Consider the following 72,089-nt stretch of genomic DNA (forward strand, 5'->3'; position numbering starts at 1 on the left):
TCCATACCATTGCCCACTAGTATCATCAACGTGCACCTTTATCCGAGCTTCACACATACACCGTGTGATAGGTCGAGGATCCTTCTTCCTGTCTCCCGCTGCATGTGTTTCCCCTCTTGCTCTCCTTTTCTCGAGCACATGAATATCTGCCAAATGATTTCACCCTCCGACCTCTGTTTTGTTCTGCAACCCACCTTCGACCTCCTCACCGAGAATTCCTTAATGTGATCGTATTCGTTGTAGTATTCATAAGCGGCCTACAAATTTATGAACTCTGTCATCAGGATATCCTTCACTGTCAGGGCTAAAAAATAAATTGCATTAAACGACCCAATCCCATCAACAATCATCACTGATTCTTCTACTTCTATGTTTGCATCTGCTTCTGACAAATCCATCGCTTCTGTTTCCTCCATAGGAACGGTTTCGCCGCTCATCCCATCTTCCCCAACCTAAAACACACAACATAGGCCATGGGTGACACCAAGCAATGGGCTACATCAACATAAACTGAACAATAAAAAATTATAAATTTATAAACTGAGCGCGCGCGCGCGCGCGCACGCACACACCCATTTGCCTGATACAGTTCACATATCCCACTAAGTGAAATTTGGCATTATCAATCATAAATACCAACACACAGCTATATCACACACCTCAGAAAATAATCTCGTATATATACCAGATCCAACTACAATGTAACAACCAACAGCAATTTTAACACACATTTTAATAACTTCCAATTCCAATTCATCTGTGTACCTCTCTTAACGGCAACGTCCAACATCAAAAACTTATAACCGTTGTCAACAAAATAAGAAAAACTACACACATAGTACCGTCTGGACAAAGATTACAAATGGATCCAAATTTACTCTTCCATTATTTCTTCACTACATTCATTATATAAAGGTTTCACAGCTGAACACATTTCATTAATGGGGACTAAATTTTTCGTAAAATTTTTTTCCATTTTAATTTTAATCTCCACAATTTAAAAACAGCAACTACCCACATTAAATGCATAACAAAATCAAACATTTAAATTCTGTATATTCATATCCACATCGGACACCATAAACATTGGAACATCAAATTTGTTGTCAATTCGAAAACACGACAAAGGTACGATCCCCAATTGAAACCAATTTCGGAAGCATACCTCCACCAACCTCTGATGACATTATCGAATCGTAAATAACTCAACCTGATCTACACAACGTACATGCGTCGCTGGTTGCCCCATGTGGTCCATTGCCTCCCTTATGGTGAACTATAAGTCGGCCAAATTTCGATCTATGCTTTCGTACCGTTCAATCGCTTGAGCCTTGAAGCTTTCCGGTGACTCCAACCCAACTTAACTCTAACTATTAATGGACTTTGGTACTTTATTGTAATAAGAAATTCTCAATTCGTAAATAATTTTATCTATTTTTTTTTAATTCTCCCCAACCGGTACTCTTCTTTATTTGTGAACCAGCGAATATATTTTTTATTATTTCCGTTTATAAACTAGTGTTCAAAATTTTAAAAATACTTTTTCCACCAAAAAATGCTCTTCGAAACAATACACACTTATCATTGTTCAGAGGCAAGATATGACAAATTAGTTCACTACAAATAAAATACCTTTCAAGTATGAAGATGGCAAATACTGAACGAATCAATAAAATATGAATTGAAACTTTAGGATCTATCCTTGATGACCTGGCTGTTCGCATCAATTTTTTCATCAATAAAAAATACAAGATAATTTTTACAATCAATTTCATAAAAATACAGGATGTATCCAACTCTTTTTAATTGATTTAAATATGAACTTAAGGTGATTATGATTCCTTACCTAAGTTTGAGGGGTTATTAAAGGTTTATGGTTTCCAGTTTAAGATTTATTATGGGTTAAGATGTAAAAACATAAAATTAGTTACATCTTTTGTGGCTATTTTGATAGTTTAAGAGAGTAGGTTTAAATAGGTGTATTAGCTTTGTACTGTACAGTATAAAAATGGAACAATATCCTTATCGAATACACACAGTTTACTTAATAGTAATACATGATATAGTTCAGTATTGATTCTTACCTGAAGGCTTCGGTCGCATGGTCGCATAATCGGATCGACGGTTAAATGTTAGTAATTGTTGTGTTTCTATGTTGCACCCTTTTTTGGTGAGATTAACCATCACCTATACCATACCATAGGAAAATTCTTAAGTGTACAGTTATAACTGGTGTTTCAGTTATTTTTAACCGTTGATATTTTTTATAAAAAATATATATAATTATATATAATTAAGATTAACGGTTAAAAATCACTGATACACTGATATGACGGTACACTTGAAAATCTTCCCATACCGTAATCCATGTTTGCGAATTCCAACCAATGGAAAAAGGAAAGAGACGCCATCTGGCCTGCCGATCCAAACAACAAATTTTGAAAATGATATTGCCCCTGTTGACTTTACATATAAATCAAGATAGTTTACAGGAGCAAATAAGTGTTTCACATTTTTAACATGTTACTAGCATCCTTTATCAATCTTTTTACCCAAATTATTGTTACGTTGTTTGTTAAATTTTAGTTGCATGATTGATCTTACTCATTTATATTAATAGAAAATGTATCTTATTATGAGAATGAAATTTTTACACGAGAATATGAGTTAAATAAAAAACTACAAGAATAAAATATAAAAAAATATATAATTTATTTTGTAATGTAATTAATTATTTTAAACTATAAATTTGATTTTAAAATAAAATTAAAATTCACTTTTTAATAGAATAAAATTCTTTTTTATTTTAAAAACTTTTTATTATATATAACACTATGTTTTTGTTATTTTAAAATTTAATGTTAAAATTTCTTAATTAAATTATAAGTTATCTGTTATTTAAAATAATTTCCTATTTATTATTTATATATTGTTCTTGCTGAAGTTGACCGGTGTATAGCTTGTCCGTCGATGAATGCCTTCAAGCTTCTCGTCAGGATGAGTTATATGTCAGCAAGAAGAGAACAAGGGGGTGGGTACCTGCAAAAGACACTTCGACGCTCAAGTCAGTAAGTGTTTAAGAGGTATAAGAATAATTCTATGAATATAGAATGTAAGACATGAAATAGAAGTCATAATGTATTGTATATTATAATAATTTTATGAATATAGAATATATCGAAAATGTCTCTAGAATGTCCAGTGTATACAGAGATTGGTGCCTTTTATAGGCATAGAGTTGATAAACAGAATTGATGGTATGACCGTTGATCATTAAGTCAGAATAATGGTCATTAAGTCGGTAATGAAGGTGTCAGTTATAGAATGAATGATAATTAAGGCCGAGTTATAACTAATAATGCACAATAAAGACCGAGTTATAAGGTTATTGAATTATACATTTAGCATAATGTTTCTAGCAATTATAGTATGACAAGGGATATTCTTCGTGTAATAATAGTAAATTGCCTGTTTAATTTTCTACATTAAACAAATAGTAACATAAAATTTAATAGCATAAAGTGAATAGTATAACAGTTATATACAATTGATATATAATTAATTTTTTATGAAATCCAATTTAAAGATTTGAACTCATCATTACTGTCATTTAATTGTATAAAACATATATTGAGGTTTGAATATAACTAATAAAGCAGTAAATATTAGTTACACAAAATATAAATACAAAAATATATATGAATAAAATAAATAATGTTATTTGTGTAAGTAGAGAACTTTGAAAAAGTAAGCGAAATTGATAAGTGAGTTTGTGCTAGGATTGATTGAAAACCGAGTTTGTTCTTGGATTGATTGAAAGTCGAGTTTGTTTTCGGATTGGTTCATTGATCGATTATGAGACGTGAAATATTATGATACGTAAAAATGAAGCAATTTGAATGTATAAAGTACATACTTTATAAAAAGTTACGATAGATTAAAATTTGATAAGAGGTATTAAATAAAATCTTAAACAAGATTGTTGAGATTGGTTCAAAAATTTGAATGTAGGAATTATTTTACTCGTCCCCACAGACGGCGCCAATTGTTCTTGCTGAGATTGGCCGGTGTATAACTCGTCCGCCGGTGAATACTTGTAAGCTCTCCGTCAAGATGAGGTATACGTCGGCAATAAGAGAACAAGGGGGTGGGTACCTGCAAAAGACACTCCGACGCTTAAATCAGTAAGTGTTTAAGAGGTATATAATAATTCTATGAATATAGAATGTAAGACATAAAATGAAAGTTATCATGTGTTATGTTGTGTTTATAATAATTCTATGAATATAGAATGTATTATTGAGATTAGATATAGAAGGTTCTTTTTTAGGCATAAAATTGATGAATAGAATTGATGTTATGACCGTTTGGTCATTAAGATAGAAATGATGGTCATTAAGTTGGTAATGAATGTGTCAGTTACAAGCAAAAGAATGAATAATAGTTAACGCCGAGTTATAACTCATAATGCATAATAAAGACTAAGTTATAAGGTGACGGATCATATATATTATTAACTTATTTTTAATATAAATTTTATATTTTAATATATATTTTATATAAATAATTAATTTAATCATTAATTTTTATGTGTATGTGTACATATATTATAATCCATCTAATAAATAAAAGAATAGATCAAATATATCAAAAAGTAAAAATTTATTTGCATTTATAATAATCATTAAATAATAATTTAATTAAATATATTAAATTATCTAATAATTTTCATGGTTAACACAGTTAGATGTGAGTTTTTACAATGTAAAAAGAAAGCAAACAGCAGTCTACGAAATGTTAAAACGGCGTTATTTGACGTTGGCGAAATGTAGTGAGTAGTGACAGGAGGAAATGCAGAAAAGTCGCCGAGGAATTGGGACGTGGTGTGTGTGGAGTGTGGACCCTCCTTCCTCTCGCCACTCTGTCGGTAACTGCCTCGAATTCGTCGCCGCCTAAAAGTGACACTCCATACGAGGCTACTTTTCAACTTTACTATTTATTTATTTTTCTTTCGTAAAAGGCAAAATAATAAATAAAAGAATAGTATGTACTGTATCTAGTACAGTAACACTAAATCAGCAACACCAATCTTTTTTTAAAAATGATTCAATTAGATAGATAGAGTTTTTGCATTATCGGGGAGCTCAATAACGCAACTACTCCCCTGACTCACTTTTTGATTCCTTTTCCTCTCAATTATTTAAACATCATTATGTCTATCTTCTTCCTTCTCTCCTCCATTTCCTAATACTGCCCTTCTTTTAGTTTCAGATTTCAAACAATCCTGCGGTCCATAGGACCTGTAAGTGGTGAGGGTGCACACATCATGTCCACTCCCACCAAAATCAAAGGGTTCCTTTCATTGTCGTGTTATCTAAATAGTTTTTCCTTAAAAAAATACTTATACTCTTATTAATTTATTTTTAAGAATGATGTATGAATTATTTTTACACAAGTAGAAAAACACAAAATTTACTTTTTATAACATAAATAAAAAATATATAAGAAAGTGGAGGTAAAATAAATATTATGCAAACATTATCTTTTACTTATTTATAATTTAATGTATCATATATATGTGTAATAAATATTCAATTTAAGATGATAAAATGCAAGATTACTTACCTAGTTACCTTGAGTATTTTGAATTTTTTTGTAGTTAGTAGCTTCTTAATGTGTATTTTATTGAAACTGGTATACCTTTCTAAATCCCTGGAGTATTTATTAATTAAGGAAGAATTAAAATAAGTGAATAAGGTAAACATTTTATTAATGAGTAGTATTCTTAAAAAGGTAAAAGTAAAAGAATATCTTGATACAAAATTTATAAGAATATAAAAACATTATAGAAAGAAGAAATTACAAACAAAATTGGCGAGTGCAAAATAAACAATAAGTTAAGCCAAGTTTGAGTTAATATTATTGTAGGGGCCATGTGAAATGATATTTTGGTACATTATAAAGTTGAGCAAGTGAAATGTTGTAGGAGGAGATAATATTATGAGCTCTCCTGAGTCCTGAGAGAAGAGTGGTGGTGGTCGTCGTTTTAAGTGAGACGCGTCCAGAAGCCAGGCGATGAGCGTGCATGTGCGTGTGCGTGGTAGGTTAGGGTCTACCCCTGCACCTTTTTTTTTTCTCTTTTGTTGTACCCTTTATAAACCCCTCCTGATCTCTCCATCCCCCATTCCAGTGATCACACACACACTCTCTCTCTCAAGTGGCGGCCGGGAAAGTTTTGTTTTGTTGAGGGGAATGTTGTCTGGCTCGAGGACCCTTCCTTTCCCTTCCCTTCCCTTCTCTAAATGAAATAAGAGTCGTCGGACCAGGCTTCATTCCCCCCAATTACTCGCTTTCACCGATTCACGTCTGATCTGAACCGCTGCCCCTACAAGGTTTGCTCTCAACTCCTCCTTCCGTTTCGTCTTTTGTTTTTTTTCCATTTTTACTCACTCAAATCTACATGCTCCACTTTTCTTTTTTGGTGTAATAATAATCATCAACCTGGCTGCACAAAAATGATTTTCATCATTACCTCCTTTTCAGATCTTTCATTTTCATTTTCTCATCTAAATAGTTATCATGATGTTTTCTCTGTCAGCTTCATCATCATTACCTATCTTTCTTCTCATTAACTGGATCTGATCCGATCTGTCTCTTTCTGCCATTTTTTTCAAACATCTCGTTGCCTTTCAACCCACCACAACCTCCCCCTCTTTTTCCTTTGCCTTTCTCTCTCCACCTTTTCTTTTCTCTCTCTCTCTCTCTCTCTCTCTCTCTCTCTCTCTCTCTCTCTCTCTCTCTCTCTCTCTCTCTCTCTCTCTCTCTCTCTCTCTCTCTCTCTCTCTCTCTCTCTCTCTCTCTCTGAGGGTTTCAAACTCTACATTTTGGTCCTAATCTCTACAATTATAAGCTAATGATGTACCCTATGTGAAGAACCAAGACGGGACAGGATAGACGTTATTTTTTGTCAACTTTATTGTTATGATGATGAGACACATTATTGAGGCCTGAGTGGTTCAGGACCAAATTCCGAAATCTTGTATAATGGATCACCTTCTTAATTTGTCTGGATTTATTTCAAATTGAGAAACAACAAAGGCATAAGCATTTAACCACTCTTGTGATTTGTTGCATCAATTCAGGTGCTACTATCTGGCTCTCTACTGGTAGCTTAGCTCTAGGTTTATAATGTCGCAGACCTTAGTTTAATTTACTGTCTTAGCTTTATCCTTTCTTAATTCCTTATATATATATATATATATATATATATATATATATATATATATATATATATATACAGGATACAATTACTTTTCGAAACCCGTATTTAAGTTCTTGAATAAAATAAATAATATATAATTGCTTAGTTTTCTTTCACTTTTTAACCTTAACTTTATATCTCATTTTGAACCTAAACCCTAATTCCAGCACTTCCCATGTTCATTTCTTTAGTTCAAAAGTGAATTTTCACTAAGGTGGTCAGATGGAGTATTAAAAGTGAGAGGAGAAAGAAAAAGTTATAATGCTTAGTCATCACTAAAGCCAGGGTTTTTCTTAGATCCTGAATTTTTGAGAGCAACTAGAAAGATATCATTTGATTACAATCACATAAAAAATCCAAGAAATATAGTCAAATGCTGCGAAAGGAAAGGATTCTTTTTATCTTACTGAACATGCGGAATAAGTAGTTGTGCAAGTGGTAAGGATTTTTTTAGTTTTTTTGTTGGTTGGGGGCGTTTTCTTTGTATTTAACCTTTTGATTTCTTCATGAACATAAGCTACAGGGTTCCCAAAGAGAGAATGACATCAAGCCAAAGTTTGAATGAGAAGCTAGCTAGGGCCATAGGGAAACAGTCCTTATTACTCAGCATTTAGCATTTGCTTTATTTTATCACCCTGCTCATTGTCATTGATACTTGCACGCAATGTGTACTTTAAGCACACACGCCTGCGTTAATTGGCATAGAATTTGGTATTTCTCTCGTCAATTTGTGTATGTTTGAAATGTTAATATGATTCAGACAAATATAGTTATGATGGTATCCATATTATTGTCCTCACCGGTGTTCTAAAATGAGAGTAGTTGCTGTAAAGTAACTGTATGAGGAGTGTGCGAACGCTACATATGTTTTGAGTGTGTGAGATAAAAAAGTGCTCAGTTTGGGAAATTGGATCTTTTGAAACTTTCTGCAAACAAAAACAAAACATACAAAAAGTTGAAGTGAACTCGAAGCCAGATGGGTACGTTTACTTTAATTTGTGTTTCCCTATGCATTATTATTATATTGTAAAGCTGAGTCAGATTTGTTGAATGTTGAATTCTTCACATTTTTTGACATCTTTTTGTACGACTGTTTGGATAGGAATTCGTTGATCTGGAGGACTTGCATTGGTAGATAAGGGTATAGTACAATGAGGCTGTCAAACTTTCTATTCGGTTGCCCTTCTGTCACACATACTATATATTATAGTGCAAACAAACATACAAAGATCGTATTTTCTCGTATAAATAGACAAACACCTACACACATTTTCGTGTGTGATGATTTATGTTTATTACATTTTCAGGACCAGAGATATCATACTTCTAATAATTCTTAATTATATGTTATTTTTATATGAAAATATTTTAAAAGTTGCGTCTTATATACGTTAATAATAAGTTTTATGTTGTTCATCTTTATAATTTTATAATTACATTTTTATAAAAATATTAGAATTAATAAAATATTTGTTAACAAATTTAAGATATTTATAATTAAAAATTTAATTAAAATTTTGATTATATATTTTTAAAAAGAATATTACATTAATTTTAATATTTTTGGTATGAAAAAAAATCTCATTAAAAGTGAAGAGGTTAATGGTGATGGCAAGCGTGAAAGATACATGTGATGGTCTTGTGTAAATTAGAGGTATGAAGACAATTGTCAATTTGGCAGCACATACATCTTCATGCGTGCCTGATCGGAGATTCATTGCTAGCTATTTGCATCATACAAAATTATGTTTGTTTTGTATTTCTTGGATAAGCATCCGAATAAATAAAATAAAAATAATACTTCTAATTAACATACAAGCAATATAAATGATGAAGTTTATTATTTTTATGGTCATGAAAATATGAAAAATGATTGTTTATGTAAATTCCTATGACTACTTAACGGGCTGAGATACAGGCTGGCCCTATAACCTCTAGAGCCCAAGTTAGTTTCCTCATAACCCTATCCCAACAACGTACTAAACAATATCCTGGGCTTCTGGCCCGCATTATTACCAAAAAAAACGTACTAAACAAAATATTTGTTTTATTTTTTCTATGAACACCTGAAGGAGAGAAAAGGAAGGTACCAAACATTATGAAAGCAAGACAAAAACCAAAAAAAAAAAAAAGAAAAAAAATAACATTAGGAAAATTAAACAAGAGTCTTGAAGAAAGTTTAATAATATTAATAATAATATAATAATAATAATACAAAATAAATAGCAATGCATTATTTTCTTACTTTTTACAATTGGATCGAATTTTTTTAAATAAAAATATTAGTAAAATAAAAATAGAAAAGTATTGGGAGACAAATTACGATCAAAGTTTTAACAACTATAATTAATAATTATTTATTTAAAATTTTAAAAAAATAAATCTAAACAATCAGCATTAATAATTACCATTGTGAATTATAACTATTAGTAAAACAACTCTTTAATCCTGTATTCTCCTCTTTTTCATCACGATAATGTTCTAGGATCTCGTCCAACCTCCACTCGAACTATTCTCACCGTCGTCGTCCCTCAAGAGTGCTGTCATCCCTTGCAATTTGCACCGCAGAGCCGTTTTCGTAGCAATTCGCCGGACCGTCGACCACCATAGCACCTTCCTCGTCGTGATTCACGGCGTTGCCACCACTGTCGTAGCCCTTTTTACACATCTGAGTGGTTGCTATTGCAGGTCTTCTGAGCCAGCGCCGCCAGCCCTTCCACGTCAATCTCCTCCTGCCACCAGCCCGTTCTATGTGGTCGCTGCTGCAGGCCTCCTGGGAGAGCAACCCCGGCGCATTGTTTTTGAATCCGAATCATGTACAGTCACTCAATGGTTCAATCTCCCTCTCTAAATTTCTGATTTGTCCAAGTGCATGTGTATGGTATTTGAATTTTGGATGATCAAGTATGTACTTTTTTGGAATTTTTATTAGTGTTATGTTGTTTCTGTTATAAACTATGATGATGAGGGTGGCAGACGTTGGATCTGTATCAGAATTCATGATTTTTTTTTGTTGGGTCCTTGTGGAATTTGCGTTGTTTGTTGATTTTGGGGATTTGTGTTTTGTTATTGCTAATGAAGATTATTCTTGTTTTGTTGATTTAGTGATTTTCTGCATTTACTATGATAATGCTTGTAACATCATGTGTTTTTTGAGGATTTTAAGACTAAAGTTGAAAATCAAGAATGATTTTGAGGACATGTAATCACAAGAATAGTTTTTTTGCATTTTCAGGATCCTGTTTCAAATGTATTAGTCATTAAAAAAGATAAAAATATTATTTTTATAGTAGAATTTGTCTTGTGATTGCAGATCAAACTTGTGAGTTCATATCAAGCAGAGATCTAGATTGTCAAGAGCATGGGTGGTGAAGATAAGTGGTTCAGGTTGATGATTATGTTTCTTAGCTCTGTAATATAGTTGGTGCTTGATTAGATAAGTTTATAACCTTCAAATTTAATTTTCTTATTTGTATTAGTAGATCATATACTGGTGAGGGCTTTATTCAAACTGTATTTCTATTATATTTGCTTATGCTTATTTCTTAGTTTTGATATTTTTATACAATAAAAACATGCATTAGCTTTCAGGGGTGATGTATAAAATGGTTTAATCTGAGAATAAATTGTTGCACTGCAAAATATATTATTAAGGCATGGGGTCTTGTTGCATTAACTACAGCACCTTCATTGTAACTTCTGTCAAAATATTTTTGACACTCTAACAAAGTACAGTATTCAACTTTGGATTGGTAACATTTTGTAATTCTAAAAAGAACTGGAAGTTATTTAGTACGCATATCTTTATCTCTAATTCCTATATTTCTTTCACAAGGATAGTCCTATTATTATACGCTTGTAACATTAGACTTGATGTAATTTATGGACTAGTGCACAATAAGATGTTTTGACTAGCGGGTTGTGGAAAAAGCTGTTGTTTGTGGAACTCTACACTTTCATATTAAAGATTCTCCTCATATGCATGTTCTTTAATTTCACGATTTTCATTTGGATCGAATGATTTTTCATGTAGGATTACAGATACCTCCATATCGGAGATAGATTACTCTGGCACTTCCAATGCATTTGGCAGGAGCATTTACTCACAATGAGGGTGCACAATCTTTTCTTTATGCATCTAACAACAGTTAGTCACTTTGAACTCACCTTTTGATTTTATCATTTTAGCACTGAGTAACATTTATTATTTACAGGTATGTATATGAAGAATACCCTGTTGTCATCAAATAGCATGGGTGGTCAGAATCTTATAACCTTCAAGTTTATTGACGGATTACTCCGGCACTTCAAATTTATAACCTTCAAGTTTATTGTTTAGTTTCATGAACTGTGAACTTTGAGTTGTATTCAATTATCTTCAGATCATATGACAAATAATTATTTATTTCATTTTTATTTTTGTAGTCTTGATTAAAAGTTGGTTTTCTTTACTAAAGGTAGGGGCTTGTATTCAAAGATTAGATTAGGGTGCGCCAAAGCGAATCTAAACCTTACCTTATTTTAAGTAGTTATGGAATTAGTGACACATCCAAACAAGTTTTAAATAGAAGATACATTCATTAAAACCACATCTATTAAAGAAACATCTAGCAACAGACACATCCATTAAAGACACATCTATTAAAGACTGATGAGCGGATAAATAATACGCTTTTTGGCATTGTTTTTAGTATGTTTTTAGTAGGATCTAGTTACTTTTAGGGATGTTTTCATTAGTTTTTATGTTAAATTCACATTTCTGGACTTTACTATGAGTTTGTGTGTTTTTCTGTGATTTCAGGTAATTTCTGGCTGAAATTGAGGGACTTGAGCAAAAATCAGATTCAGAGGTTGAAGAAGGACTACTGATGCTGTTGGATTCTGACCTCCCTGCACTCAAAGTAGATTTTCTGGAGCTACAGAACTCGAAATGGCGCGCTTCCAATTGCGTTGGAAAGTAGACATCCAGGGCTTTCCAGCAATATATAATAGTCCATACTTTGGCCAAGAATAGACGACGTAAACTGGCGTTCAACGCCAGCTTTCTGCCCAAATCTGGCGTCCAGCGCCAGAAAAGGAGCCAAAACCAGAGTTGAACATCCAAACTGGTACAAAAACTGGCGTTCAACTCCAAGAGGGACCTCTACACGTGCAACACTCAAGCTCAGCCCAAGCACACACCAAGTGGGCCCCGGAAGTGGATTTATGCATCAATTACTTACTCATGTAAACCCTAGTAGCTAGTTTATTATAAATAGGACATTTTACTAGTCTTTTTGACAATCTTTGGATTATCTTTGGACGCCTGGTTCTTAGATCAGAGGGGCTGGCCATTCAGCCATGCCTGGACTTTTCACTTATGTAATTTTAACGGTAGAGTTTCTACACTCCATAGATTAAGGTGTAGAGCTCTGCTGTTCCTCAAAGATTAATGTAAAGTACTACTGTTTTCTATTCAATTCATCTTATTTCGCTTCTAAGATATTCATTCGCTCTTCAACCTGAATGTGATGAACGTGACAATCATCATCATTCCCTATGAACGCGTGCCTGACAACCACTTCTGTTCTACCTTCGACTGAATGAGTATCTCTTAGATCTCTTAATCAGAATCTTCGTGGTGTAAGCTAGAATGATGGCGGTATTCAAGAGAATTCGGAAAGTCTAAACCTTGTCTGTGGTATTCCGAGTAGGATTCAATGATTGAATGATTGTGACGAGCTTCAAACTCGCGATTGCCGGGCGTAGTGACAGACGCAAAAGGAGGGTAAATCCTATTCCAGCATGATCGAGAACCGACAGATGAATAGCCGTGCCGTGACAGGGTGCGTTGACCATTTTCACTGAGAGGATAAGATGAAACCATTGACAAGGGTGATGCCTCCAGACGATTAGCCGTGCTGTGACAGGGCATTTGAATCATTTTCCCGAGAGAAGACTGAAAGTAGCCATTGACAATGGTGATGTATCACATAAAGCCAGCCATGGAAAGGAGTAAGACTGATTGGATGAAGATAGCAAGAAAGCAGAGGTTCAGAGGAACGAAAGCATCTCTATTCGCTTATCTGAAATTCTCACCAATGAATTACATAAGTATTTCTATCCCTTATTATTTATCTTTTAATTATCTAATCCAATCACATTTAACCCTACCTGACTGAGATTTGCAAGGTGACCATAGCTTGCTTCATACCAACAATCTCCGTGGGATTCGACCCTTACTCACGTAAGGTATTACGTGGACGACCCAGTGCACTTGCTGGTTAGTTGTGCGAAGTTGTGAACCATGGTATTGGCATCATGTTTTTGGCGCCATTACCAGGGAAAGAAAGAGCGATGAATTTTACATAATCAAAGTGTAATCACAATTTGTGCGCACCAAGTTTTTGGCGCCGTTGCCGGGGATTGTTCGAGTTTGGACAACTAACGGTTCATCTTGTTGCTCAGATTAGGTAATTTTCTTTTTGTTTTGTTTTCAAAAAAATTTAAAAAAAAAATAATATAAAAATGTTTTCAAAAATTTTATTCAAAATTTTTAAGAATGAATTCTAGTGTTTCATGAAGCATGTGAAGCCTGGCTGGCTGTAAAGCCATGTCTAAATTTATTTGGACTGAGGCAGCAATTTGTTATCAAGAGCAAGCTAGTTGTTGCTAATCCACCTGCTGCTGTTCCTGATTCACCTGCTGAAGCTTGGCTGGCCATTGGCCATGTCTAGTGTTTTGGACCGGAGCTTTCATTGAAAGCTTGGCTGGCTAGTGAGCCATGTCTAATTCCTGGACTGAAGCTTTAGACTAAGAATGCAAGATTCCTAGAATTCATGTTAAAAATTTTGGAATCCTTATTTTTTCTTTTTCATATAATTTTCGAAAAAAATCCAAAAAAATTAGAAAATCAAAAAAATCAAAAATATTTTTGTGTTTCTTGTTTGAGTCATGAGTCATGTCATAAGTTTGGTGTCATTTGCATGTGCATCTTGCATTTTTCGAAAATTTCATGCATTCATAGTGTTCTTCATGATCTTCAAGTTGTTCTTGGTAAGTCTTCTTGTTTGATCTTGATGATTTTCTGTTTTGTGTTGTATGGTATTTTTCATATGCATTCTTGAATTCTTAGTGCGTAAGCATTAAAGAATTCTAAGTTTGGTGTCTTGCATGTTTTCTTTGCATTAAAAATTTTTCAAAATTGTGTCTATGATGTTCATCTTGACATTCAAAGTGTTCTTGGTGTTCATCTTGACATTCATAGCATTCTTGCATGCATTCATTGTTTTGATCCATAACTTTCATGCATTGCATCATTTTTCCTGTTTTCCTCTCTCATCATAAAAATTCAAAAAACAAAAAAATATCTTTCCCTTTTTCTCTCATCAAATTTAAAAATTTGAGTTGACTTTTTCAAAAAAATTTTAAAATCAAGTTGTTTCTTATGAGTCAAATCAAATTTTCAATTTGAAAATCTTATCTTTTTTCAAAATCTTTTTCAAAAATCAAATCTTTTTCAAAATTCTTAGTTATTTTCGAAAATTCCAAAAATATTTTTCAAAAATATTTTTCTTATTTTTATATCAAATTTTTCGAAAATAACATAATCAATTAATGTTTTGATTCAAAAATTTGAAGTTTGTTACTTGCTTGTTAAGAAAGATTCAAACTTTAAGTTCTAGAATCATATCTTGTGATTTCTTATGAATCAAGTCATTAATTGAGATTTTAAAAATCAAATCTTTTTCAAAACTACTTTCTAAAATATCTTTTTATCTTACCTTTTTCAAAAAGTTGGTTTCAAAATATCTTTTCTAACCTCCTAACTTTTTATCTTTTCAAAATTTGTTTCAACTAACTAACTAACTTTTTGTTTGTTTCTTAACTTTTTCAAAACTACCTAACTAACTCTCTCTCTTCTAATTTTCGAAAATATCTTCCCTCTTTTTCCAAAATTTCTTTTTAATTAACTAATTATTTTTATCTTTGATTTCAAAATTTTTCAAAAATTACTAACCTTTTTCAAAAACTATTTTCGAAAATCACTAACCCTTTTTCAAAAATTATTTTCGAAAATTCTCCCTCTCCCATCTTATTCTATTTATTTACTCATCTACTAACATCTCATCTTACATCTCAACCCTCCTCACAGTTGTGTTTCTTCCATTATATTACATTCTTTGTCTCCCTCTCTCCTTTTACTCACACAGGGATCCCTATACTGTGGTATAAAGGATCTCTATTATTATTATTATTTTTCTGTGCCCTCTTCTTTGTCATATGAGCAGGAGCAAGGATAAGAACATTCTTGTGGAAGCAGATCCAGAACCTGAAAGGACTCTGAAGAGAAAACTAAGAGAAGCTAAATTACAACAATCCAGAAATAACCTTTCAGAAATTTTCGAACAGGAAGAGGAGATGGCAGCCGAAAATAATAATAATGTAAGGAAGATGCTTGGTGACTTTACTGCACCTAATTCCAATTTACATGGAAGAAGCATCTCCATTCCTGCCATTGGAGCAAACAACTTTGAGCTGAAACCTCAATTAGTTTCTCTGATGCAGCAGAACTGCAAGTTTCATGGACTTCCATTTGAAGATCCTTTTCAGTTCTTAACTGAATTCTTGCAAATATGTGATACTGTTAAGACTAATGGAGTAGATCCTGAAGTCTACAGGCTCATGCTTTTCCCTTTTGCTGTAAGAGACAGAGCTAGATTATGGTTGGATTCTCAACCCAAAGACAGCCTGAACTCTTGGGATAAGCTGGTCACGGCTTTCTTAGCCAAGTACTTTCCTCCTCAAAAGCTGAGCAAGCTTAGGGCTGATGTTCAAACCTTCAGACAGAAAGAAGGTGAATCCCTCTATGAAGCTTGGGAAAGATACAAACAGTTGACCAAAAAGTGTCCTTCTGACATGCTTTCAGAATGGACCATCCTAGATATATTCTATGATGGTTTATCTGAGCTATCAAAGATGTCACTGGACACTTCTGCAGGTGGATCCATTCACCTAAAGAAAACGCCTGCAGAAGCTCAAGAACTCATTGACATGGTTGCTAATAACCAGTTCATGTACACTTCTGAAAGGAATCCTGTGAGCAATGGGACGCCTCTGAAGAAGGAAGTTCTTGAAGTTGATACTCTGAATGCCATATTAGCTCAGAATAAAATATTGACTCAGCAAGTCAATATGATCTCTCAGAGTTTGCATGGAATGCAAGCTGCATCCAACAGTACTCAAGAGGCATCTTCTGAAGAAGAAGCTTATGATCCTGAAAACCCTGCAATAGCAGAGGTAAATTATTTAGGTGAACCTTATGGAAACACCTATAACTCATCATGGAGAAATCACCCCAATTTCTCATGGAAGGATCAAAAGTCTCAACAAGGCTTTAATAATGGTGGAAGAAACAGGTTTAACAATAATAAACCTTTTCCATCATCCACTCAGCAACAGACAGAGAACTCTGAACAAAATGCTTCTAATTTAGCAAACCTACTCTCTGATCTATCTAAGGCCACTGTGAGTTTCATGAATGAAACCAGGTCTTCCATTAGAAATTTGGAAGCACAAGTGGGCCAGCTGAGTAAAAGGATCACTGAAATCCCTCCTAGTACTCTCCCAAGCAATACAGAAGAGAATCCAAAAGGAGAGTGCAAGGCCATTGACATAAGCACCATGGCCGAACCCAAAGAAGGAGAGGAGGACGTGAATCCCAAGGAGGAAGACCTCCTGGGACGTCCAGTGATCAATAAGGAGCTTCCCTCTGAGAAACCAAAGGACTCTGAGGCTCATCTAGAGACTATAGAGATTCCATTGAACCTCCTTATGCCCTTCATGAGCTCTGATGAGTATTCCTCTTCTAAAGAGAATGAGGATGTTACTGAAGAGAAAACAGCCAAGTTTCTTGGTGCAATCATGAAGCTGAATGCCAAATTATTTGGCATTGATACTTGGGAAGTTGAACCTCTCTTGTTCATCAATGAACTAAGTGATCTGGATCAACTGGCATTGCCTCAGAAGAGACAGGATCCTGGAAAGTTCATAATACCTTGTACTATAGGCACCATGATCTTTAAGGCTCTGTGTGACCTTGGTTCAGGGATAAACCTCATGCCCCTCTCTGTAATAGAGAAACTGGGAATTTATGGGGTGCAAGCTGCTAAAATCTCATTAGAAATGGCAGACAACTCAAGAAAACAGGCATATGGACAAGTAGAGGACGTGTTAGTAAAGGTTGAAGGCCTTTACATCCCTGCTGATTTCATAGTCCTGGATACTGGAAAGGAAGAAGATGAATCCATCATCTTAGGAAGACCTTTCCTGGCCACAGCAAGAGCTGTGATTGATGTTGACAGAGGTGAACTAGTCCTTCAATGGGATGAGGACTCCCTTGTGTTTTCAACTCAAGGATCTCTCTCTGCATCCATAGAGAGGAAGCAGAAAAAGCTTCTCTCAAAGCAGAGTCAACCAAAGCCCCCACAGTCAAACTCTAAGTTTGGTGTTGGGAGGCCACAACCAAACTCTAAGTTTGGTGTTGAACTCCCATATCCAAACTCTAAGTTTGGTGTTGAGGAGTCTCAACAAAGCTCTGCACATCTGTGAGGCTCCATGAGAGCCCACTGTCAAGCTATTGACATTAAAAAAGCGCTTGTTGGGAGGCAACCCAATGTTTATTTATCTAATTCTATTATTCTTGTTTTTCATGTTTTATTAGGTTCATGATCATGTGGAGTCACAAAATAAACAAAAAAATTGAAAACGGAATCAAAAACAGCAGAAGAAAAATCACACCCTGGAGGAGCATCTGTCTGGCGTTCAGCGCCAGAACAGAGCATGATTCTGGCGCTGAACGCCCAAAATGGACAGCTTCTGGGCGCTGAACGCCAGAACAGGCATGGTTCTGGCGTTCAACGCCAGAAATGGCTAGTAATTGGGCGTTGAACGCCCAAAATGGGCACCAACCTGGCGCTGAACGCCCAGAGTTGTGTGCAAGGGCATTTTACATGCCTAATGGGTGCAGGGATGTAAATCCTTGACACCTCCGGATCTGTGGACACCACAGGATCACCTCAAGATCTGTGAATACCACAGGATCATCTCAGGATCTGTGAATCCCACAGGATCCCCACCCACCTCACCCTCTCTCTCTCCATTCATGATCACCCCTTCTGTTTTCCATTCACCACTCACATCCATACACACATCCCTCCATCTCCTCCATATTTTCTTCTTCTTCTTCTTCTATTATTCTTTCTTCTTTTGCTCGAGGACGAGCAACTTTCTAAGTTTAGTGTGGTAAAAGCATAGCTTTTTTTTTGGTTTTTCATAACCATTAATGGCACCTAAGGCCAGAGAAACCTCAAGAAAGAAGAAAGGGAAGACAATTGCTTCCACCTCTGAGCCATGGGAGATGGAAAGATTCATCTCACAAGCCCATCACTAAGAAAAGGATGGAACAAACAAGAGAGCACATTCATGGATCTCAACAGGCACATGAAGAAGCTCATCATTAAGAAATCCCTTAGATACCTCAAGGGATGCACCTTCCTCCACTGAACTTTTGGGAGCAAACCAACACCTCCCTAGAAGAATTAAGTTCCAATGTGGGACAACTAAGGGTGGAACATCAAGAACACTCCATATTCCTTCATGAAATAAGAGAAGATCAAAAAGCAATGAGGGAGGAGCAACAAAGACAAGGAAGAGACATAGAAGAGCTCAAGGACATCATTGGATCCTCAAGAAGGAAATGCCACCATCACTAAGGTGGATTCATTCCTTGTTCTTATTTCTTCTGTTTTTCATTTTCTATGTTATGTGCTTATCCATGTTTGTGTCTTCATTACATGATCATTAGTAGTTAGTAACCTTGTCTTAAAGATATGAATGTCCTATGAATCCATCACCTCTCTTAAAAGAAAAATGTTTTAATTCAAAAGAACAAGAAGTATATGAGTTTCAAATTTATCCTTGAACTTAGTTTAATTATATTGATGTGGTGACAATGCTTCTTGTTTTTTTTGAATGTATGCTTGAACAGTACATATGTCTTTTGAAGTTGTTGTTTAAGAATGTTAAATATGTTGGCTCTTGAAAGAATGATGACTAGGAGACATGTTATTTGATAATCTGAAAAATCATAAAAATGATTCTTGAAGCAAGAAAAAGCAGCAAGAACAAGGCTTGCAGAAAAAAAAATAGGCGAAAAAAAAATATATATATATATATAGAAAAAAAAAGAAAGAAAAAGCAAGCAGAAAAAGCCAAAAGCTCTTAAAACCAAGAGGCAAGAGCAAAAAGCCAATAACCCTTAAAACCAAAAGGCAAGGGTAAATAAAAAGGATCCCAAGGCTTTGAGCATCAGTGGATAGGAGGGCCTAAAGGAATACAATCCTGGCCTAAGCGGCTAAACCAAGCTGTCCCTAACCATGTGCTTGTGGCGTGTAGGTGTCAAGTGAAAACTTGAGACTGAGCGGTTAAAGTCAAGGTCCAAAGCAAAAAAAAGAGTGTGCTTAAGAACCCTAGACACCTCTAATTGGGGACTTTAGCAAAGCTGAGTCACAATCTGAAAAGGTTCACCCAATTATGTGTCTGTGGCATTTATGTATCCGGTGGTAATACTGGAAAACAAAGTGCTTAGGGCCACGGCCAAGACTCATAAAGAAGCTGTGTTCAAGAATCATCATACTGAACTAGGAGAGTCAATAACACTATCTGAACTCTGAGTTCCTATAGATGCCAATCATTCTGAACTTCAATGGATGAAGTGAGATGCCAAAACTATTCAAGAGGCAAAAAGCTATAAGTCCCGCTCATATGATTGCAGCTATGTTTCATTGATAGTTTGGAATTTATAGTATATTCTCTTCTTTTTATCCTATTTGATTTTCAGTTGCTTGGGGACAAACAACAATTTAAGTTTGGTGTTGTGATGAGCAGATAATTTATACGCTTTTTGGCATTGTTTTTAGTATGTTTTTAGTAGGATCTAGTTACTTTTAGGGATGTTTTCATTAGTTTTTATGTTAAATTTACATTTCTGGACTTTACTATGAGTTTGTGTGTTTTTCTGTGATTTCAGGTAATTTCTGGCTGAAATTGAGGGACTTGAGCAAAAATCAGATTCAGAGGTTGAAGAAGGACTGCTGATGCTGTTGGATTCTGACCTCCCTGCACTCAAAGTGGATTTTCTGGAGCTACAGAACTCGAAATGGCGCGCTTCCAATTGCGTTGGAAAGTAGACATCCAGGGCTTTCCAGCAATATATAATAGTTCATACTTTGGCCAAGAATAGATGACGTAAACTGGCGTTCAACGCCAGCTTTCTGCCCAAATCTGGCGTCCAGCGCCAGAAAAGGAGCCAAAACCAGAGTTGAACGCCCAAACTGGCACAAAAACTGGCGTTCAACTCCAAGAGGGACCTCTACACGTGCAACACTCAAGCTCAGCCCAAGCACACACCAAGTGGGCCCCGGAAGTGGATTTATGCATCAATTACTTACTCATGTAAATCCTAGTAGCTAGTTTATTATAAATAGGACATTTTACTAGTCTTTTTGACAATCTTTGGATTATCTTTGGACGCCTGGTTCTTAGATCAGAGGGGCTGGCCATTTGGCCATGCCTGGACTTTTCACTTATGTAATTTTAACGGTAGAGTTTCTACACTCCATAGATTAAGGTGTAGAGCTCTGCTGTTCCTCAAAGATTAATGCAAAGTACTACTATTTTCTATTCAATTCATCTTATTTCGCTTCTAAGATATTCATTCGCTCTTCAACCTGAATGTGATGAACGTGACAATCATCATCATTCCCTATGAACGCGTGCCTGACAACCACTTCCGTTCTACCTTCGACTGAATGAGTATCTCTTAGATCTCTTAATCAGAATCTTCGTGGTGTAAGCTAGAATGATGGCGGCATTCAAGAGAATCCGGAAAGTCTAAACCTTGTCTGTGGTATTCCGAATAGGATTCAATGATTGAATGACTGTGACGAGCTTCAAACTCGCGATTGCCGGGCGTAGTGACAGACGCAAAAGGAGGGTAAATCCTATTCCAGCATGATCGAGAACCGACAGATGAATAGCCGTGCCGTGACAGGGTGCGTTGACCATTTTCACTGAGAGGATAAGATGAAACCATTGACAAGGGTGATGCCTCCAGACAATTAGCCGTGCCGTGACAGGACATTTGGATCATTTTCCCGAGAGAAGACCGAAAGTAGCCATTGACAATGGTGATGTATCACATAAAGCCAGCCATGGAAAGGAGTAAGACTGATTGGATGAAGATAGCAGGAAAGCAGAGGTTCAGAGGAACGAAAGCATCTCTATTCGCTTATCTGAAATTCTCACCAATGAATTACATAAGTATTTCTATCCCTTATTATTTATCTTTTAATTATCTAATCCAATCACATTTAACCATACCTGACTGAGATTTGCAAGGTGACCATAGCTTGCTTCATACCAACAATCTCCATGGGATTCGACCCTTACTCACGTAAGGTATTACTTGGACGACCCAGTGCACTTGCTGGTTAGTTGTGCGAAGTTGTGAACCATGGTATTGGCATCATGTTTTTGGCGCCATTACCAGGGAAAGAAAGAGCGATGAATTTTACATAATCAAAGTGTAATTACAATTTCTGCGCACCAAAGACGCACCCCTGTTTGGAAAAATTATTTAGTCAAAAGACACATCTATTAAAGACACCCCGAACAAAAGACACATCCAAATAAGTTTTAAACAAACGACACATCTAACAGAAAACACATCCATTAAAGACACGTTCAAGTATTAACCGATTAAAATAAAACAAGTGTTTAACAAAAGTAAAAAGATATCATCTGAAGAAGTACTCCTTAACATATCAAGAAAATTAGATACCTTTACCATCTTCATTTCTAACAACTTCTCCTTGTATGCTAATTAATCAAGTAAAGCATCTTAAGAACCTATAAAAGAATAATTTAACTAAAAATTATGGCTCCATCAAGCTAGTACCATTTCAGCCTTAAATGAATTCAAAGGACACAAGGGAATGTTATGACATTCTACTTCTTGTTCTGAAGAACATACAAGTTGGATTTCGACAAGTTTTTTGAGCATATCATCATTTGTAAGATCAAGTGAGGCAATGGTCCTATCAAGTCTTTCTCTATACTGCACATTCTTTTGTTTCTTCTCTATCTATGCATCTCTCAAAAAATTGGGACAAGCCTTCTCTTAGAAATTATGTCAAGCACCATGTGATCAACCATTTACAAGTTCCTACTTTGCTCCTAAATCAACAACAGAAAAAATTCACCATAGTTATAAACAAAGACTAGCCATTCATGACTAATTTAACATCTCATCATAGTGAATTAGTATTTAGTAATGATGGACTTTTGATAAATTTAATTCTATGGTGTTTTCATTGTAGCATATAACCAATAAAAAGCTAATATACTCATCATAGCATATAGCTAAAAGTAGCAAAGTTACACCAAACATACATATAACCAAGTAACAAACACATAGTGACAAACGAAAATTAAATGAAATTACATGACATGAAAGTCCAAAATCAAAATTCGGCCTTAAAATCAATATACACCATTATATTCCCATTAAGACAAGCATGAACTAAAGGAGCTCAGTGAACTGTAATTCATAAAAAAGTTACAAGGAAATTATATCAAATTATCCCAAAAGAAATATCCAACAATTAAAATCAACGAAAAATCTATTAATCCAACAAAAATCAGAAGAGCATCACATAAGAACCACGAATACCAAGAATATGAACCCTGAAACAAACTCAAAACATTTACTGATACTTAAAATCCTAACAATATACTAACCAATTGGAGAACACCGGGATGATTGCAGAGAGCGGCGTGCGACGGTCAGAGATGAGATGCGGTGGGGCAGCGTGGACACAGAGGCGGTTGCTGTTGCAGCCTGGAGATAGCGATGCGTCGTTGACGCCTTCAGACGAGAAGGACTCCCACGGCGATGTCAACCTCCGTGAGAACCAACATCGGCGGCGTCGACCTTCGTGAGAAGCAACAGCGGCGAGGTTGTACTGTGGTGTTGAAGACGACGACGTCCTCGCGGGTGGGGGGAGCAACTTGGGAAAATTAATGTTGTTCTAGATATCTCAATATGTACTTTTTCTATTATTTAACTAATGTTTGATGCATGTTTTTTGTTCTAATCTAGTTATTATGACTTCAACTACCAATATTTATGCACAAGTTAGCAGTATTCCTATACTGAATGGTACAAACTTTAAGGTTTGGTAGGATACTGTGGAGATTATCTTCAGTTGTATGGATCTGGATATAACTCTTCGAGAGGAGAAACCCACTTCCACTCTAGAAAATTCTAATGAGGTTAAAATAGAGAAGTGGGAGAAATCCAATCGAATGAGCATCATGATTATGAAACGCTCAATTCCTGAGGCATTTTGGGACTCAATTACTGAGGATAAAGATGCTAAAATGTTCCTAAAAGATGTTAAAAAAATTCTTTGCTAAGAATGAAAAGGCAGAGATAAGTAATCTTTTGAGCAAACTTGTTTCCATGAGGTATAAAGGTAAAGAGAACATAAAGGAGTACATTATGAAAATGTCTCATCCTACTTCAAAATTAAAAGTACTAAAGTTAGAGTTGTATGAGAATTTACTCATGCATTTAATTTTGATCTCTCTTCTTGCATACTTTGGGCAATTCAAAGTGAGTCATAACACTCTAAAGGACACTTGGTCCCTAAATGAGCTTATATCTCATTGTGTATAAGAAGAAGAAAGGCTACATCGAGATAAGACTGAATGTGCTCATATGATTTCATCTTTTCAGTATAAAACAAAGCGTGATACTGCTGCGGATGCACCTTCTCAGCAGAAAAAGAGTAAGAAACAGGATCAAGCTTCAACTTGTTTCTTTTGTAAGAAGGTGGAACACATGAAGAAGGATTATACCAAATATGCCGCCTGGCGTACAAAGAAGGGGTTGCATACGGAGCCGACCGCCAAGTGACGCTGAAAGATACATCTATGTGGTAGATGACAATATAATTGCAGTCGAAGCTATAGGAACCTTTAAATTATGTTCCACGAGTGGATTTTACTTGGATTTGTTTGAGACATTTTATGTACCATCGTTTAAACGGAATTTAGTTTTTATTTCTCATTTGGACAAATCAAGTTATTTTTGTTCGTTCGAAAATAATAAAGCCAGTCTCTTTTATAATTCGAATAATATTTGCTCTAGTAATTTGATGGATAATCTATATAGGCTTGATTTGAATTCCTATAATAATGAAATACTACAAACATGTACAAAACAAAAACTAAATGAGAATTTGGCACCGTTATGGCACAAACGCCTATGTCATATCTCTGAGTAGAGAATTCAGAGGCTCATATCGGATGAAATTCTTGGACCCCTAAATTTGGCCGATTTTGAAGTCTGCATTGAGTGCATAAAGGAATAAAGGACAAACGAAAGAAAATTAGGTGTCTAGAGAGTTAAAGATATCTTAGAACTAATACATACTGATATATGTGGCCCATTCCTTATTGTCTCTTGGAATGGACAACGGTATTTTATTAAATTCATAAATGATTACTCTCATTATAGGTATCTATATTTAATTCATGAAAAGTCCCAAATTTTGGATGTTTTCAAGTCTTTCAAAGCTGAAGTTGAACTTCAACTTGGAAAAAAAATTAAAGTTGTCAAATCTGATCGTGGTGGTGAATACTATGGAAGATATGATGGTTCAAGTGAGCAAGGTCCCAGGCCATTTGTGCTTTTCCTAGAGGAGTATGGTATTGTTCCACAATACACCATGTCAGGCAAATCTAACATGAATGGTGTTGCAGAGCGAAGGAACCAAACCCTTAAGGACATGGTGAGAAGTATGATTAGTATTTTTTCTTTCCTGAATCACTCTGGGGAGAAGTCTTAAAAACCACAGTGTACATCCTTAATAGGGTGCCAAACAAAGCAATTAACAAAACCCTTTATGAAATTTGAACTGGAAAAAGGCCCCATATAAAGTATTTACACATTTGGGGATGTCCAGCTGAGGCATGACCTTATAGACCGCATGAAAGAAAACTAGACTCAAGAACAATTAGTTGCTATTTTGTTTGTTGCACTAAGCGTTTATGGGAGTACAAGTTTTACAATCATGCATCAAGGTCTATTTTTAAAATGGAAAATGCGAAATTTCTTAAGATTGTTGAGTTTGAGGGGAAGAAAATAATAGGAATATTATTTTTTATGAAAATTTTGTAATTGACAATGATCAGGTTTTATACCTATTATTGTTCAAGATGCAGTTATAGTACCAGAGCACAATGAAAATTCTATGATAGATACTACTACAATACAGAAAAATAATGAGAATCCTCCTTAACTCCAACCCATACAGCAGACTCAACAACCTCAAGAAATGTTGCTAAGGAGATCCAACAGAGAAAGGAGAAGTGTAATTTTGGATGAATATGTAGTCTATCTCCAAGAATATGAGGAAGGCATTGGTTTGACAGAAAATGACCCAATCAATTTTCTTTAAGCCATGCAAAATTCAAACTCTGAAAAGTGGATCGATGTCATGAAAGAAGGGAGTAAAGTTTATGAAAGAAAATGACGTTTGGGATCTTGTAGAATTACCTGAAGGTGTGAAACCAATGTGTTATAAATGGATATTTAAAATAAAAAATGATTCTAAGGGTAATGTCGAGAGGTATAAAACTTGTCTAGTTGCTAAAGGCTTTACTCAAAAGGAAGACATAGACTATAAAGAGACTTTTTTTTTTCGGTATCATCGAGACTCTTTTAGAACCATAATGACACTAGCAACTTATTTTGACTTGGAGCTACATTAGATGGATGTAGAGACAGTGTTTCTTAATGATGACATTGATAAAACGATGTATATGGTACAACAAAAAAAAATTTGTATCAGGTGATTCAAAATCTATTGTTTGTAAGTTAAAGAAATCCATCTATGGTCTCAAACAAGCTTCCCATCAATGATATCATAAGTTTTATTAAGTCACTACCTTGTATGATTTTGAGGTAAATATTATAGATGAATGTATATACCGCAACTTCAGTGGGAGTAAATACATATTTTTTGTCTTACATGTTGATGACATTCTACTTGCCAGTAATGATATAGGATTGTTGCATGAAACTAAAAAATTTTTATCGTACAAATTTGAAATGAAAGATCTTGGTGATGCCTCTTTTGTATTAGGAATCGAGATACCAAGAGATTGCTCTCAAGGTATTCTTGGATTATCACAAAAGAACTATATCAAAAGATATGGCATGAAAAGCTGTAAACCAATGGACACACCCGTAGCTAAATGAGACAAGTTCAGTCTCAAGCAATGTCCCAAAAATAATCTTAAGAGGACAGCAATGCATGATAAACAGTATGCATCAACACTAGGGAGCTTAATGTATGCTCAAGACTGCACACGTCCCGATATATTATTCATAGTGGGAATGTTGGGTAGATACTTTGAGAAATCTTGGCATGAATTATTGGATAGCTGTTAAACACGTAATGCATTATTTGAAGAGAACAAATGATTACATACTTACTTATCAGATATTAGAAAATTTGAAGATCATTGGGTACTCTGATTCTGATTTTGCGAGATGCCAAGATAGTAGACGCTCTACTTCAAGCTGTGTTTTCATGCTAGCTGGAGGAGTTATTGCATGGAAGTCTAACAAACAGACTCTTGTAACTTGCTCAATAAATGGAGGCAGAGTACATTGCTTGCTTTGAGGTATCTAAACATGGTATATGGTTGCAAAACTTTGTCACTGAACTTTGTATAGTAGATGACGTTGAAAAGCCATTAAAAATATTTTGTGACAATAGATCAATAGTACTATATTCTATTAACAATAAGAGCTCGATAAAATCAAAACATGTAGACATCAAGTTCTTAGTTATCAAAAAGAAAATTAAAAAAAATAAATTTCCACAAAATATATAAGAATAGAGTATATTTTTAATATATACTTTTAATAGTTTAATATGAATAATTTAAATTATAAAATAATTTATTTTAACATAAAATTTATAATTTAAAATTTAAAATTAAGATTAATAATTTAATATTTAAAATTTAAAATAAATAAAATAATTTTAAGAAATGCGTTGATACTGATTGAGAAAAGATTAGTATTACTTTTCGGCTCTACATACATATCTTTATTGAATTATTATGCTTGTCATAACTGCTAGTGCTTGAACTGCCAAAAAGAACGGACAAATTATATCTTGGATTTAATAATCGAAAGTAATTGTTTTGATAACTAGATATTTGGACATACAACTGGTGAAGTACTATGTCTGTATGATACTATTCCTTAAATTGTTTGTGTCTGGATCAAGATTCGATCATATCACTTATCTAATGCGTATTTAATTAAGCACAATGCATTCTTGGAAAATGAAAAATTATACTCAAGCCATCAAGTCAAATCCAAACAAATATATTTGTATTTTGTTATGATATGATGTATAGATATTAACAAAAATACGGGACACGATTCGATATAAAATATGTTAATACACGAATTTTAAAATTTTATAAAATATAGAAATATTTATATATATAAAATATAAAATATTTTTTAAATAAATTGTAATAATATTTTGATATTTTATTAATATTAAAATATAAATTAATTTTTTAATTATTTTTATTGTTTTATTTTAATTATATAAAATATTTAACATATTTTTGTTTTAATAAATAATAATATATATTATTTCTAAATTTATTTTAAGAATATATATTAAGAATAAGATTGAACACGTTGACACATGATGGTATTTAAATATGTCCAAACATGTTCGGAGAAATTTTTTTTTTTATTTTTTATTAAGACACAATTGGACACAGCAGACATACGTATCGGACGAATATCAATAAATATCGTATCGAAAATATATCCGACACACAAACATAACAACTTAGTAAAATATTCGTATTTCATAGATATGTTTTAATTTCTTATTTAAAATTTAAACTTTTAAGAAGGATATAGTCTATCATATTTGAATTTTTATGATTAAAAGATCTAAAACTTGTTCTTTATTCTTTTAAAAGAACTAAAACTTTAATATATATTAGTATGAAATAGGATCCGTCTATACCATTTTTGTACTTTAAAATTTAAATTTAAAAATACTTTGTATAAGAAAATGTTTTTTTTCAATATACCTGTTCGGTAGGTCGGATACCGGACGGGCTGGGTTGATATCCTGATCGAAGAGGGGAAAGTCGTCTGGTCGCACGTCTTCGGGCTGAGGGTAGGCGAGGTCTCGAGTTCTTCGAATGTAGTAGGGGGTGTCACCTGCAAAGACACTCCGACGTTCAAGTCAGTGAAGTATGCAGGCGAGTAGAAATTAAGTGGTATGTCACGTACCTTGGGGGAAGGGCAGGACCTTCCCTATATATACCATGTCAGAGGTGGGCCCATCAAGGACAGGCCCACCTTCCCTGATGCTCTCTCCTCACAGCTGTAGCGTAGCTGTCAGGGACGCGTGTTCGGGTCGGCGACAGAGCATCTCCTACCCGACCGTCCGGGTCGGATGGTACTCGGGTCGGGCCGGCCCGCTAGCAGTTTGGGCCAGGCCGTAACAGTGCCCCCGACGCGGCGGTAACGACCGTGAGGATCGTTGATGGCGTGTCATCTCTCCTTTCGTGCGTTGTCGCCAGGTCGGCCGTCCGTGGGGAGGACGTGCCTCTTGCGCGCGTGTCTGTTCGTTGTTGGAACGACCGCTTGTCGCCTCGTTCTTCGCGCGGGGTATTTAATGCTCATAATGGGCTGGAAAACCCTGTGTGCAAAGACTATTTCGCCCCCAGGTCTTTCGCGCTTCCTGGGTGGCAGTTTTAAACAGTTTTGCTTTGATTTTTCTCTTTTCACTCTTGCTCCTACTATCTCCCTGCTATCTCCCTCTTTTTTACTCAAAAAATCTCAGAGCGTCATCCTAGCATCCTCGTGCATCTTTCCTTCTTCCTTTCAGTTTTCGCAACCAATTCAGGTAATCCTTGATCCTTTCTCTTTTCTGCTTCATCGTTGTATGTTTGTTGCTTGCATTTGCTCCGTATTCTTGCTATTTTACCTGATTCTTGTTGGTGGATGGCTCATTAGTGTCAAGTAGATGCGTTAGGGGAGGGGTACCATTCTAGGGTAGGTTTTTAGGTAGCTTGCGTGATGGGTGACTTTTAGCCATGCTTGATCTTAACTGCTGAATAGGATGAATATAGTTTCTGGGCTTTTTTTGGACTCCCGACCTCATAGACTAACGGAGTGGTACCCCCACTGTAGGTATGCCTCGCATCATTTTCCGGGCTTCTCCTTCGGCTGCGAATTACGATCCCTACGCCTGGGTGACTAAGGATGTGAGGACTCGCCAAATCAGATGAACGAGGAAGAGTTGACGGAGTTCCGGCAAGCCGAGTATCTCTGTGGGGGGACAGACGAGGAGGCTAATTATGACGTCTTCGTTCCTGCCCCCAACGAACGGCTGTATGAGATCAATTTCCACTCCCCCCGGGTTGCCGACTGGATTTGGTTTTACAAAGCCATGTTCACCCAGGTGGGCGTTCGCATACCGTTCTCCGACTTCCAGATGGCGCTTCTTAATCGGATTTCCGTGTTGCCGTCGCAGCTTCATCCAAATAGTTGGGCTTCTATCCGCTGTTTCGAGATGGTGTGTGAATATCTCGAGCTGCTGGTGTCTGTGGACGTCTTTCTCTTTTTCTTCAACCTTACCAACCCTTCCAAGGAGGGGAAAGCGAGGAAAGGGTTCTTATCTTTCCGATCTGCTCAGGGTCGGAGGATATTTGGCTTGTTCGAGGACTCTTATCATGGGTTTAAGGACAAGTATTTCAAGGTTCGTCCCGTCAAAGGTCGCCATCCCTTTTGGTTGTCGTTGGAGGGGGAACGCCTCATCCCGACGTATTGGAGCTTCGGGGCGGGGTCCAACACATTCATTAAGGTGACCTATAAGGGGATGTCTGCCGTAAATAAGTGAATTGCTGAAGTGTTGTGGGCGGTCTTTGGAAAGAACCGTAAACCCCCACCTCCTTATGGGTGAACGGGAGGTCGCCAGGAATTATATTTGTGAGCTGTTTTGTCTTACCTTTGTGTTGTTTATCTTTTAATTTGTTATCGCCGACTTCACGACTGACGTGTTTGTTTTTCTGTTGTAGTGGAGATGTCTGCTTCGGTAACCGGGCTCAAAAGTTTGGTCAAGACCTTCTTGGAGGATAGCGACGAGGAGAAGGCCGACGAGAAGGTTGCCGGGAAGCCGGAAGACCCTACCGAGGGGAAGAAGGATCAAGATGTACCTTCGCCTCAGGACACCGAGATTTCCGACAAGAATTTTGCCGGGATGCAGTCTTCCCCTATTCACGAGGAGACGGCCGGCATTGGGCAGTCATCCTCTACCCTTCGGGAATATGATGATCTGAAGCTCGTCCCTACCCCCTAAGAGGCAAAGGGCATCCTCCAGCCCGGAAGGAACTCTCACTGTTATGGAGAGAAATTTCGACGCTGGGGCCTTTATTGACAATCAGCTGATTCCCGGTACGGAGGATCACTTTCTCAGTACTGAACTTGCGGGGTAGGCGAGGTGGATGTACCGCACTCTTCTCCGCGGAGCGGTGATAGCTCGGAAGGCCGAGTTTGAGTTGTCGGGCATGCAGGCGTTGCGAAGGAAGCTCGATACTGCTGCCCAGGCCAACAACGAATTCAAGGCCCAGGTTGAAACGCTTCAAGAACAACTGTCTGCCGCCGAGAAGGGGCGCAAGGATGCTGAGGAGAAGGCTGCGTCTTTTAAGGAAAAAATGAAAGTCTCCGATGCCACCGTCTCCCGTTTAACCGAGAGGGAGATGACTCTAGAGAGCCAGCTTAACGCCGCGCAAGGTCGGGTGGTCGCTATGGAGAAGGAGCGTGACGCGGCCATCTCGTCGGCTGAGGCTGCGCGAGATGAGGTCGAAGAGCTGAAAAGGAAACATAGGGCGGTCAGGGAGTAGGGAAAGAATGCGATCTTTATGATCGAAGAGGCTCTCAAAGCCCAGGTGAAGATCGTGGTCCCAGACTTCGACACGTTTGGCTATTGGGGTCTTCAAAACAATTCAGGATGGCAAGATTGTTGACATGCCCCGAAAGTGAACTCTTGTAACTTGCTTTTATGTGGATTTGTAGAACACTTGTTGAGACCGTTTTCTTTTGTTATACTTAAGTGGTCGCCTGGTCGGCTTATAATTATCGCCCTTATCCTGTTTAGTAGTACTTTTGTTTTGTTACCGTTTTTTCGGTGTGGACTTATTGCTTGTGTCCGTCTTGCCGTTTATGTTGGTAACTTGGTTAAAACCGTTTTGGTCTTATTATCGCGGCCGTTTGTTATGGCTATGATTCGATTGGCTCCCGGGGTGATCAATCCCAGGTTTCCGTTGAAGAACGCGATGGCGTGGGATACATATTGGGGAATGGTAGATGGGAGAATTTAGACAAGTAAACATTAATCGTCAGCTAAACAGGTTTATAAACATAGTAGGTGCTTAATAAAAGTAAATCACTGGAAATTAAAAGGTTATCTAGATCGTCAGGCCGCTTAACCGGTGTACCCAAGCTACGAATAGAATCTCCTCAGGTTACCTGCATTCCATGTTCTCGGGATTTTTTTGCCGTCGAGTCTCTCCAGTTTGTAGGCGCTTTTGCCAAGCACTTCTTTGATTCTGTAGGGACCTTCCCAGTTTGCCGCCAGCTTTCCTTCTCCTGGGGTTGGTGGCCCGACGTCGTTTCGTCGCAGGACGAGGTCTCTCTCCTCAAACTCCCTTCTGAGGACCTTGGTATTGTATCGTAGGGCTATTCTTTGTTTCAGTGCTACCTCCAACAAGTGGGCCATCTCTCTGGCCTCGTCCACCAGGTCTTTCTCCACCGCTTCTTCTACTCCCGCCAGAAGTAGTTGCAGGCTCGGTTCGCCAATCTCCACAGGTATTACCGCGTCAACCCCGTATGTTAGGCGAAAGGGGGTTTCCCCTGTGGAGCTTTGCTCGGTTGTTCGGTAGGACCAGAGGACCGAGGCGAGCTCGTCGGCCCATGCGCCTTTTTTGCTATCCAAGCGCTTCTTGAGGCCTTGCAAGATGACTTTATTTGTGGACTCCACTTGTCCATTTGTCTGAGGATGTTCAACCGAGGAGAATTTCTGTTTTATCCCCAGGTTGGTGAGAAACTCTGCAAATTTCTTGTCGGTGAACTGTGTCCCATTATCCGAAATGACGATTTCTGGGATGCCGAACCGAGTTATCACTTGCCTCCACATGAACTTTCTATAATTGGATGAGGATATGCTGGCCAGCGATTCAGCCTCTATTCATTTGGTGTAGTAGTCGACGGCAACTATGAGGTACTTGACTTGTCCTGGGCCAACCGGGAAGGGCCCCAAGAGGTCGACTCCCCATTGTGCGAAAGGTCGGGAGGACGTCAGCAGGCTTAGCTCAGAAGCTGGCGCCCTGTGGAAGTTGGCGTTCTGTTGACACTTGGTGCATTTTTTCACGAATTCTCTGGAGTCATTCATCATTGACGGCCAGTAATATCCAGCTCGGATGAGCTTCCTTGCTAGGGCCTTGCCCCCGATATGGTGGCCATAGCATCCCTCATGGACTTCTCTGAGCACGTAGTCCGTCTGGTCGGGGTGTAGGCACTTCAGTAAAGGTTGGCTGAGTCCCTTTTTGAATAGTTGGTCCTGTATGACCGTGTACTTGGCAGCCTCCCTTCTCAACGCTTTGGCTTCCTTCCCATCCCTAGGGAGTTTGCCGTTTTTCAAGAAATCAGTGATGGGGTCCATCCAGGAGGGGCTCGTCTTGGTCAGGTGTAGAGCGACTGCAGGCTCTTTCGTGATGCCTTGAATGAGGGAGCGGTTGCCGGTTCCAGGTTTCGTGCTTGCCAGCTTGGATAGGAGGTCTGCTCGTGTGTTCCTTTTCCTTGGGACGTGTTGGACCGTGACCTCCTCAAATTGTTTGCCCAGCTCTTTGACCCTTTCCAGGTATTTTTGCAGCAGCGAGTCTCTGGCTTGGTAGCTTCCATTTACTTGCGCGGTGACGACCTGCGAGTCGCTGCATATTTCCAACCTCGTGGCCCCGACTTCCCGAGCTAGAACCAAGCCCCCCAGAAGGGCTTCGTATTCTGCTTGGTTGTTCGATACGGGAAAGTCGAACTTAACCGATTGTTTGTAAATAACTCCGGCCGGGCTTTCTAGGATGATCCCGGCACCTCCGGACGTCTGGTTGGAAGCTCCGTCTACATGGAGCCTCCACCGTGTGCCCGTGTCCTCGGTTCCGGTTACTTCCACTAGGAAGTCCACCATTGCTTGAGCCTTAATCGCGTGTCGGGGTTCATAGCTCAGATCATATAGGGATAGCTCGATGGCCCATGTCATCATCCTCCCTGCCAAATCAGGTTTTTGGATCACCTGACGGATCCCCTTGTCCGTTCTTACGACCACCTGATGACCCTAGAAGTATTGTCGTAGCCTGCGGGAAGAGGTCAAGAGCGCTAGTGCCAGTTTCTCCAGTTTGCTGTACCTAAGTTCTGCCCCTTGCAGTGCTCTACTCAAGAAGTAGATCGGTTGCTGGGCCTTTCCTTCTTCTCGCACCAGCACCGCTGCAAGCGCTGCTTCTGTTATGGCTAGGTATAGGTAGAGTGGTTCTCCGGCTTTGGGCTTCCCGAGTACAGGGGGTGCTGCTAGGATTTCTTTGAAGTGGTTGAATGCCTCTTCGCACGCAGGAGTCCATTCAAGCGTTATTCCCTTCTTCATTAGGTTGAAGAAGGGTAAGGCCTTTGCTGCCGATGCACCGAGGAATCGGGACTACGCGGTGAGCCTTCCCGCCAGCCGCTGAATGTCTTTGATGCAACCCGGACTTCTCATCTGGAGTATCGCTTGGCACTTTTCGGGGTTGGCTTCCACTCCCCTTTGGGTTATCATGAACCCCAGGAACTTTCCGGCCTCCATGGCAAAGGCACACTTAAGCGGGTTGAGCCTCATGCCGTGTTGTCGGAGGGATGTGAACACATTTTCCAAGTCACTTAGGAAGTCTTCGGGTCGGGTGGTTTTTGCAAGGATATCGTCCACGTAGACTGCCACCATTTTGCCGATAAGACCGCTGAATATTTTGTTCATCAGCCTCTGGTATGTCGCCCCCGCGTTTTTCAGGCCGAAGGGCATCACTTTGTAGCAGTAGGTCCCTCCTGGCGTTATGAACGCCGTTTTATCCTCATCCGGCCGGTGCATCGGTATCTGGTTATAGCCAGAGTAGGCATCCATGAAGCTCAGATACCGGTACCCCGCGGCCGCGTCAACGAGTGCATCAATGTTGGGGAGGGGATAGCAGTCCTTGGGACATGCCTTGTTGAGATCAGAGTAGTCTACACACATCCTCCACCTCCCATTGTGCTTTTTTACCAGGACCACATTTGACAGCCAGGTAGAGTAGTCCAGTTCCCGGATAAACCCTTCTTCGAGGAGGCTGGCCGTTTGTCTGGCCACTTCCTCTGTCCTTTCTTGGGACATATTTCTTCTCTTTTGAGCCACTAGTTTGGCTTCCGGCCCGATGGCTAGGCGGTGTGACATGAGTCCGGGATCTATCCCCGAGATATCGGCAGGTGTCCAGGCAAACAAATCGCCATTGGCTCTAATCATTTCCATCAAGGGCTCTTTTAATTCATGGGGGAGGTTCCTATTTACGAACGTGAACTTTTCCTCCGTGTTCCCGACCCTAAACTTTTCCAAGTCCCCCTCTGGTTCGGGCCTGGGTTTGTCGTCAATTCTGGCATCCAAGTCGGCGAGAAATACCCCCGACGCTTCCCTGGATTTCTTTCTTAATGAGAGATTGGCATTGTCGCAAGCGACTGCCGTTTCCAGGTCTCCCCTCACAGATCCTACTGACCCCTCTTCTGTTATGAACTTCATTACCAACATCCTTGTGCTGATGACTCCTTCTAGGTCGTTGATGGTCTTTCTCCCCAGGATGATGTTGTAGGCGGTGGAGTCTCGTAGGATCACGAACTCTGCCATTATCGTTCTTCTCCCCTGGCCCTGTCCCAATGAGATCGGCAGGGTGATCAGGCCATCCGGCTTGATGAAATGGTTGCCGAGCCCTACGACGCCGTGCTGGTGAGTCTGTAGGTCGGCGTCCCTTAGGCCTAAAGCGTCGAACACGTTGCGGAATATGATGTTCGAGTCTGCCCCCGTATCTACAAGGATTCGCTTGACGAGACCAGTTCCTACTCTGGCCGTTATGACCATGGGAGGGCTTTCTCTGATTTCTTCGAACCATTAATCCTCCGGGCCGAATGAAATGGACGGGTGCTTCCTCGTGCTTCGTGCATAGGACGAGAAGACCGCCAGAACTTTGGCGTCTTTCCTATGTGCCGACCTTGACCTAGGTGCTGCATTCCTAGCTGTTACCACGTTCACTATCGTGAGGCCTCGGTCGTCGTCCTCCGGTTCTTGGCGTCGCTTTGCTGCCCGTGTCCTGTCTTCGCCGTCCTGGTCGCGATTCCGTCGTCTCGGCTCTCTAATGAGATGGGAGAATTCAGCTAGCTTTCCATCCCTGATCGCTTGTTCTAATGCGTCCTTCAGGTCGAAGCAGTCCTGTGTCTTGTGCCCGTAGCCCTTGTGATAGTCACCGTAGAGGCTTCGGTTTCCCCCTGTTCGTTCCTTTAGTGGTCGGGGCTTCGACAAGATCCCCTTTTTGGCGATTTGTTGATAAACTTCCATGATTGATGCGGTGAGGGGAGTGTAATTGGTGAACTTCCCGACACGAGGAAACGGTCTGGGTGCCTTGCTCGGACCGCCGTCCCTGGCGTGTTCCTTTTGATCTTCTCTGCTCCTGCGGTGCCGGTCTTGATTGTAAGAGGGCTTCCGTTTGTTGGCGGCCACGACTTGGCTAACTTCTTCGTCGTTGATGTACTCCTTGGCTATACATTGGATCTCCTGCATGGTCCACACCGGCTTCGTGGTGAGGTGCTTTCTGAAATCCTCATTCAGGAGCCCGTTTGTTAGGCACAAGCTTGCAACCGAGTCCGTCAGCCCGTCTATTTCCAGGCATTCATCGTTGAATCGATCTAGGTATTTCCTGGTCAGCTCTCCAGGCCGTTGGGCCACTCCAAGCAGGCTGATTGGGTGTTTTTCCTTTGCAATTCTAGTCATGAATTGGGCTAGGAAGGTGTGGTTGATATCCGCAAAGCTGGTCACTGAGCCCTGCAGGAGGTTGTTGAACCACCGTATTGTAGGTCCCGTTAGGGTGACCGAGAAAGCGTGGCACCTTACCTCGTCTCCCACTCCCTCCAGGTTCATCCTGGCTTCAAAGGCCGTGAGGTATTCCAGCGGGTCTTGCGTTCCGTCATACCTCATGTCCGTTGGCTTGTCAAAATATTTTAGCAGTCGAACCTCGAGGATGGAACGATGAAATGGGGTCGCTCCCATTATCACGGGTCCCCGCGTTCTCGCTGTTCTCCCTTCGTTGTCCTCCTGACGAGTCTCCTCGTGGTTGCGATCCGTGGTGCGCCGCCTCTCGTGCCTGGCGTAGATGAGGGGGTCGTGGCGTCTTCTCGCGCGTCCTCTTTCCCCGGCGCTCTCGGATTCAGCCTGAGGGTTGGCTGTGCATCTGGAGTGGCTCCTTGAGTGGGAGCGAGAGTGGCTTTGCTCTGGGGTGTGCTGGTCGTGTTCCCGTTCTGCTAGTCGGCGTTTCAAGTCTTGCGTCCTGTGGCGTAGTTCCTGCATTATTCTGGCGTGGTTGTCGTCAGTTCCCCCGAAAGGGCATCTTTTGAGAGATCGGGTGGTACGTCTCGGAGGGGACCTCGTGCGTGGTCGGGGAGAAATCGTGGAAGGTTCCCCTCTGTGCTCGGTCTCGCGGCCTCTGTCTCCAGGGCCCAATACAACGTCCATCCAGGCGACTACTTCCCACAGACGGCGCCAATGTTCGGTAGGTCGGATACCGGACGGGTTGGGTTAATATCCTGATCGAAGAGGGGGAAGTCGTCTGGTCGCACGTCTTCGGGCTAAGGGTAGGTGAGGTCCCGAGTTCTTCGAATGTAGTAGGGGGGTGTCACCTCCAAAGACACTCCGACGCTCAAGTCAGTGAAGTGTGCAAGCGAGTAGAAATTGAATGGTATGTCACGTACCTTGGGAGAAGGTCAGGACCTTCCCTATATATACCATGTCAGAGGTGGGCCCATCAAGGACAGGTCCACCTTCCCTGATGCTCTCTCCTCACAGCTGTAGCGTAGCTGTCAGGGACGCGTGTCCGGGTCGGCGACAGAGCGTCTCCTACTCGACCGTCCGGGTCGGATGGTACTCGGGTCGGGCCGGCCCGCTAGCAGTTTGGGCCAGACCGTAACAGTTTAAAGACTTTAATCAAAATGTCATATTTTTTAATTATATATTGAAGTGCCATCATTTTATCACGATAGTATTTTATATTTTTTTTTTTGCATAGTAACAGAGAGACGCCTACATGAAACGGTATTTTATGTAAAAATCCAATAAGATCGTGTTTACTTATAGGGATAGGATATTAGATAAAAATATAGAGATACAAAATTATATTTAATAGATGAGATATAAATAGATATTGTATTCAGAGATATTGAATTAATGCATTTTATATTCATCTTGATAAGAAAGACATAAAGACATTAAAAAGAGACACAATTTATTTTTTATTTTTTTATTATTCTTATTAATTTTTTATAATTACACCTTTTATTATTATATTTCTCTTTTTAAATTTTTGAATGAAAAAAATAAAAATAAATTAAATTTTTATAATTTGTTCTACTTTATCACCCAATAGAATATAAGAATACTAAATTCTGAGTGCTATGTTTTGTTCTCAGTGTCTTGTCTTATCTTATTTTCAGAAACAAACGCTAAGAAATGCTTCTAATACAAACTATTAATTTTTACCAAAGTTCTAAAAACTGAACCGAAATGACCTGTTCAACTGGGTTAACTGGGAACCAGTCATCTGACCAGTCTGGTTCCCTCTAAAACTATCTTGAAAAAATCGATAAAAAAATTGGCCAAACCGATAGTTAACTAACAAATGGGCCAGGTTTTTAAAGGTTCCAGTTTTTTTATTTTCCTTAAAACGGAGTTGTTTTGATGCCGAAAAAAATAACCAACCTAACGTGATATTCTCCTCCCCTAACAAAGACACATACCACGCCTCCCTCCCCCAACTCCTAATTTCCTCTTCCTCCAACCAACGAGAGAAGACACTCCACCACTGTTACCACAAGCAACGCTGGCAGTGACCACTAGTGGTTGCCACAAGTCACGGGTCAAAGCTTCTGTCGGCAGCGTCATCATCTGAACTCTAAAGCCTCTGTCGTTAGTGTCGTTTGGTTGTCGAAAGTAGGGTTTGAAGATTTTGTCGTCGTCGTCGTCGGCTAGTCAGTTCGAAGCTTGTGTCGTCGGTCATATCTATTTTGCCGAACTTCTGTTCTGTCGCTGTAGACTCCGGGCCTTCTCTGCTCTCTGCCACAGTGAGTTTTTCGATTATTGTTGTCAATTATTTTTTTATTTTGTTAACTATATGAATTGCCTGCTGTAGAGAGTTAATTAGTTTTTTTTTAATTATTTTATTTGGATTTTGTTAATTATATGAATTAATTATTCTGTATTCTAGATTTTGGATTCTGAGTTGAGATTGTATTCTGAGTTGGGTTGCTGCTTATGTGATTTTGTAAGTTTGGATTGTTTTAGTTAATTTTTTTGTTTTTAGATTATCTGGATTCGAATTTTGAGTTTTTTGAGTTTTTATTGTTGAATACTTGATTGAAAGATTTTTGTTGAAATTTTGTGTAATTCTGAATTTTTTTTTTTTTTTGCTGTTGAGGGATTGAATTTTTAAGTGTAAGTGTAAATTTGTAATTCTAAATTTTTTGTTGCAGGGTGGCTTGAAATTTATAGGGATCGGTGTTGAACTATTGGAGTTTGGCTTGGGTATGGCTAGACTCGACGAAGAAATATTTCAATTCTTGGATGGATTGGAGAGTAAAAAATAAAAAAAAGATTCCGTGAATGATGAATTTTTTTTTTTGGTGTTGTAATGTTTGTGGAAGCATCGAAACAAAATCATATTTAATGGTGATAAATATTATTTGATAATATTAAAGAAGGTACTAATATGGATTATGTATTAATTAAAAGAGTAAAAAGTTAGATCTCTGAAATTGTAAAGATTTTATTAGTTAAAAAATTATTAAATTTATATATTTAAAATTATGTATTAAATTTTTAATAATATATTATATATTTAATGAAATTAATTCAATCACGTTTGAATCCAATTAAATTATTAAATTATTGAACTAATTATTTAATCAATTCAATGACCGGTTCGATTCTCACAACCCTAATTTTTACCTATATGCAGAGGCACTTCAGCTTTAAATGCGCATAATAAAAAGCCTTAGAAGCTTTAGCTTTTTTGTATCAGAGGCGCTTTTATGATTGACGTTTTTTATATAGAATGTGAATTTCGCTTAGGTATCTTTTAGTTAGTACACAAAAATAAATACGAAGTGTCATCGTATAATCAAACATGACATTCAATAAATAGTTTGAAAATGAAAGCATTTTGATAACAAAAAAAAATGGTGGTATATTTGAAAATAAAAATATTTGGTAACCAAAGAAAATTAGTCAAAAACAGCCATAACTTGTCTTATTTAGTATTTATAACTTGTCTTATTTAATATTTATTAATTATTACGATAATTAATAAATATTAAATAAGACAAGTTCTGGTTGTATTTTTTGTCTCCCTAGTATTACCCATTTAAAAAAGTCCTTTAAGTTATAGCCTCGGTCGCTAGCTAGCATGGAAGCTCCCTCCACCTTGGATGGTGTTTCCCTTTTAAATTCTCCACTTCCTTTACTTTGCATTTGTGCTCAGTCCTTGCCACGTACTTGTGTCTGCTATATATATATATATATATATATATATCATTGAAATCAAACAAATTAATAATAAATAGTGCAAAAGAACGGGGAATCCGATCCATAATTGTATGTAAGGGCCGAACTAATGGAAATTAAATCAGATACTGCCTCGAGCTTCATGATTGATTTGATAAGTTTAACTTTAACCATAAACTAAAAATTCGTTTGTTGAAAAAACCAGCGAATACAAAGACATCCTTGCAAATATTCTACTCAGGAGATTAGTGATTAGACTTCTCTCTCGATCTGTAGGCAGTGACTAGTGAGAAATCTTCTATTGTTTTATAAACCATCAGTAGTCTCAACTAATTAAGGAATAATAACATACGAGTTGGGAGAATAGACTAGTGAGAGAGAAAGAGGGGGAGGGGGGATCCTAGTTAGTTCCTTTGACCAAATTATTACAGTATGACTCACCACTCATCACAAATCATTCATCAACAGATTCTCAAAGAATTAATATTTATCATTCGTTGTATTCATTTAATTCAAAAACGTGTTGCGACCTATTAATGGATTAAAATCAACTATCTGGCATCTTCATTTTTAAAACGCAATCCAGCATAACTGAATGATGCTCGTTCGAAGCTGAAATTATTAAAACTAATATCACAAAAAACATCAAAAATCATTGGAATTATCAGTGGAATTGTCAACAAAATTTGACGGTAAAATTTTATTACCATCAAATTTATTAGCGGATAAAATCTGACAGTATAAACGTCGCCAATAATACTTTACCGTCAAATTTTAGACTTAAAGATTTGCGAACCGCTGATAAGCAAACATCTCTCTATTCTCCTTGAGCGTGAGTTTGCTTGAAGATCTCCAGCATCGAAACAAAACGTTGTAGGAACTTTGTCTACACATATTAGATAAACATATTACAAAAACTGACAATTAACAAAAGAAACAAAGATAAAATGGGCAAAACATGTATAGAAATTATACCATCTTGGCCCTTGTTTTCATAATCATAGCAAAAATCCTTGTGTACTTCGATGTCCTGATCGACGCCCTGTTGGCTCTATTCATTGCTGGACGACGTCTGAAATTCTCATCCGTCTTTCAGTACACATACAGGACCTCCTTAATGTAGGGTCGAAGGCACTGTGTTAAGTGGTCCCTCCTTATTTGTAAGTCCTCTAACATCTACTGAAGACGCTTTGCTATGCGATGGTGGAAGATTTTTTTAATCATCCGGTCATGGGTCTCATTCCACATGAATTTTTCCTGCAAAATGAAATAATAAATGGGTAAAAAGTAAGAAAAAAGTAATTAAAACCATAATTAAAAAGTAATTGATGCTGAATAACTAATTTACTGTCCATTTGTCAAACTATCTCTCTCTGGCCTAAGCGAAAACCTTTTTGTAACTAGGCCAAAGATAGTTGTAGAGCAATTTGATAACATTTGTACACTCTTGTATACAAGTATTATTATCTGCTGCAAACCTATGGTGGGATAATTTACAATTATTAAAAAACATACGTTAAAAGAGAATCAAATATAAATAGAATATACAAATTAAAAAAAGTTTAATATTTATCTAGTCATGCTATCAGGCCAAATCAATATCTTAGTGACCTGTGGTTTTAGGAGATCTGGCCAAGATCCATGAGAGGAAGCTAGCATTGTTGTAAGGTCGGCCACAGGAGGTGGCAGGGATGTTGGGGTCTACTAAGGAGGTGGAAGAGTCCACTTTGCTCAGATCGAGCAGGAACAATAACTGCATGACCCTAATAATTAGGATTTGGGACCATGATGAAAGATAGGTACCTTGGAGCCTATACCAATGAAGTCAAAGGCCGAGTGGATGTAGAGGGTGACTGGATAGTCGGGGGGGGAGGGTTGAGTAACCTGCCCTCTACCTCGACCACAAAGACGACTTTCGACACTATCTTTGCTAGTCATGTCTACGAGAAACAAATAATTAAAATAGTAAAACAAATAACCAACACATGTTTTTAAATTCTTTAGAAATTTTGGCCGAGTTTTGGCTATAATTAGCGACCTCTATCAAATGTAATTTTCAATTTTTACAAACCAAACATGTCTTTAAACAATTATAATAAATATTTGACAGAATTTTTCTAAATTCAAATACCTCTAATACAAAAGTTTTGCAGTTTTTACAGTTTAAACAATTGTAAACATATATTAAAACAAACAAAAATTTAAGCAAATATGAAATCCCAGCTGTTCTAATGCACAACCCCTTATTATTCCACAATTTTTCAGTAAACAAAGTTCTTGAGAAAGTGCCATTAGGCAACCTCCTCCCACTTTTGTCCTAAAATTTTATCTCAGAAAAAATAAGTCTGACATAAAACATAAACAATTTAACAAGTTTAGAGATAGAAAATTAACCTCGGTACTGCACGAACAACCCACATATATAAGCAGCACGAAATGCCTACGATAATGCTACACAACGTTCAAACAAAAAGAAAAATCCTAAAACAGAGACAATGTTAGTAAAAGTTAACTTACTTTACTTAAATCTAACCCTAAATTACTCTAATTTCTACCCTAAACTAAATTCATCCTCATTTAATAAAGAATTTAATAACAATTTTAATAAATTTTTTTCTACTCTTGACCTTCTGAGGAAGTGAAATCAACTCCTTCAACTATTACTCAAGAACGTCTTGATGAGTTAAATGAATCGGAAGTATTTTTTAACTCTGATCTCGAGAATGTTTACATATTTTCAGTCTCGAGCCAGGAAGATCGCATTTGCCTCATTAACCATCATGTCGCTACTCAACTGAATTGGATGTGGACGTATGAGACCTTATTTACTCTTTTAGGCATTCGTATCTCCTTTTTCAAGTTTCAAAAAAACATGCTTAAGCATTATGGATGTGCGCCTTCTCTACTGCATTCCAATAGCTGGGTGATTATCTTAGGTTTCAAACTCTTCTGCTCTTTTCTAATCTCCCTATGCCAATGAGAGTTTTTTTTTTTTACTTTTTTAAATTTAACAATACCTTTTGGAGTCCGTGGTAGGAGATTTTTGTCTTTTTGAAGTAACCTAAATCGTAGGATTTTCAATTTATTTGAAGAATCCTACCATGGGTTTAAAAAAAATTTTCAAAGTAGAACATATTGAGCATATTACATTTTTTATGACTTTAAAAGATGAAAAAATATTTAACTTATACTGAAATTTTCACATATCTTCACCCGAAATTGTGTTAAAGGGTGTAAGCCCAGAAGAACGTGACGCCATCCATGTCCTTCTAGAGTTATGGAATGAAAAATCTTTTAAGTCTTAGAATGATCTTGGCTGATGAGCATGCTTCCAAGAATACTGTTGATAATATTTTACAATAATGCACATTTATGACTTTATGTTCTTTATTACTTTAATGCGCTATCGTATATTAATATCTTTCCTTACTTATTTCCTAGTTGACATGGCGGGAGGACTTAATGCTATCATTGCAATGAGAAGGAGGATGGCTACACTGGTTCTGCTCTAATCAACACAGAAGGTGGTCAAGATAAGATCTCATCTTTTCGCAACTCCAAGCAATCTTTCTCTTCTAGGTGCTCACTCTCCACCAAAAAAGAAAGAGAAAGAAAAAGGCAAATCCTAAGCAAAGTCACTTATCAATGCTCAAGATCCAAGCTCCTCTGGGTGCATACTAAAAAAAGAAATTCTGTTCATCCGACTTCATAGATTCCTTCTTACTAACTAAGGAAACCAAGTCAGATCTACTGGAAATGCCAGTTAAAGATACTCTCCCCAAAATTCAAAGAATGCTTCTTCGCTTGGCAGCTTTTGTCGGAGATGTCGAAAAAAATCCCTAATTTCTGAGTTAAAATTGCTGCCAAAGAAAAGGAAGTCCAAGTTCAAGTTCTAGACCTAGACATGCTCGATCTCTCCACTAATTGACGTTCAAGTTTCTGAATGCAATGCCTCATATCTTACATAGCATGCCCGTAATCATTTCCAAATTCAGCAAATTGAGTTCCATCATTATTCTATTACATTCTTATTTCCTCTTGAATGAAACCAAGAGGACTTTGATTCTGAAGTTGATCCCTTCATCTTAGTTAACGGTCATATCAGTCTCATGCTCGTTGTCACGATCTGCTTTTTCTTTGTTACGTTAGGAGTAATGGGAGGATCTTTCAAATGAGTATCTTCTTTTTCGATCATAATTCAATGCCAGATTTTCCACAAACAGTGCTAAATGTTCGTACCAGAATGTTAGAAATCTAACTAAGAAGTTGTTAGGAATCTGACTTCTGTAAATTACGAACTAAGCCGGAAAAATAACCTGCAAAGATACTCTTATACTTAAGTTAGCTATTGTTTTTTTACTAGAATATGTATCTCCTATGATTCTACATTTTCTTTTAATAATTTGTCAGTATCACTTTCCGTTTCTACAATTTAATTTGTTGATTCAGTAATCTTTTACATTTATTGAATATTTATGGAGTTCATTATTTTTTTTCATTAGCCCTTTGATTGCGTGCTGATAATCATAGCATTTGATTGTCCATTATTAGTTATTTATGACTTTTGGACCCTTACTTATTTTCGTTTTTGGGCTCTACTTATAATGTCACGACCCAAAATGAGTCATGACCGGCGCTCAGGAAAATAATCCTATAGCAAGCCTAACATAGTCAAATATAAGTTCAATAAGCAAGTACAAATATTTTACAAGTTCTAAAATAAATAATTATATATTTTTAACAAAAAAAATTAAAATAACTAAGAATGGTTCGTCCTGCCTGTGACATATGGAGCATATACTTCTAGAAATTCGACAAAGAATAGGTACTCATTGCAGACCATTACTCTTGAATAGAAAGTCTCACACAGTCAAATATTTGTTCCTGAAAAATATTTTTAGGAAAACGGGGTGAGTTTTGCAACTCAGTGACCAGACAATACATCTATAATCAACATGAGACTATACAAACATTATCATTAAAGTAATTTTAATTAGAAAGTAATAGTTAATAATAATAAGTGAATCAATAAGGGAGTTCTCATACAGAAATCAAATCAAAAGTCCACACCTGGGCGGCTCCACCTCTATGGGTAGCCCTTTCCTCTTGTGTGTCCTAACAGAATAACAGATCTAACGTGTGGCCTACGCGTTAGGCTAGCAACACCCCTGCTAGCTGGAGTCTGAGTTAGATGCATCTAAGTTAACGTCATAACCGCCGTTAACTACGGTTTTCTAATACGAGCCTCCCAAACCAATTCCAAACATATAATTTCAAATACAACAAATATTTTATCTTTCAAATATATAGGGTATCAAATCAAATCAGATAATACTCTCTCATCAGAAATCTTTTTTCAATCATACTTTTTCAATCATGAGAGATTTCAAATATATTTCACAATTTTTAAAATAAGTGAGTACCAACAAATACTTCAATGCTTCAAAAACGGATATTCAAGTAAAATCAAACATTTTGGAATAATGCAAAACTTAAAAAAAATAAATATAGTCTCATGTATAGTTCCAAAAGTATAAACTTCATAAAAATGAGTTATTTAATTCTAATAAATCAATTATTTTAATCAATTCAAAATCGTTCAAAACAAATATAGCTATAATTCAAAGATCATAATATATATATATATATATATATATTATATATATATATATATATATATATATCAAAATAATTGTAGATGCACAATCAAACAATTATAAATGTAAAGCCTACTCACAACGTAGTCCCAAGGGACCGAAGATACCAAACCCAGAGTGCCAAATTCAAGGTAAGAAGGATTGCAGTGCAATGGAAAGAATGAGCGTAGAATTTGAACCGGAGTAGCGACAAGATAGAGCTGGCCATAGTTCTCGATTATTGAAACTATAATCCAAACGCGTCGACGGAACCTTTCCTCTCAACCCGAAACTGCAGCAGCTACAACCTCAGCTCCAAATCACTTTCTCAGCAACCACAACAACTCAGATTTTAGGGAAACAAGTAGCGGCAGCACCGGTGGTGGTTCCGGCAACAACATCGCCATACCCATTGACCAGAAACCCCAGCAGCGGCGGCGGCAGAAGAACGGCGACCTCAATGTGACTTTCCGGCGGCCAGATGTGCAGTGGCGCTTCCGGCAGCGGCGAGCCACTCCAGCATCCCCTTGTGCAAGCTCTCTTCCTCCGGCAGCGACCTAGACGGTGGCGGTGAGCTCATCGTAGTAGCTCCCCCGATAGCCAGCCCTCCAACACGACAACAACAACACAAAGGCTTCCCTCTCTCTCCTCGCGTTTGCCTCTTTCTCTCTCCTCCATCGTTGTTGATGACAGTGGCAACTAGCAGCAAGGTGTGGCGGGTTCGGCGGCTCAGTGGGGATGGCAGTGGCAGGACACGCAGCAGCGGTCCTCTCTTCTCCCTCGCAGCGCAGCTCTCCATCCATTCTTCTCTTCTTTATTCATGTGATTTGTGTGTGTGTTGTGAGTGAGGAAGGGGGTTTGGGGAGGGTGACGGCTAGTGAGGACTGAGGGTTGAGAGAGAGTGTTTTTGTGTGATTAGGGTTAGGGAAAAAGAAAAGGAAGAGTGGCCCACAATTTTTTTTATGAGTTATTACATTCTTCCCTCCTTTAAAAATTCGGCCCCCAAATTTCAAACTAACTTACTATTTATATTGTCTTTTCGGCAGTACCAGTCACATCTATTTCATACAACTAGACCCTGATGCAAGAAATGATGCATTTAGGAATAAGGAAAGAAAACAACATTGAGACAACCTTATCCGAAAGAAGTATAACCACATCATGACACATAAGTTTAATAATTTGCACAAATAGATAGCAAGAACAAGGCTAAAAATCAAGCTATCTGAGCAAAGTTGCAGGAAAGAACTTAAGCACTTTAACTATACAATATTACATCCAGATACAAATTGAACCCAATGCATAAAGAAAAACATTTTGCAGATATTATGCAATGATCAAATGCTATACATTTTCTTAATATTCACATATACAATGTAGCAAAAGGAATCGATATGAAGCACCATCAATCACAAAGAACAGATTGCATAATTAGATTGATATGAAAATTTTCAAAAGCACACTACAAACTCTAATTGGAGTCCAAATAACATAGCCAAAAGTGTAAAACATATAGAGTAACACAAATTTCAACAATACACCCAAAACATAAAACAAAAATAAAAAAACACAGTTATATGAGATTTCAAGAGTTCAAGTACAATTATGTGGTGGATAAGGATGAGAAAGGAGAGAGGCAAGGTGAAGAATTAAGCAGAATATACATGACCAGATTCCAGACTTAGAGACAAACATAACCAACACATCAAACCAAGCATGCAAGATATAGCCAGCAAAATATTTTCAAATCATATTATGCATATTAACCTTAAATGTCAAGCGATAAGAGATACGAAGGTTGAACAGAAGGAAGGAATTTAATCGATCTACAAGGCTCTTTAAAGGCATTGTGAAAACAGCATATTAGTAGGAATAGTTCCGCTTACTCAAACATAGCATTGGCACTAGCCATCCTTCAGGTTAACAATCGACAATTCCAAATAATAAACTAATAAATGTGCTACATATACACCAATTGATAAACAAACAGAATGCCATTAGTTGGGAAACAATACCACCAATCTAGCAAAGTTTCGAATTTCATTACTCAACCAGCATTACAATGCAGCGCACTCAAGGAGTAATAGAACCACAAATTTATGAAGCTCAAGAATATCGACCGGCGACAACATATTCCAATTAGTTGCAATCCTGAGCAACTTGAAACCAACAAAGTGATGTCTCAAAAAGGTCATACAACATAGGATCAGTTAAGCAGCAGACTAATGAATCAATGTGACTGCCTCAAAAATTCGATCATGTTAAGAACTTTGCAAAGCCTATATATCTTTGGAAGAAAAATGGTTGATACAATAATTTAAAATAAATTGTACTTAGATCATGATGTGCAAATTTAAAGAATAATAGTACAACTGATATCAAACCCTTAACGTATGAAGAAATGTCAACCTAAGATGTGGGCTATGAACCAAGGCAAAGTACTAGTAGTAAAACAGTCGATTTTCAGAATTTCTAACAAACAATATTCAAAATACACTGTGATTGTTACCAAGGAAAAATTTGGCCAAAAAGGAACAACTTAACACAAAACCCTCAATGCAGAGACTCTTTAATCAATTAAAATCCTTATTGGGCAAACAAAGTAGAATCCGCGACATAGTTAGATAATCAACAAAATCAATGGGGTAATAGAAAATATTGATTTTGCAAATGAAACAAAATCAGAAAAAGAAAAATCCCCTTTATTTTTTGAAACCATCAGTAAGAAGGAGTAACTTAATACAAAGCTAGCTACTAAATATCACCAGAATTCAAAACTACATAACAAAAATAACAATCATATTAGCCAAGATAATCCAGCCAAAAGTACAAAACTAATTTATCTCACTGCCTTTCACTATTAAAACAAATGAAAAAAGCTCAACAGGCTGTAAAAGGACAAGCTGATAGATTTATTACACTAGAGCACATAGTATGCAATCACACAATCACCAGAAGCATATAAAGCATCTGCACCCAATAAGCGATGATAAACCTGAATCAAACATCCATTCGCAACTCAATTCGTTTCACAACCATCATTTGAGAAAATTATATAGTAACAAAAATAGTTTATTGACAAAAACATTTATGATGCTTGGCATTACTTAAAAGTTAAAAACCAAAGAAATCGTCGGTGTGTCACTACAAAGTAACACAACACAGCTTTCGAAATACGTCCAAAAACATAATTGTAACTTTGTAAGGGCAAAGGCCATAGAGATAAATAAAAAGATGTACCACCACAACTAAAACCACAGGCTAGGAGCATTTTAAGGAGAAAAATGAAGAAACAAGCCAAATCCACAACAATTTGGGCAGAGCAAAATAAAAATTCATGAGTATGAATAATAGGCATAAAAAGATTTTGCATGTACAACAACAATTTAAACTAGAAAAAAAGGGGAGGAAAAAAAACATAATTAGACACAACATGTGAACAGATAAGCTAAACCCACAATAAAGTAAAGCAAAATGAACATTCATCAGAAAATTGAAAAAAAATGTGCCACTCTAAAAATAGAAACACGATAATCCTATATATAAAAGAAACAGTCACATAACACAGATTATATGATAAGCACAATACTTGATAGTTTTGACATGTTAAAAATTAATTAGGTTTAAAAAAAATAGTGTAGAAAAAAGAAAAATAAACAAGGCAAAGTCATTAAACGTTTTTACTGAGAATGTGAATGCAATACTAAACATTTTTACATAAATCTTATAGTGCTGACTAGAGTAACTAACTCTTACGTAAAGCATCATATAATGGACTACCAATAAGATAATATTGAGTAAAAGTTAGAACAACATGCTGAAAGAGTTGGAACAACTTTTCTAGTCAATAAAATAATTAATTTTGAAGGAAAAAAAATTCAGATGCTCAAGTGTGTCACAAAAGTATTGTACAGATCACAAGTTCATCATGACAAACTTCAATTTGAAATTATCAAGCCCTCATCGTATCAAAGAAATCAAAACATTTATTAATCCGCCATATATAACTACAAATCAGGCATATAATCTCCAACAACAACACAAGCAATTAAGAGTGTTTATTACCCCCGATCAATAGAAATTTTTACAAGATAACAACCAAGATTCACCTAGTTACAGTCACATCAGTCACCAATTCAGTAACAAATAATAAGATTAATTCCTATACAGCAGCAACAACTAATAACCTTATGGATCTCTCAAAAATAATTAACCAAAATCATTTACTTGTTAATTACTATAATAATCACTAATCAAATGACATAAATCAGCAAACAAGTATCTAATCAGTGGCTAACACTCATAGGCAAGCTACAATTTATCACATTTAAAACAATCATCAAATGCTTCATAACCACCATGATCAGTCCACAAGCTCAGCAAACAAGTCTATAAAATTAGAAATCACATATAATCTAAGAGACGTATTCACTTAATAACATATAAACAAGAAGATTCTACCTGAGTGAAGCTCAAATGTGTTTTTCATACGACCAGTTATACTAAGTATAGAACTTTAATACTCAATTTGGTTAACATCCAAATGTTAATATCAACTATGAAAATTTCAATGATCTTGGACAAAGACAAAACTTTCTCAAAGAAACTCATGCTGTGGATTTAGTGTCTTTAAAATCAATTATCTATCATTGGTATTATAGTTAGCAAACTTATTTAACATTTGTTTAACTAGAAACTAAATAAATACACATTTCAAACGGATCATAACAATTAAAGATCAAACAGAACCTAAAACAATATAATAATTTAATGTCTTAAGTAGATAAAAGTGGGGCTAAATATAAATTCATATTATGTACCATTACTCAAAACATTCTATTTCCATGAAAAAAATTTACAAACTTTAAATCTATTAGAGAATAAGTCGAGATTGGGTACAAAGGGAAGGAAAAGAGTCGCAAGAAGCGGCAAGAAAGGAAAAGAGTAGCAAGAAGCGGCTGGAAAGAAAAAGAGTGGCAAGAAGCGGCAGAGGTCATATGATAACAACCAGATGACAACAACAACATAAAGGACAAGAATGACAATTCTATAGGCCTCTGATAGTGCTACAATTTGTACAAATAGGCGCGCTTCTATTTATACAATTGTGATCCTACCATAGGACCCTTGCTCCATATTACACAGATTAAACCAGGCTCTGATACCACTCTGTCACGACCCAAAATGAGTCATGACCGGCGCTCAGGAAAATAATCCTATAGCAAGCCTAACATAGTCAAATATAAGTTCAATAAGCAAGTACAAATATTTTACAAGTTCTAAAATAAATAATTATATATTTTTAACAAAAAAAAATTAAAATAACTAAGAATGGTTGGTCCTGCCTGTGACATATGGAGCATATACTTCTAGGAATTCGACAAAGAATAGGTACTCATTGCAGACCATTACTCTTGAATAGAAAGTCTCACACAGTCAAATTTTTGTTCCTGAAAAATATTTTTAGGAAAACGGGGTGAATTTTGCAACTCAGTGACCAGACAATACATCTATAATCAACATGAGACTATACAAACATTATCATTAAAGTAATTTTAATTAGAAAGTAATAGTTAATAATAATAAGTGAATCAATAAGGGAGTTCTCATACAGAAATCAAATCAAAAGTCTACACCTGAGCGGCTCCACCTCTATGGGTAGCCCTTTCCTCTTGTGTGTCCTAACAGAATAACAGATCTAACGTGTGGCCTACGCGTTAGGCTAGCAACACCCCTGCTAGCTGGAGTCTGAGTTAGATGCATCTAAGTTAACGTCATAACCGCCGTTAACTACGGTTTTCTAATACGAGCCTCCCAAACCAATTCCAAACATATAATTTCAAATACAACAAATATTTTATCTTTCAAATATATAGGGTATCAAATCAAATCAGATAATACTCTCTCATCAAAAATCTTTTTCAATCATACTTTTTCAATCATGAGAGATTTCAAATATATTTCACAATTTTTAAAATAAGTGAGTACCAACAAATACTTCAATGCTTCAAAAACGGATATTCAAGTAAAATCAAACATTTTGGAATAATGCAAAACTTAAAAAAAATAAATATAGTCTCATGTATAGTTCCAAAAGTATAAACTTCATAAAAATGAGTTATTTAATTCTAATAAATCAATTATTTTAATCAATTCAAAATCGTTCAAAACAAATATAGCTATAATTCAAAGATCATAATAGATATATATATATCAAAATAATTGTAGATGCACAATCAAACAATTATAAATGTAAAGCCTACTCACAACGTAGTCCCAAGGGACCGAAGATACCAAACCCAGAGTGCCAAATTCAAGGTAAGAAGGATTGCAGTGGAATGGAAAGAATGAGCGTAGAATTTGAACCGGAGTAGCGACAAGATAGAGCTGGCCATAGTTCTCAATTGTTGAAACTATAATCCAAACGCGTCGACGGAACCTTTCCTCTCAACCCGAAACAGCAGCAGCTACAACCTCAGCTCCAAATCACTTTCTCAGCAACCACAACGACTCGGATTTTAGGGAAACAAGTAGCGGCAGCACCGGTGGTGGTTCCGGCAACAACAGCGCCATACCCATTGACCAGAAACCCCAGCAGCGGCGGCGGCAGAAGAACGGCGACCTCAATGTGACTTCCCGGCGGCCAGATGTGTAGTGGCGCTTCCGGCAGCGGCGAGCCACTCCAGCATCCCCTTGTGCAAGCTCTCTTCCTCCGGCAGCGACCTAGACGGTGGCGGTGAGCTCGTCGCAGTAGCTCCCCCGACAGCCAGCCCTCCAACACGACAACAACAACACAAAGGCTTCCCTCTCTCTCCTCGCGTTTGCCTCTTTCTCTCTCCTCCATCGTTGTTGATGACAGTGGCAACTAGCAGTAAGGTGTGGCGGGTTCGGCGGCTCAATGGGGATGGCAGTGGCAGGACACGCAGCAGCGGTCCTCTCTTCTCCCTCGCAGCGCAGCTCTCCCTCCATTCTTCTCTTCTTTATTCATGTGATTTGTGTGTGTGTTGTGAGTGAGGAAGGGGGTTTGGGGAGGGTGACGGCTAGTGAGGACTGAGGGTTGAGAGAGAGTGTTTTTGTGTGATTAGGGTTAGGGAAAAAGAAAAGGAAGAGTGGCCCACAATTTTTTTTTATGAGTTATTACATATAATATTTTTGGACTTGTCCATTACAAGTACATACATGGTATTGAATTCCATGTGAATTTTCTATAACTTTTAAATACCTTTTACAATTAAGCACATTGAAGAATTACCTATTTAATAAATGCATATACAATGAATCAAGATTTTAGGTATATAATATTTCTCTGAATTAAAGATTTTACTGTTTAGGGCCTTGTTAAGAGCATCTAAATGTTAACAGCCTATTTGAAAACTTTTAATGGTATAGAGTTGAATTGAATTCTAGTATTTAAAACGTTTATCAAATAAATTAAAGTTTTGTAGTAGACAATTTTATTAATATAATAGCATCTTTAAATAATAAATATACTTATTTATTAAATTATATAAAATAATTAAAAATTATACTTTTTGAATTGTGCATTAATTTCTCCCTCGATATTCCAATTGCACTATTTTGATTCCTTATATTGTACTTCGAACTATATACAAGTCCCTAAGAAGATTTTCGGCGTGACTTAGCAATCGAACTGCTGATCTGGCACAGCCAGTGCCATGTGAGATGAATGAAATGACGTCGTTGTAATGGTTGGTGTGGTTTGAAACATGGTTCTGAAAACCGAACCGGACCGACCGGTTCAACCGGATTAACCGGAAACCGGTCACCTAGCCGGTCCGGGTAAGGTCAGAAACCGCTTGGCAAAAAACCGGTAAAAAAACCGGTCGAACCGGCGGTTAACCGGTGAACCGGTAGAACCGTCCGGTTTTTTAGCGGGTTTTTGGTTTAAAAATATAACCCTAAACGGCGTCGTTTTGTATCTTTAAAAAAAAAAAAGAAAGAAAAAAATAAAATAAAACCACACACGGACACACCCCCACGTCCCTACCCCTCTCTCTTCTCTCTCACTCTCACATTCACCATAATCCCTAATTTAACCAACTAACCCTATCAGAGCCCCCAGCCGCCGCTACCGTCAGCCCCCAGCCGCCGCCACTCTTCTCTTCCTCATCGTCTCTGTGCTCGTCGCGAAGCCCCACCAGCCACTGTCACCCCCAGCCGCCGCCATTGTTCTCCTCCTCACCGTCTCTGTGCTGGTCGTGAAGCCCGCTTCTGTGATCGTCATCATCGACAGTGACAGAGGGTGCCGTCGTCGTCATCCTCCTCGATCCTCTTCTCCTCTACGTCACGAGAACGGTTGCTCAATCATCTTCAAGCGCGTCTTCTCCTCCGTGAATCTCTGCCCCAGAGCCTCGCCGTGGAATCTCTGCTCGGTTCCTCGCCATCGCAAACTGATCCTCTTCTGAGCTCATTGTCACCGTCTTCCTCCCTCGCCGTGTCTCCAGTAAGCCGCTGCTTCTTTAGTTTCGATTTCTAAGATTCTGGCTTCTGAGTTTGATTTTTTGTACTAGATTCTGAGTTGGGATTGTGTTCTGAGTTGGGTTGTTGCTTAATGTGATTCTGAATTTAATTTGGATGGTTTCACTTAGTTTTTCTGTTTCTGGATTTGGAGATTGAGTTGTCTGTATTTTGAGTTTTTGTTGAAAAGCATTGAATTTGTTGAACCTAGTAGGGTTTGGTTAGTTATAAGAGGCTTGTTGCACAATAAGAGATTTCATCAATGTGTTATTCAATTGATTTGTATATTGGCAGCCCAAAAAGGGATAATTGAATTGTATAAGAGAATAATTAGCCTTGGCTTGACAATGTTGCCTGCAAGATCACTTCTTTGATGCAGCAATAGCCAGTAAAGTCCTAATCTTCACAAACTAAAGTTAAGGTTTCCTCCAAATCTATCCAATATTTATTCTTGAGCAAAGCCTGGAACAGAACGATAGGAATAATAGCCTACCTCAGGGTTGTTGTCTGGAACTGGATCATTGCTTTGAGTCTGGAGAGGGAGAAGCGTTGGTTTACTGATCTCTTTTAGCCTACCTCAGTCTCATTTTGAAGTATAACTTTAAAATTATTTTCATATTAAAATTTTTTTTTACTTACAAATTAATGAATTTAAATATGTAAAATTATATATTAAATTTGTAATAATTTTATTTAATATTTAATTAAACCGGTTGAACCCCGGTTGAACCCCGGTCAAACCTCTGAACCAGTGAACCAGTTGCTTTACCGGTTCATTGACCGGTCCGGTTCTCGCAACCTTGGTTTGAAATGAAAGTATCGCTGTTTCATTCTATAGAGAGATGAAATAGTTGCTTAGGAAAGGGTTTATCATTTACGCTTCTTCTTTTCTCTCTAACATCAATGCTTTGTGTCCTCCAAAGCCACTGACAATGGTGCTAGATTAGGGCAGTGTTTTATTACTGATTTCTCCCATTTTCTTCACACGAAAGTTGAAGACGATGACCTTGGAGAGCCAGTGAAGTAAACAGTGAGAAGCATTTGTGCTCTCTAGAAGGTTAGGTTTTTTTATTTTTTATTTTTTGGAAAAAAATTTCTGGCTGATTTATCATTATTCGTTCGAGTTATTGTTTACGGTACCTTTTTTGTTTTCATTCGTGATTTCAGGGAGACTTTTGTTATTAGAAATTTTGTTCTTCATATGTTACAATGGAATTTGGGTGCTCTATTTTTGTTGAATACAATAGAAAAATTTCATGAAGGCTGCTTTTATTTTTTTTCTTAGTTTCATCTCTTTTAAGTATTTTTTTTTTTTGTTTGTTGATGCAGATGGATGCAATGTTGGATATAATATTTCATCATAGGAAAAATTTTGAGAAAGCTGAGGATGAGAGGTTGGGTTATTATCCTGATAACAAGCATTGCTTGGGTGAGGTTGTCGTGGACAGATTGGATGTTTTCTACATGAGAAATTACTTCAAAGAGTTAGGTTATGACAAAGTGAAGGAAGTTTGGTGGCTTGTACCTGGAAGGAGCTTGGAAGTGGGGTTGAGGTGCTTAATTAGTGATTATGAGATAAGGGAGATGTGTTCTTTTGATGAATGAAATAATGGTCTTATTGATGTGTACGTTCAACATGAGGTTTCGTCACCTAAAATACTAGAAGGGAGGGAGGTTATGGTGTACTTTGATGACCAAGTAAGGAAACTTGGGGAGTAAGCTAAGTCAAAATCCACCACCATCCTAAATCCTTGTCCCAAAACTATCGAAAAGCCAACTCCATTGAATATGAACAAACCAATTGGTGATGCTAAGCCTACTCATGAAGCTGCTAACACATCAGATCCTATCCCTAGTTCCAAGCCCCTACCAAAAGAAATAGTTTCTAAGCTTAAGAATGTAAATTTGAAATCGAAGCCTAAGCCTAAGACAGTCCCAAAACCAACACAAGATAAAGTGACCAAATTGAAGAAGTACTACTTGAGATATTTCACCCTTAAGGGTTCAGTGAAAGTTGGACCAGAATCAAAGTTAGAGAGGATACCCCAAATATTGCTCTCTTCTAATTCAGAATCTCATGATAGCTCTAAGAGTACAGAAGATTAGCCGTATAAACTAGTACTTGAAGATAGTTTCACTGATTCAGATGTTGGAGACAAAATTCCTTCCTCTAGGAATAAAAGGAGGGAAGTTAATTTGAGTAGGAAGGTTGAGAATGATAATGGAAAGGGTAAAGGGAAGGTGAGTATATGTGTGGAAGATCATGCGTTTGTAGAGGAAGTTTCTAATGCTGAAGTTGATCTTGGATTTGTGGGGAGTGCAAGGGGTGATCTCTATGATGCATATGATATGGGCACTGATTTTGATGGTGCTAATTCATGGCACTCTTTGGAGATGAAAACTCTACCAAATTCTGAGGATGAGCTAAATGAGGAGGAAGAACCCAAAGAAGTTTTCTCATTATTTAGGGAGGTTGCTAGAAGTGAGCATGAAGTTCAACTCTGAATAGGACTTCAAGGAGATGATAAAGGAGTTTACTATCCAAGAAGGAAGGCGTATTAGATTCAAGAAGAATGATAGCAAAAGGGTTAGGGCGGTGTGTAAGGTAAAGGACTACAAGTGGGTGATTTATGCTTTCAGGAATCATGAGGATAGTTGCTGGCAAGTGAAGACATTTATGGATGATCATACTTGTCCAAGAGAGGATAAAAATAGAGCAGCAAACAAAAATTAGGTGGCTAGTAAGTTGGTAAAGAAAGTGAGAAAATATGCCAATTTTAGGCACTATGAAGCTACAACATTCTTCAAAACCAAGTACGATTTGTCACTTAATAGGAATTCAATATCAAGGAGACTTGTTGATGCTAGAAACATGGTTTATGGTAATGAGAAGGCACAAATTAGTCAAAAATTACAGTTTAACGCTGTTGAAGACCAACCTACCTTCCACCATTTAGATATGCACAAAGCCTTTACCAAATGGTGATGTAATCTTTCAGAAGATGTACGTTTGTTTAAATGGATGCAAAAGTGATTTTAAGAATGGGTGTCGTCCACTAATTGGACTTGATGGTGCCTTTTTGAAGACTGTGTTTGGAGGACAAATCCTATCTGTAATTGGATAGGATGATAACCATCACATTTATGTCATTGCATGGATAATTGTGGATGTGGAGAATAAGGAGAACTGGAACTGGTTCTTAGAATTGCTACATAAAGATCTTGGTGACTATAAGACACATGGATGGATCTTCATTTCTAATATGCAAAAGATACTCATTCAACTTCATTAATTTTTCATAAATGCTTATACACTTGTAATATTATTGGTATAAGTTAGTGATAGTATGATTTAAGGTTGAATCTACATGCACATAGGTGTATCTAAAATACTGTTATGGTTAAGGTATTGTAAAGTCAGGGACTATTATGGTTAAAGTATTGTAAAGTCAAGGACTATTATGGTGAAGTATTGTAAAGTTAGAGACTATTATGGTGACGTATTATAAACATATGGACTATAATGATGAATTTTTGTAAATGATTTGTTGCATGATTCTGAACTCTGATATCTGTAGGGTATGATACCTGCAATGAAAGAGGTAATATCTGAGGTGCATCGCTATTTTCGTGTGTGACATTTATGGTAAAATTTCAACAAGCAATGGAAGGATTTGGAATTGAGGGATTATTGTGGGATTGTGCACGTGCAACTACTTTTCAAGAGTTCAAGGCACATATGGACAAGATCAAGAGGCTGAATAAGGATGCATGGGCATATCTGGATAAGTGGCCCAGGGAGGCTTGGACAAGATTACAATTCAGTCACAAGCCAAAGTTGGATTCCATTTGTAACAATGTTTGTGAAGTATTTGATTCAAAGATAAAGGAAGTAAGGGACAAGCCTATTATCACTCTACTAGAATAGGTGAGAATGTTCGTCATGAGGACTATGGCTAAGAACAAGGTCAAATGGAAAATCATGTCGGCATAATACCACCAGTGATCAAAAGCAGACTGGAGAAATTAAGTAAGGAGTCTAAAAACTGGCATCCCATTTGGACTAGAGATACAGGCTATGAAAAATTTGAGGTACATGGACAGTCTACAAACCATGTGGTTGACCTGGGAAAAAGACTATGTACTTGCCGATTTTGGATGATAATAGATTATATTTTTTAACATATAGCATGCTTTATTTCAATAATTATTTTGTCGTCATTATTATTTTGATCACATCTTTGTCTAGTAATGTAAATAAATTTAATTTGCAGGGATCCCTTGTGTTCATGCATATGCTGCACTTGCTAGGGTAAACAAGTACCCAGAGGACTTTTGTCATAAGTTGTTAACAATAGAGTCTTACAAAGAAACATACAAGTACCACATAAACCCTATTCCTGGCTAGCCCTTTTGGAAATAAAGTGATTATAAATAGGTCTTTTGCACCAATGGTCAAGAGAAAGCCAAGGAAGCTTCAAACCAAGAGGAGAAAGATGCAGATGAAAGCACTAGTTTACAAAAGAAGTCCAAGACAAGTACACCCATGAAGAGGCAGTGACGACCATTCACTTGCAAGTACTGTCTGTAAAAGAGTCATACCAAGAGACGGTGCAGAAAAAAGAGACTTGTGGATGTTGCTCCAGCTGCAAAGGCTGCAAAAGATCCTAAGAATGATGATACTGTGAATACCATTGCTACAGCTACTGCCCCTGCTAATTCTACAACTGAAGCCACTGCTATTGCAACAACTACTACTACTGCTACTGCTACAAATATTTCCTGGGCTTTAAAGATAGAGTTGTTACAGCCAACGTATATGAACAAGAAGAATCTGAAAAGGTTTACTAATCATTGTTCACTACATGTCTTCCAACTCCTTTGATAATTGCTTATTTGTTTGGGTTTTTCATTCTTGTTTGTCTTTAGTGTAGTTACCTGAAGCAGCAACTAAACCACCCACAAGACCTGTAAAGTTGGCACCTAGACAAAAATCACCTCCTCCATCACCATCTGCAACATCAAATTCAACGAAGGGATCGAGTTCAACAACTACCTCATGCTTTGCAAATTTCATGAAGTTTGTACCCACTCCGAGATTCAACCACCTACGAAAGAAGTAAAATTTAAGACTACTCTACATAGTATTAGGGTTGCCTTCATTTTATTTAAAAATTGTGACATTGCTCACTTTGAGCCTCTTTGTTCATGTTGTTAGTTTTAGTCTCTAACAAATATGTTAAGTTATTTAGTATTTTGTAAAACTATGGATGCTATGAATGGTTGGAATCTTCCTTTTTTTTTAACCAATATTGTGTGTTCATTTTACATTAGTTGACATAGCAATTACAGAATAAAAAAGTCTGAGAAGTCACAACACATAACATACACCCGAAATAATTTCATTCATTGTGATGCATATTACATTGACATTATTTCACTCAATTTACCAACATCTTCTCAACTCTTTAACACCATCATTACTACAAATACAACAATTACCAAGAACCCCAAATCCAAAATTTGGCGTATGAATTTTAGATTTCTAAAATCTATTTCTAATTTTCCAAGCCTCCATGCAAAGTTCATTTTTATTTCACCGTCCTCATTTCCTACATCACCTTTTTCACCCAACTCCTCTTACACTGAATTTGCCCAAATGAATAACCAATACCATTTCTTTCTACTTGTCTGTAGGTAAGCTTCTAGATTACAAATTATCGACTAATAACATAAAACTTAAAATACATGGACTAGCATCACTCACATTATAGTTAGGAAACCCAAAAAATGGCTTATTCGGGTGTGTCTCTGTCCTTTACCACATGAGTACAGGGCGACATCCACATCCGCACTAATCTGAAACCTGCCCCATGCCTCTTTCGTGCCATGTTTCTTGTCCAGTTTCCTATCGACGATGACCATTTGAGCTCGATGCAATGTGACTCTCATTGCCTATCATGGTCGACTGTTTCTATAGACAAAAGAAGAAGAAGAGGAGGACAAAAAGGAAAAAAAAAAAGAGAAAACGAAAAAGCTTTAGGGTTCATAAAAAAGGGGCAGAGACTAAATTGGAGAATCGTACTTCCAGAGCCACGTCAGCTAGCCATTAAAACATCCCACATGGCAGTGGCTATACCAGATCAACAGTCCAATTGCTAAGTCACGCAAGAAATCTTCTTAGGGACTTGTATGTAGCTTGAAGTACAATTTAAGGGACCAAAATAGTGCAATTAGAATCTCAGATGTGAATTTGGTGCACGGGTCGAATCTGGGAGACTACTTTGGGGATTTAAACTCCCAAAAAATGTCGAAAACCATTGGAAATACCTGCGAAATTGTCAAAAAAATTTGACAGTAAAACATTATTACCATCAAACTTATCAGCGGACAAAATCTGACGGTATAAATTTCGCCGGTAATACTTTACTGTCAGATTTTGGACCTAAAAGTCTGTGAACTACTGATTAGCAAACATCTCCCTTTTCTCCTAGAGTGTGTGAGTTTGCTTGAAGATCTCCAGCATCAAAACAGGACGCTGCAAGGACTTTGTCTACATATATTAGATAAGCATGTTACAAAAACTGACACTTAACAAAAGAAACAAAGATAAAATGGGCTAAACATATGTAAAGAAATTATACCATCTTGGCCCTTGTCTTCATAATCGTGGCAAAAATCCTTGTGTACCTCGACGCATTGGCCGACGCCCTGTTGGCCTTATTCGTGGCCTAACGACGTTTGAAATCCTCATTCATTTTTCAGTACACATACATGGCCTCCTTAATGTAGGGTCAAAGGCACTGCATCAAGTGGTCCCTCCTTATTCGCAAGTCCTCTAACATCTACTGAAGATGCTTTGCCATGCGGTGGTGGAAGAGTTTCTTAATCATCTTGTCGTAGGCCTCATCTCATATGAATTTGTCTTGTGTAATGAAATAATAGATGGTTAAAAAGTAGGGAAAAAGTAATTAAAACCATAATTAAAATTAATTAACGTTGAATAACTAATTTATCACCCACTTGTCAAACTGTCTATCTCTGACCTAAGCGAAAAACTTTCTCGTAACTAGGCCAATGGTGGTCGTAGAGCAATTTGATAACGTTTGTACACTCCTGTGTACAAGCGTTATTCTCTGGTGCAAATACGATGAGATAATTTACATTTATTAAAAAATATACATTAAAGGAGAATCAAATATAAATAGAATATACAAATTAAAGAAGTTTAATGTTTACCTAGTCATGCTATTAGGCCAAATCAGCATCTTAGTGACCTGCATTTTTGTAGGATCTGGCTGGGATCCATGTGAGGAAGCTAGCACTGCTATGGGGCTGGCCACAAGAGGTGGCAAGGATGTTGGGGTCTATTGAAGAGGTAGAGGAGTCCACTCTGGCTCAGATAGAGGAGGAGCAACAGTTGCATGACCCCGATAATTTGGATTTGAGACCATGATGAAAGGCAGGTACCCTGAAGCCTATGCCTACGAAGTTGAAGGTGTAGCGAATGTAGAGGGCGACTGGGTAGTCGGGGGGTTTGAGTCACCCGCTCTCTACCCTGACCACAAGGATGACTCCCGAGACTACCTTTGCTGGTCATCTCTACTAGAAACAAATAATTAGTAAAACAAACAACGACTACATGGTTTTAAATTCTTTATAAATTTTGACAAACTTTCGGCTATAATTAACGACCTCTACGAAATGTAGTTTTCAACTTTTACAAATCAAATACGTCTTTAAACAATTATAACAAAAATTCGGTAAAGTTCTCCCTAAATTCAAGGTCCTCTAACACAAATTTTTTTTAGTTTTTACAGTTTAAACAATTACAAGCATATATTAAAACAAACAAAAATTTAAGCAAACATGAAATCCTAGCCATTCTAGTGTGCAACCCCTTATTATTTTGTAATTTTTCAGCAAATAAGGGTTTTGAGAATGCGCCACTAGGAGACCTTCTCCTACTTTCATCTTAAAACTCTATCATAGAAAAAGTAAGTCCGACGTAAAACATAAATAATTCAACAAGTTTAGAGATAGAAAATTAACTTCGGTACTGTATGAACAACCCATATATATAAGCAGCACGAACAGCCTACGATAACGCTACACAACATTCAAACAAAAAGGAAAATCCTAAAACAGAATCGAAGTTAGTAAAAGTTAACTTACTTTACTTAAATTCGACTCTAAATTATTCTAACTTCTACCCTAAACTAAATTCATTCTTATTTAATAAAAAATTTAATAAAAAAATTTATACTTTTGAATTTTAGAGTAAATGAAATCAACTCCTTCAACTCTTACTCAAGGACGTCTTGATGAGTTAAAGGAATCGGAAGTAATGTTTAACTCTGATCTCAGGAATGTTTACGTATTTTCAATCTCGGGCCAGGAAGATTGCCTTTGCCTCATTAACCATCATGCTGCCACTGAACTGAATTGGATGTGAATGTATGAGATCTTATTTACTCTCTTAGGTGTTCGTATCCCCTTTTTCGAGTTTCAAAAAAATGTGCTTAAGAATTGTGGATGTGTGCATTCTCAATTGCATTCCAATAGCTGGGTGATTATCTTGGGTTTCGAACTCTTCTGCTCTTTTCTTAATCTCCTTGTGCCAATGAGAGTATTTTTTCGCTTTTTTAATTTAACAATACCTTTTGGAGTCTGTGATAAGAGATTTTTGTCTTTTTGAGGTAAGTCTAGAAGAACGTGACACTATCCATGTCCTTCTAGAGTTTTGGAATGAAAAATCTTTAAGTCTTAGAATGATCTTAGCTGACGAACATGCTTCCATGAATGTTGTTGGTAATATTTTACGATAATGCACATTTATGACTTTACGTCTTTTATTACTTTAATGCTTTGTCGTATATTAATATCTTTCCTTACTTGCTTCCTAGTTGACATGGTGGGAGGTCTTAATGCTATCGTTGCAATGAGAAGGAGGATGGCGTTGCTGGTTCTGCTCCAATCAACACAGAAGCTGGTCGAGATAGAATCTCATCTTTTTGCAACCCTGAGCAATCTTCCTCTTCCAGGGCTTCAAAAAATTGGTCCCGAGATTGAGATCATAGGTGCTCACTCTACACCAAAAAAGAAACAGAAAGAAAAAGGCAAAGCCTAAGTACAATCACTTATTAGTGCTCAAGATCCAAGATCCTTTGGGTGCATACTAAAAAAAGAAATTATGTTCATCTGACTTCATAAATTCCGTTTTACTGACTGAGAAAACCGAGTTGGATCTATTGAAAATGCCAGTTGAAGATACTCTTCCCAGAATTCAATGAATGCTTCTTCGCTTGGCTGCTTTTGTTGGAGATGTCGAAAAGAAAATCCCTAATTTCTAAGCTAAAATTGTTGCCAAAGAAAAGGAATATCCAAGTTCAAGTTCTAGACCTAGACATGCTCAATCTCTCCACTAATTGACATTCAAGTTCCTAAATGTGATGCGTCATATCTTATATAGCATGCATGTAATCATTTCCAAATTTAGCAAATCGAGTTCCATCATTATTCCGTTACGTTCTTGGTTCCTCTTGAATGAAACCAAGAGGACTTTGATTCTGAAGTTGATCCCTTCATCTTGGTCAATGGTCACGTCAGTCTCACGCCCGTCGTCACGATCTGTCTTTTCTTTGTTAAGAGTAACGGGAGGATCTTTCAAATGAGTATCTTCTTTTTCGATCATAATTCAAGGCTAGATTCTTCATAGACGGTGCCAAATGTTCGTACCAGAATGTTGGAAACTGAACTAAGAAGTTGTTAAGAATCTGACTTCTTTAAATTACGAACTAAGCCGGAAAGACAACCTACAAAAATACTCTTGTACTTAAATTAGCTATTGACTTTTTACTAGAATATGTATCTCTTATGATTCTACCTTTCTTTTTAATAATATTGTCCGTATCACTTTCCGTTTCTACGATTTACTTTGTTGATTCAGTAATCTTTTATATTTATTGAATATTTATGGAATTTATTATTTTCTTTATTATTAGCCCTTTGATTGCGTGCTGATAATCATAACATCTAATTATCCATTGTTAGTTATTTATGACTTTACCCTTACTTATTTTTCTTTTTGGGCTCTGTTTATAATATTTTTGGATTTGTCCATTACACGTACATACATGGTATTGAATCTCATGTGAATTTTTTAGGGAATGGATCTTCTCAATTTTTTTTATAACAATTGAGAGAATAAAGTGTGATCTTCCACTATTAATTTTATAAGTGGGATTAAGAATAAATATGAGAGAGAAAACAATGAAAGATTAGAGATCATATTTTATTTTCTCAATTTTTTTTAACAATTCAGAGAATTTATTCCCAATTTTCTATAACTTTTAAATACAATTAAACACATTGAAGAATTACCTATTTAATAAATATAAATACAATGAATCAAAATTTTTGGTATTTAAGATTTTTCCGAATTAGAGATTTTATTATTTAGGGCCTTGTTAAGAGCATCTGAATGTTAACAGCCTGTTTGAAAACTCTTAATATTATAGAATTGAATTAAACTCTATTAATTTAATTTTAGTCAAAATTAAATTAAATTTTAGTATTTAAAATGAATTAGTAAAATTATAAATTGAATTCAATTCCAGTATTTAAAATATTTATCAAATGAATTAAAATTTGTAGTGGATAATTATATTCTTTATTAATATAGTATTATATTTAAATAATAAATAATAAATAATACTAAATAAAAAACTAAAAAACTATGTATATAATAATAATAATAATAATAATTTTTATTTGAATTATATTATTTTGTTAATTTTGTTTTCTGTAGAATAGAAAGATAGAAAAAATAGAGAATGAAAGAAAAGAGAGAGAAAGATAAAGATAAAGAATGAGAGTGAGAGTGAGAATTTGTTAATTTTGGAAGAAAATTTTTTATTTTAATTGTAAAAAAATATCGGATGACATATTTTAATTTGTCAAATTACTAATATAAAATATAAATTATATATAGAGTAAAAATAGTAGAGAGAAATAGAAAATTGGAGAGAGATAGATGAGAGAATTTAGGAAGGGAGTTTATTAATCTTGAAAAAAAATATTTTTTCTCAATTTTAATAAGAGAGTGTCATGTGACACATTTGATTATTAAATTAGATAGTAATATATGAAACATAATATATGTATATTTTAATTTTAATATTTCAATTTTAATGCAATTAAAGAATGTCATGTTGAACATTTTGATTGTCAAATTAGTAATTAGTCATTGATATTGATAATAATATATAAAATAGATAGAGTAGTTAAAGAAATGAGAGAAATCGAAAAAGGAAGAGGGAGGAGGGGAGAATTCTTTAATTTTGGAAGGAAAGATTTGATTTCAATTGCAATGAGGGAGTGACATGTGGCACATTTTGGTTGTAAAATTAGTAAGGAAGAGGAAAAAATTCTTTAATTTTGGATTAAAATATTTAATTTTAATTACAATGAGAGAGTGATATGTGGCACATTTTGGTTGTAAAATTAGTAAGGAGAAGAGGAGAATTCTTTAATTTTGGAGAGAAACATTTGATTCTAATTGCAATAAGAAAGTAACATGTAGGGGTGTAAGTTACCGAACCGGACCGAAAATTACAACAACCGATTTGAAAACCGAAAAAATCGATTTTTTTTTGTTTTTTTCTGATAAAACCGATCAGTTCGGTTCGGTTTTCGGTTGGCTCGATAGAAACCGAACCGAACCGAAGATATGCATACATTTCAATGTTTTAACCATTTTAACCTTAACCCCTAACTATTTCAATGTTTTACTCTTATTATTTCAGTTTATTGACTATTTTAAACTTCTAATTATTGTGATTCATATTCTTCTCATTAGAAATTAAAAACCGAAAAAACCGACCGAACCAAACTACTGTTGGTTCGGTTTGGTTGTTGTAAAAGCAACAAATCGAATGGTTGTGTGTCTGTAAGAATCGAACATATCAATTTGGTTGGTTTTTGGTCCAAAACCGAACCAAACTGAACCGATAATACTCCTAGTAACATGTGACATATTTTTATTGTAAAATTAGAGATATATAATAGATATAATAGATTAAATGAGTTAAAGAAAAGAGAAGAGAAGGGATTGAAAGTGGTGCGAGATACAAAGAATGTGTGTTGAAAAGTAGGAGGTATTGAAAAAAAAATTGAACGAAAAAAATTAAACAGAATTAATTGAATTATAAAAATATTTTAGATATTTTAAATTTTAAATAAATTTTAAATTAGACATATTTGAGTTAAAATTAATTTTAAAAAAATATAAAATTAAATTAAATTTTATTAAAATTAATTTAATTATTTTCATTTTAAATACTGAAATTAAATTCAATTCTAACGGAAATTAAATTTTCACGGATTTCCAAACATCCTGTAGAGAACCAGCAAACACAAACTGTTTAAATTTTGTACGTTTGTATTATCCTTGAGAGAAAGTTTGGGAACGAACATTAACATTACAACTAACAGATAAAATAATAAAAAAAAAAGCATATATTCAAACTCATACAAATAAGAACATTCAAAATTCTATTAGAAAATTTGAACTTAATAAAATTTATTTAGTAAATTTTATACTAAAATCGTTTAGGAACCTGTTATAATGTTAATCGAAATCTTTTATATCTATTATATATTCTATTATCTCTAATTTTATAATTAAAATATGTTATATGTCATCTTTTCGTTGTAATTAGAATCAAATTTTTCTTCTAAAATTAAAAAATTTTTCTCTTCTCCTTACTAATTTTACAACCAAAATGTACTACATATTATTCTTTTATTATAATTAAAATTAAATCTTTCTCTCTAAAATTAAAGAATTTTTTCCTCTTCCTTACTAATTTTACAACCAAAATATGTCACATGTCACTCCCTCATTACAATTAAAATTAAATCATTCCCTCCAAAATTAAAGAATTCTCTCCTCCTCCCTCTTTCTTTCTCTATTTCTCTCATTCCTTCAACCACTCTATCTATTTTATATATCATTATCAATATCAATGACTAATTACTAATTTGACAATCAAAATGTTCAACATGACATTTTTTAATTGCATTAAAATTAAAATTGAAATATTGAAATTGAAATATACCTATAACATGTATCATATATTACTATCTAATTTAATAATCAAATGTGTCACATGATACTCTCTTATTAAAATTGAGAGAAAATATTTTTTTTCAAGATTAATAAACTCCCTAAATTCTTTCATCTATCTCTCTCTAATTTTCTATTTCTCTCTACTATTTTTTCTCTATATATAATTTATATTTTATATTAGTAATTTGACAAATTAAAATATATCATCTGATATTTTTTTACAATTAAAATAAATTTTTTCTTCCAAAATTAACAAATTCTCACTCTCACTCTCATTCTTCATCTTTATCTTTCTCTCTCTTTTCTTTCATTCTCTATTTTTCTATCTTTTTGTTCTACAGAAAACAAAATTAACAAAATAATATAATTCAAATAAAAATTATTATTATTATTATTATATACATAGTTTTTTAGTTTTTTATTTAGTTTTAAATTTTCACCACTTATCTTTTTAATCTATATTTTTTTCTTATTTTAAATATTTATTACATATAATTTGGAGAGAATACTAATGTTATAATTAAAAATTAGAATCAAGATTCAATTATTTTAAAAAAAATAATTTTGAGTTAATTTTATAATTATTAGTATAATTTTATTATACTAATATCTAATTATATTTTTATATACATAGAGAAAAAAAATATTATTTTTAAATAGCAAGTATAAAAATTAATTATTTCTATTTGTGTAATAGATTTAACACTTAATTAAATGTAAAAGTATACACATTAAATTGTTTTAAATTTTAGATAACGAATGTTAAAATTAATTATTACTAAAAAATTAGACTTTTTCATATAAAAATAATAACTAAAAATCTTATTATTTGATTTTTTATCTACAAATACCTTGGTCTTCTTAGCCAGTAACTTTTGTTAACCTACAATTTTTTTTGTAAAGTAGTTTAATTTTATAAATTTTTTATGCCATGCATAATCTATGCTGCCAGAACAAAATGGATCGTAATTTTAAAAATTTTATATTTCCGTAATATTATTATGGGTAAAAATACTAATTGGTTACTAAAATATTAGTTTTCTAACATTATTTTATTATTAATTAGGTCATTATTAAGAAAGTGCCTTGGCTAATTAATTACTTATATATTTTTTATGATCAACTTTTTATAAAATGGTTTTCTCATGATCATCCAATTAATATTCTAATATTAGTTTTGAAGTTGGATTAATTATATAATGAAAGTGCAGAAGAATTATAGTATTTGAATTGGAAATTATTGGAAATTATAGGAATGGTGGGGCTAACTAGCATATATATGGATGAGGATTATTAATTATGACAAGTGTGACCCATTGCATCAGATTCTAGAGGGACTCGTGTGAGATTACGCACACAATGCCAGATGTAATCATCACGAGTTCCACATCAAGATCGACGGTGTAGAATGGATGTATCTCTCCAAGAAGCTGTGTCTTATAGTAGTATTTATGGTGCAATAACACAGTGCTTCATGAGAGCAAACAGTGCTATATATGTTCCCTTGTTTTCATACTGATGAGTGAGTGAACGAACAGAGAAGATAGATGGGGAAGAAGAGACAAGAGAAAGAGAGGTCGGTGCCGAAGGGGTGTCTGGCGATAAAGGTGGGTCAGGAGGGAGAGAAGCAAGAGAGGTTTGTGGTGCCACTCATTTACTTCAACCACCCTCTTTTCATGCAGCTTCTCAAGCACGCCGAGGATGAGTACGGTTTTCACCACAGGGGCGGCACCATCACCATCCCCTGCCATGTCCAACACTTCAGGCATGTTCAAGGCATCATTCATAGGGACTCTCTCTCCAACCACCGCAACTCTCCTCGCTGCTTTGGCTTCTCATGATCCACCACCTACTCATACCATCATCGATCGATCATAATGTAATTTAGCAATTAGCTAGGTTTAACTTTTCTTTACTACTTTCTTAGTTTCAGTTGAGTTAGGAACCGTCAACAGTAAAAAGGGTAAGAAAAAGGGGCCCTTAGAAAATAACTTCTGGCTGTTTTTTTTTTTTTTTCTAGTATCATCTGTAGAAAAAATATATATGCTTCTCTTCTTTTCCTTATTTTGGTGAAGAATTTGTGGGCATTTAATGGCATTGGAATAACAATAGGCGGGTTCACTCCTTTTTGCTGGGAAAGAAGGGAAAAATGGACGGTAAGTACGGACAAAAAAACAGTGTCGTTATTTTCATGTGAGTCACTGATATTAATGGGTCTTATTCAGTTCTGTAAGGTTTGTCATCAAATGAGAACATCGCAACAAACTGCATACTGCGTAGTGCATGCATAAGTCTCCTCCCATATCTAGCTCTGTCTCTGTAACTCAAGTTTCTAATGGCAATTAACCATAGGGATTCGGATCTCTCTCTCTCTCTCTCGATGACTTTTTTTTTTTTTTTTAAACAATATTCATGCCGTACCAAAGCTGCAGATAATAGAATGGCCTTCCCCCGGTTCCCATCATCAAGCGCGACGAACTAGAGTATAGTAACACGTCAATAAATATGTTTGAAATGTACGTGTCCCTAACTAAACTGTATAATTTATTCGAAATTATGTAAAAAAGAAAAGACCAGCCATAAGTTACCCTCCACGAGTTTTTGCGGTAACTGAGGAAGTAGTTCGTGGGTACAATATACAATCATATATTCTTCTTCTCCTCATATTTGTGTCCTTGGAAGATTATATTTATTTATTTATTCAACTGGGCTGCACAGAACACTAAAAACAGAAATATAGAAATACAAAATTATATTTAACAGATAAGATATACACATAGATATATTTTTCTTTTTAAATTTATCGTATAAAAAAATTAAAATAAATTAAATTTTTATAATTTATTTTTTTATATTTAATTTTTTTTTAAAGTTAGGAATGAGATTTGAACTCATCACCTCTAAGTGAATATAGAGAGACTATGTCATTTGAATTATAGTTAGTTGGCATTTTTTAAGAGAGCTACTCACATAAAGACGCTGAAAATGTCTTTTTATAAAGATATTTTTTAATAATTAAAAATTAACACATATAATCGATTAAATCATATTATTTTTGTCAAGATTAGACTAGACAAATTGATTTGACCGAAAAATAGTGAATCAAATCTTGAACTGGTCTAAATTAATATTATTTTTTTATAGAAAATGACTACAATATCCTATTATAGAAAATAACTAAAATACTTCTATTATATATATATATATATATATATATATATATATATATTAATTTTGAAAATCCTAAATTTTAGTCCTTTATTTTTCTAAATTTCTATCATAGGGTTAGGATTTAGAATTTTTAAAATTAATATATAAAGGTATTGTAGTCATTTTTTATAAAAAAAAATAATATTAATTTAGACCAGTTCAAGATTTGATTCACCATTTTTTCGGTTAAATCAATTTATCTAGCTTAATTTTGACAAAAATAATATGATTTAATCGATTATATATGTTAAATTTTAATTACTGAAAAACATCTTTAAAAAAAGATGTTTTAGGCATCTTTATTTGAGTGGCTCCTTTTTTTAATACTTAATTTATCATCAAACTAGATATAAAAATAATTTTTTGTCTCTTTTTTAAGTTTTATTCTTAGTGTTGTGTCGTAACCTGTTGTTGTAACCAAATAAATGTAGCGCCAGTTCCAAGCGCGTAGTCCTAAGAAAGAGACGTATATACATCTCTTCTTCGATATCTGGTTTGTTTAAGTAATTTACTTTGTTGACTTAAGTTTCAATTTTTTTTCTTTTACAAAATAATTTTGTGAACACTTCACTGATAAACGTTGGGCCCATTATTGAGCATGTTAGGAATATAGTTGAGTTCGTTCTCTGAGAAAAGCAGCAGTGATCGATCTTTTTGGATCTCTACCTTTTTATGGAGGCTTTCTGACAAGTCTTGAGCAGGCTGCATGGTGGTCTGCAAAAGAGTCAAAGGAGAAATAATTTGATTTTACTTTTTGTTTTCACTAAGGAGCAATGAGTGGACTTATTGACGTTGACTGCAACACTAATAATGTATGTGAGGGAAGATATGGGGGCGCCTTTAATTAGAGTGAAGTAGAACAGAGCGATGATCTCCTTGTAGCGCATATTGGACGATGCAACTTGCTTGGAATTTGATTTTTTGTACTGGTTAGAAACGTTCGGAAACAAATGAATAAGCACGCTACGGGCTCAAACCCGTAGAAACATAGTATCTGCAAACTGCAAAATAGGGCGAGAGCAGAGAGCAGGAATATTGACTCGACCTTTCCTCATACCATATCAGCTATCACACTCATTTATACACATTGTTCTTTCCCCCCACCCATCCAGAAACAAAAAATGAAGAAACTAAATTCCTATAAACCTATAAGATCTTTTCTCCCTACCTTTATATGCCAAAGGTCTAAGGTCATCGGTGTCTTGGGTTTGACCGGAGAGTCACGCCATGTAAGAATTTTGTATATCCAAGTAAATTGAGCTTCCCATCAGTATTTCGTATCCAATCTTTGAGAATGGCATAAGCTGAAGGACCAAGATTCAACTCCTGAAGCCACACGATAAAGG

The 72,089-nt window shown here is 36.2% G+C and overlaps 2 protein-coding genes, 1 long non-coding RNA gene and 1 other non-coding gene across 6 annotated transcripts in view; 1 reads left to right on the forward strand and 3 right to left on the reverse strand.

The window, feature by feature from the left end:
* Nucleotides 1–5,965: 5,965 nt before the first annotated feature.
* On the forward strand, nucleotides 5,966–8,556 carry LOC114925552 (uncharacterized). Of its 2 annotated transcripts, XR_011874044.1 has the most exons (4): nucleotides 5,966–6,104; nucleotides 6,191–6,392; nucleotides 7,779–8,241; nucleotides 8,364–8,556. It is a non-coding gene; the product is annotated as an uncharacterized lncRNA (long non-coding RNA). The 2 variants fall into 2 exon arrangements; XR_011874043.1 differs by lacking the exons at nucleotides 5,966–6,104; nucleotides 6,191–6,392 and having other exon boundaries at nucleotides 7,453–8,241.
* Nucleotides 8,557–16,057: 7,501 nt separating this feature from the next.
* LOC112761558 (small nucleolar RNA R71) lies at nucleotides 16,058–16,165 on the reverse strand. Its single transcript, XR_003181948.1, has one exon. It is a non-coding gene; the product is annotated as a small nucleolar RNA R71 (small nucleolar RNA).
* Nucleotides 16,166–31,733: 15,568 nt separating this feature from the next.
* LOC112756870 (uncharacterized) lies at nucleotides 31,734–33,738 on the reverse strand. The gene is made up of 3 exons (XM_025805481.1): nucleotides 32,711–33,738; nucleotides 32,059–32,629; nucleotides 31,734–31,829 (listed from the first exon to the last, which is right to left on the reverse strand). Exons 1-3 carry the CDS (start codon nucleotides 33,736–33,738, stop codon nucleotides 31,734–31,736), a joined length of 1,695 nt encoding a protein of 564 aa, XP_025661266.1.
* Nucleotides 33,739–71,631: 37,893 nt separating this feature from the next.
* LOC112758528 (CDPK-related kinase 3) overlaps nucleotides 71,632–72,089 on the reverse strand; it is a 6,751-nt gene continuing 6,293 nt past the window's right edge. For both annotated transcript variants that reach the window (XM_072220054.1, XM_025807224.3), the window contains exon 12: nucleotides 71,632–72,069. In XM_072220054.1, coding sequence (XP_072076155.1) covers nucleotides 71,935–72,069 — 135 coding nt within the window. In that variant the 3' untranslated portion in view covers nucleotides 71,632–71,934. The remainder of the gene's footprint in view (nucleotides 72,070–72,089) is intronic.

This window comes from Arachis hypogaea, chromosome 16 (assembly GCF_003086295.3).
Source record: "Arachis hypogaea cultivar Tifrunner chromosome 16, arahy.Tifrunner.gnm2.J5K5, whole genome shotgun sequence".
Classification (NCBI taxonomy): domain Eukaryota; kingdom Viridiplantae; phylum Streptophyta; class Magnoliopsida; order Fabales; family Fabaceae; genus Arachis; species Arachis hypogaea.

Bases quoted from the DNA above. Each gene is read 5' to 3' on its own strand.
- LOC112756870 (XM_025805481.1), bottom strand. From the start codon at position 33,738: ATGACATGGGCCATCGAGCTATCCCTATATGATCTGAGCTATGAACCC. The intron at 32,630-32,710 runs GTACCTCATAGT...ATCCAATTATAG, and splicing joins GTTGGCCCAGGACAAGTCAA to AAAGTTCATGTGGAGGCAAG. The intron at 31,830-32,058 runs GCAAACTGGGAA...AAACCTGTTTAG, and splicing joins CAGGAGAAGGAAAGCTGGCG to CTGACGATTAATGTTTACTT.